Genomic DNA, 72,089 nt, shown 5'->3' on the forward strand with positions numbered 1-72,089 from the left:
AGACCTGAATCGACCCATAAACAGTACACTTCTGGAATGTCTATAATTTCTTTTCACTATGTAATTTTATTACTAAGAGCGGAAAGTTTGGCCCATGGTATTCAATTTCTGATGACTAAAATCTATGCTAGGAACAGGTGGCCATCGCTTCAGGTCTCTTCACAACACCAGCCTTAGATATAACAGCAAATTACATGATTTCAGGCAAGGCTGGTCAATGCTTCTGATTTAAATGTTCAATTTTCAGGAATCTGAAACATCTGTAAGTTTTCCTTGACAGTGGAGCTTTGTTTAAAAGCCCAAAGCTGGCATTTTTCCTACTTGTTTTGAGAAAACAATGGCTTTCACATGCTCCCACTCAAGCAGGCAGTAACCTGTCAGAACCTTTCTTTTTTTGCCCCTGTACGAATTAAGAGCAGCTGAAACCTGAAAAAAAAAAGTCATAAGGACATTGGGTATTCCACACTCCAAATCTAAACTATTAAGCTACTGCAATTGAAAACATGCCAACAGCATCTGAACAGTAAGTGTTCTCAAAGTTTCACCAGGCTAAGCTCAAGAGACAGAGGTAGTTTTCTAATACTTTAAGTAGCATGTTAGATATGAAACTTCCCTGGGTAGCTCATTTACTGCATATACAGAATTTTTGCGTGTATCAACAGATTATTTTCTCTCCTAAAAATACATCTTGAAATATTCACTTTAAATATGTACACTACCAGACTGTGTACGTGTACCCAGGGCAGAAGACATCTTTCTACTTTAGTGTACCCTGCTAATCACATACCATCTGGTAATATATTATGTATTCAAAGATACACATAATATATCAAAACACATACTGTAGGCATATTATGGTGTGAGGAAAGGAGGAATATATCAGATGTATTCACACAAGTGTAAATAACTTCTCATCCAAGCGAGCAGAACAGCTTTAAAGTACAATGACATTTTGAAAGATCTGCATTATATCTAGAAATGAGAATTTTTTAAATGAGTCTGAGCACTCAGTGATGCATTAATTAAAGACTTCATCTGATACCCATAAAAGTAATTGGAAAGACCTGCCAACTTCACCCATTTCTGAATCAGGCCCAGTAGCACATTAATTGAGGGCGAGTTTACCTCTGCAGCAAGCTGAAATTAGTTCTCTGGACAGTAAATCATGGTTTTCAGGCATTAAATACTGATGTGCAGTTAATTTTACTTCTTAAAAGATTTCAGTTAAAAAGCATGCATTTCAGGGCTACTCAACACTTACCATTTTAACACTTAGAAACAGAAAAGCTTTATTATATTGGTAGATTTCAACTACCTGCACAAGGCGGCAGTGGTCTCTTGATCAACAAATGTAGATGTTAAATTACATCTGTCCATAGCTATAAAATGAAAAGCAGTATCAGTTGCTCTATTTCTCTTAAAAAAAAACCACACAGAGGAACAGCTGTAATTTTTTTAAGTCTGTGGCATTTAAAACTCTGTTCTACAGGAAATTCATTTAACTCCTGTCACCTCTGGGATTCTCACAGTAGCGTTGGACAGAATGGACAGAAGAACTCAAACACTTCCACCTCTGTATCTTCTGCCGATTCCATCAGATCTTCATTAATATGCAAAGGACAGTATTTATTCAGCTGTCTAGGATTTTGTTTTCAACTGCATTTTCATTACCACTTGTTTCACCTCTTATTCAAAGAGAAGAATGTTTCTTGCTTATATATAAATACAGTATAGCAACTTACAGAAGTCACATAGGACTCCATTAGCATAAAGCAAAAAGGAAGCTATTTGAAGGTCTTTTTAAGGGAAATAAAGCAACTGATACTGGCATGAACAACCCCAGGGGCACCTGCGGGACAAGAGGAAATGGGCAGTTTCCCACTGAAATCTCAGACTTTAGGTTCGCTTTTCCTGACACTGCAGATTGCTCCAGAGTTCATTGGCACACATAATAACAAAACAAGATCCCCAAAGAACTACATTTACTTATGTAAATCGTCAAGGATGAAGGCAAGCATCAGTAAGTTCAAGCCACAGAATCAGTATGAAAAAACACATACAGCACACTAGAAAACTATTTCCCAGGCATTCACTTTTAACGGTCTTGCTGGGAGCATTTTTAGAACAAACCAGCCCACATTTGCAGATGAGATTACTGAAGCCTAATGTAGTTTTCAAGTGACCTCCTTGGGACAGTGTAGAGCACTGATTTTTAGAAGTGTCTCAGTAGTCCCCAGATCTCAGCCCTTTTTCAGGTTTCTCCCACTGGGCTTCAAGCATCTTAAATCACTGTCACTTCAAACAATATATGCCTATCCTTTTACATTGCAGCTTTTTACTCATAGCAGAGTTAACCCATTTTGTCTTCACACCAACAATCCATGCAAATGCTGCCTGCAATTCCAACATCAAGGGTTAGAGATCACTGATTAAACCAGTACAATATTGTTGTGAAGGAGATGGGGGAAGAACAGGGGAGATCAAAGAGCACAGCCACGCTGCTTTATTTGGGTGACGTAGCAGACTGATCCACCTGCATCTATTATAACTGGACTATTCCTTTTCATGAGTTCCATTTAGATAAAATTTGGGTTAGAGAGAGGCAGTTTCATTAACAGATGAACCTCTGAAGGGACAAAAGGAAGGCACTGTAATCACAGTGTTCATTTCCTTCTTCCCCTTTCCTACCCTATCTGCCTTCTTACCCATCTGCCATCTGCAAATTCGATTGTTCAGAGATCAAATTTTGATTCCTATAATACACCAGATTTCAGCATCTCTAACTACAAGCAAGACACTCCTACACTCTGCAGGTTGCTGACTTTCTCAGTAATTACTGTTCCATCTTTGTCCCTAAGGGGGAAAAAGAAAAAAATATCTGCCATTGCCCCATTACCAGCTGTCTTCTGATATTACTATAACTCCTGTCTCCCTCGAGGTATTCTTGCTACTGTTGACCCTGTATTTTCTGATATAATTTGTGATCTTTTTCATATCAAAAAGATCACAGACAAGTATTTGTACATACAGCGCACTCATCTCTAACCCAGGTGTCTAACTTGTGTTCAGGCTGCCAGAACAGGCTGAAGTCTGTTTCTCATCTCCAGACTCCTCAGTATGCTGCGTTTTTTCCATAAATCTGTGTTAAAATAATTTCTTTGCAACTTTAACCTTACTGTCACAGCTTAAAGCCTTGAATGCAATGAGCCTTATAAGGCTCAGAGCATGCAACATCCTCCCTGGCGCACAGAGGAACTCAGTTTCTCTTTTAATTTCTTTTCTTCCCTCTGCTCCATTCCAAATTCTCCACCCTTGGAAAAAAAGTGTTTGCTACTTTTCATTTGAGGTAAGAAATACAATTAATTTCTTTCTCATTTAGAATTGCTGTTTTGTTACTCTTGTTTTTCTATTATCCTCACAGCTCATTCTTAGAAGATTGCCACGATGCTAGAGATGGTGGAGTCTGGAACCTGAAAACAGGCCTGTCTTGGTAGCACTGCAAGAGAGCAAGCATCAGTGTAGAAACCCAGTCATGCAGGCTATTTTGCAGAGAGGACTTCATAAAAGCCTAGATTTTTTCTGTTTTCTACTTATGGAACAGATCAGACACAGGTATATTCAATGTCCTATATAAAATGTGCCCTTAGGTAAGGTCGAACAGTCTTTCAACAATCTCATATCTACACTGAGAATCAACACAGGCATTCAGTCGAACTTCAACCTTCTGCATCAATGAACTTCAATAGTGTGCAGGCCCTTGGCACAATGGCTAGTTTCTATCATTAACAAAGCTAGAACATTGCATTAATTATTTCAAGAGATCATTTTTCTTTGGATTATCCTGGTGCATAAACTTTAATGATCCTGGCTTGTGCTAATTATCTCTAGTCTTCTCCTCTCACATGCCTCGTCTGGATACTAGCCATGTATTTTCACAATCGCAAACAGTCTTTCAAACTGTGCCTGCCGAGATGCAGAGGTGAAGAAAAGGAAGGGAATGAAATAAAGGTTGTCTTTCACCAAGCATGTTGCACCAGGCGCTTCATCTCACCTTGTCACCTCTTCATATTGCGTGCATATTGTAGGATATTGTGCATTTTATAGATATATATAAGAAAGTCTCTTCCAAGCACCATCCAGCAGGAAGTCTGTTGACTGGCTGAAAGGCACTGTTTATTTTACTGTTACTTCTGCTGATGGACACAAAATGTGGAGTCTCAATTAACCTTGCGTTTAGGTCAACAAATACTATAATGCATTAAATGCGTTGTGAAATATATTATTCACTACTACAAGAAGGTGGGACTGTAGCTAAAGAAAGGAAGAGGGGAATGCAGCAGTTTCTCTTCAGGCTAGTTTACCCTTACTTTTCTTGAAGCAATTTGTTACTTGTGATTATTTACATGTCCAGCCTTTGAAAGTGAAGCATTTCTCTCAGTAATGTGCTGTTCATAAGCATGGGATTTGATCACCTATGCTGGACAGAATCATTCCCACATCTTTTTTTGATCAAGTTAAACATTTTAAGCAGACTATTACACAATCATTTAAGACTAGGTTTTCAAATGGGCATGAAGAGAATTAAGAGCCAGCTGACCTCCAACAAAAAGCAGTGTCATTTTTCGCGTCCCTTTGGAAAACAAAATCAACTGCGCCATGCTAAGCTGCTGTACTAACATTCATGGAACCTTCCTGGTTTCCAAGCTTTTATTGAGCAACTTTCTCTGCTATCCACAGCTAATGCAGGGCTCCCAAATTTTATTGGGCAATACAGTACTTTTATTCATGAATATATTCTAAAATACATTATTTAAAGCTCACTCAGATCCTACACAGATGACAAGTTGCATGCAGTGGTGTGAAACTGATTAGAGATAACAGCCAAACTCATAAATAGGCCAGTATTCAAAGCAGCTCAAATGAGAGATTTATACTAGAGTTGTTTTGAGACCAAAGGTAAATACTCTGTAGGGATGAAGCTAAGCAAGTGTTACTAAAAAAACAAAAAGAAAAAGGTGCTGAAGGTCCTGAATGTGGATCATCTGCAAATACCTTCACATATGAGAGAAGAAACTTGCCATTCACACAGAGAGGTAACAGCACCTATGTCTGCTGGCCAATATTGCATGACATCAAGAAATTGGAAGTCTATACATTTACATGAAACGCCTTGCATGGCAAAATCCTGATCTTGACCACAGCCTCTAGATGCTGCTAAAATAACGGCTAATACCTCTGAAGGGATTAGCAGCAGGCTCACGACTTCTTTCCGTTATAAAGAAAATGCAGCATCCTCTCCTAAGCTATGCAGCCTTATTTCCTACAAGTGCTTTATATAATACTACTTCAAAAGCTAGAAACATTTCCCAACTACAAGCCCCACTTTCTAAGAGCTAATTAAACTGCTCTGGGATTGCAGAATGTCTAATGCCAGAAAACAGGGAAGTGGCAACCATGGTGGTAAAGAGGATCATGTCGAATGCTGATGTAGTAAGATTCATACATAAGTCTACCCAATTTTTCAGCTGCAATACACAATCACCGACTATAAATTCTTCACTCAGTGTAGACAGTATGCGTTAGTCCAGTTCTTTGAGAACTCAGACCCTTATCTGTATGCAAACTGCTTTTGTTGTGAGCCTTTCTTCATGTTCTCCCTCTCTTCTTAATTAAGAGAAAGCAGTTATGAATATTAAAGAAGAAATTAACAACAGTGTAAATAATTTCTGGGTGTTTGTAGATTCCATATTTAGTTTTTAATTAACCCCCACTGGTTTCAAAAAGCTGTTTAAGAAAAAGATATCCTTTCAAAATTTCCCTTGTGCTTAAAAGAGGAAACAGAAAGAAGGTAGGATCATAAATGGCAGTCTGGCATTGCAGACACCAGTATCATATGAGGATGTTATTCTGACATCGTTTCTCCTCCACTTATTTTGGTTTAGTACCTGGTTTCAGCAGAACAATTAACATACTGCCTCCTTCATTTAACAAGCAAAACGCAGGGGGGCTGGCCAAACACTGTGTAACTATGATAACACAAATCAACAGTTAAAAGCATTCAACTATTTGATTCCTATTGGATAAAACCCAAACACAGGAACTGGTCAACTTCAGAGGTCAGCTGAATCCCACATTGTAATTGCTGACCACAACTAACACCAGATGCTTTTGAGGAAGATGCTAAAAACCCTGATGTAGCCATTACAGAATTCATCTTTTTACGGTTACGTCCCTTTGTCACCCAAACATTTTGGTTTGATTTGTATAATTCTTCTCACAGCAAACCTGAGTGTCTTGCTAGCCATTTAAACATCCAGTCTTTACAGTTGATCTGACCAATCTATTCCTCTTTCAACTCCTGCCAGCAGTCACTGTTACAGGATAGGCTCTTCTGGATTGAAGGAAAGGAAATTCCTCATCAATTAGTTTTCCAGTGTTTTGGCACTCACGTAACCTGAAAGTGCACACCTTGAAGTGAATGACTATCACATACAAGGCAAGTATCTGTATATCATGCCAATAAGCAATTTACCTCTGTCTCTTTTACACCTCTTGAAAAGATACAATAAAGGAGACATCTCCTTCCATCGATCTGTGTGCAGCAAGCCCTGTTGAGTCAGTGGGAGTTCTGCATGTGAGACAACTCAAAGACAGACGCTCCAAGAAATCTAATATAAAGATGCCTCAGGAAAGCTTTAAATTACACTTCCCAGTGCCTGCAATGGGGTAGATCATCCTCTCCCTTGTGCATAACACCCATTAGCGTTAATCTGAGTTATCCATGTTCACTGGGAGCAGAACACGGCCTGGTGCTGCTAAAGGAATTCCTTGGTTTCTCACCAACACCACTTATCCCCTCTGCTTCCTCACACAGCTGTTGTGCACACGTGTACTAGAGGAATATTCCATGTTCTGCACTCAGCCTGAAAGCTGCACAACAGGCAGGAATTTCTGATACGGCAACCAAGAAGGTTATACCTGACAGATGCTGATGGGTCGTCTTGTCTCCGCATAGCGTGACAGTAAACTCACATAAAGAAAACAAGAAAAATACTACATTTGAAATACTATTTTTAGGTGCAAATGTTGAGGTCTTATTTGGAAAAATTCTTTTTTAGGAAAAGAAAAACACACCAACACAACACTGCTGAGTCTATACAAGCACTTCCTCCATCAGGATGAGTCAAACAACTACATTCTTTGACTCACAATTAACATGTTTTAGAAAAAGAAGGAAAAGACATTTGTTTAATCCCATCTCTTACTTTTATTCTTTTTTTTTTTCCCCCTGAGATTCCACTCTATCCCAAGAGGGTAGTTATATAGCAATATTAAAACAGCATGCACTTAATAAAAAAAGTGGATTAACTGCACAACCGTCAATACAGAGAGACAAACAAACTACTGGGAAAGGAGGGTAGAAGTCATCATTCACAAAGCTGGGATACATAAAGGTGCTCTGCCTCCACACCAGGAGAAGCAAAACACTTGCAGTGAGAAAGCAGCTAGGAGCTGAAGAGGCAGTGCCCTATGCACAGCTGAGCATGCTGGAGTAGTTTTCCAGAGAAGGAGCTGGGAGCAGATTAAGAGCCCAGAATCACATTTGGAGAAGAAATATTATCAAGACTAAATCCGTATAAAAACAGCATCCAATGAGCAATACGAAGCACTCTGGCAAGTGTTCCCAGAGAATTGCCACCCACACTGAATCTATCTCGCTGCTTGTGTGAGGCAGCTCTCTGAGCCCATTTCCTTACACTCAAACTGGAGAGGGACACAAGGGAACATGCTCCCATGGGAACCTACCTCCGTCCAATACTTGAGGTGCCCCAGAGAGACCTCAGCTACCCCACCACAACCGAGGAGAGGACTGAGGGCTGGAAGAGGGCATCCTCTCACCTCCATCCATTGTGACGTTTACCACCCTGATAGATGCACTCTATCAACACAAAAGCACATCTTCTCTCATGCTGAAAAGATCCACAGCAAAGTGGATCTCCTAAGCAGAAGCACAACATTCGCAGCTGGTGCAAATCTTTGCTGTTTTCATTGGTATTCGCTGACTGACAACGGCTACAGGTCTGGTCCAGGAAAGTAGCACAAGCTCTTTTGCGTCAGTACCAGCAACTTGAGAAGAGAGAGAGATCAGGAAGGCAGTCAGTCATACCCATTGATTTCAGCTCAGGAGTTGGACAGGTAGGTGGTGGCAATTTGGTGACAGGTGTTCAGCATAGCAAGGCTAGCAATGGCCAGATGACAGATGCAAGCATAGTAAGTCACCTTCCACACGAGCCAGTTTTCAAGCTAGCTAGGCCATTAGCAATCTTCAGTCTCTGCACATTAGAAGTAATCCTGCCTCAGCAGCATTAACTTACATATTAGCTCTTTAATGTAACATCCTCAGTGCTGGAAAAGAGTCATCTGGTACAAATATTCTCCCACATGACTCCACTCACTTCCCCAATTACTGCATTTCCTATTCTCTTTTGAAGAGATTTTTAAATGCATCGTTACCTTGTGAGGCTGGAATTATCATGCCAATATCCCACAAAGGTCTTTTTATCTTACGTGTGGTAACTTTGAGCCTGGTTTCATGGTATCTCCAACAAGCTCGCTTAGTGGGAGCAATGTGGTGCACAGCCAAGGCTGCTGCCAACCAAAGCAAAAACTTCGGATTTTTTTTCTGAAAGCCCTCCATGCAGTTTGCTATTAGCAGTGGGGTCATTGTAAAGGTGCTGTGTATTTGCAAAAACATGCACAGATCAAAGCATTCTGAATTTCAGGAAAGTAATGATTTATTAAAAAAGGCATACTAAATGCCTAATTTATCAACTATTTATAACCCAGCAAGGGAGCAGAAGCTGTACTGTTTTACAGACTATCCTGCAAAAGCTGCAAAACAAGTATTTAAAGAACAAGCTGACTGATTTCCAACTTGGTAAATCAAGCTAACTTCACTGGCTCTAGTTTTATATGCACAAATTCTTCTGTGTTTATGAATAATAAATACTTTCCCCCGATATTAGAATAAGATTATATCTCTTTTGTTGTCCTAAAAAAATAAATTATGTATTTCATAAGGATGCTGTCTTAAAATAGTTAAACCACAGTCCTTTAAATTGCGCGTTTAAATAACACAGAAATATCACAGAAAAAAACAAAGCATTTATAGAAAATAATGCAAGAAAGTCACTAAAAAAAGAAAATCAAAATTGTTGTAAATAGGCTTCTGAAAACTGTTTCACGGGAAAGTCACTAATGAAATCCTTGAGAGATTAGGCAATCTTTAGTTCAACAATTCAACTTCAGGTTCTTTTTTTTTATCCTCCTCTTCGCATTTTCAGATGCTCCCCAAGGTGCCTGTGCTCCAAAAATACCTTTATGGTAAGACAAGTTCAAAACAACTTAAAAGAAAATGTATTTTATGTCATTTTGATAGGGTGAGGTTGTCACTTATTGTTCAGTGACATCCCTGGCAGATCAACTGCTAGAGAACCAGGCGGGTGTTAAGCTCTCTAAGTCCAGCTGATAAAACCTCTTTTGGTTAAAGCACCTGTCCCTTCTTTTTCGATAAATGCCTCCTGACCTGGCGGCTTGTAAAATCCTTTTTCCATGTAACCTAATCCCCACCTGTAACAGGATACTCCATCCAAGGCTTATTTCCGTAAAGAACTTGGCTCCTCTCCCCTTACTTCAAAACAAAGAAAAACCTAAACCTGGAAATAGAGGAGAACACACCACCAATCACAGCACCAGGGCAAGATCCTGTCCACCATTATGTGTCCAAGGGCTCAATTAGCACAAGGTTAAAGCTAATTCATCAGCAAGACTGCGCCATTCCCCTCAGCAGATCATTGCATGGTCCTGATCCACCTAAAGGACATGATTTCCCCTGTGCCTCTGTAATTATTTATTATTTTTTTAGAACTGTCTCCTTATGAGCAGATAGGTTGAGATTTCAACAGAGAATAACAGAATTAAGCACCTGGCATAACTCTTAACTGTGATCTATGCACTGCTGAAGGTAACAGAGTACCATGGCAAGACAAGTACAGTCCCATCCATCGTACGCAGCGCTCATAGCCTCCATTATCGCCAGGATAATCTACGGTGCTTTAGTTAAGAGTAATGTCATGTGTTGATGCCTTGCAATTTGATGGGATTTCCGTTCATTAGGAGTATAAAAGAACCACTTTTTCTTCATTAAATTATTCTTAGTGACAGAAAAAAAAAACCCTTCTTAAGACAAGCATATGCCAGCTGCAGTTTTTTCCATGCAGTTGGGATCACCCCTCTCAGCACATTAATATTGTATTAGAGGATGTAGATCGCTTTTTCATTCTTAATTGGTACTTAAAAATTTCTCTCTAGTGAAAATACTGATTGATATGGTGTTTAAATGAACTTGTTCATTGCAACTGCAAATATCCTGAATACTAAGTAGTTTAAAAATAACTTGTCATAATAAAAAGATAGATTGACCATACCTAGAAAAAAACGGTATTAAAATTAAAAACGCTAACTTCATAGCTATTTTATAGCATCACTTGAGTAAATAATATTATGAATGAAATCTGGAATAAGCCTGCTGTAATTGTGCTCCATTTTTATGCGTTGCTGGCTTTGAGGGATTAAAAATTATGAAGACTGCTAGAGAAAATCATCAGACTATTAGTGATAATAAAATCATACTCATTATATTTGCTTTTTCATTTTTGAGACTTTTCAGATTTCATATTTGCAGTATTTTCTCTGCATCCACAAAACTTAGTGGTTTGGGTTTTATTTAAAAAAAAAAAAGTGTAAAAAGAAAACAAAAACCAGTTCTGACCTAATTACATTATCTAAAATAAAAACAAAGATAAAAGTTTGGTAAGAGTTGAGAATTGGTTGCATTTCTTCCCCCCCAACCCCTAGCTGATAATGTTTGTTTGTCAGCCATTACAAGTGAGCATGGTGGGTGCTCTCAGTGTTTACATGCACATTAAAGGTTCTAAAAACTGGTGGATGTGCAGAGCAAGATTTTCTTTCCTTCTTTTGTGTGCCTCAGCAGGTCTTCAAAACAGAAAAGTAACAGTACACCTCTATCAGGGACTGCTGACATTGCTGCACCAAGTAACCTGCATAAAGCTTAACAGTGGTGGCAACACAGGAAAGCTGCAGAGAAACTAGAAAACCCCATGGTCAGCATCAGGTTTGGACAAGCATACTGAGAAAAGCAACACAGACACTCTCAAGGTGAGGATTAGAAGGCACATTCATACCTGTGGGTGAGCTCCCGGGGCCAGTGGGACATCAAACGCTCTGCAGATGCTGGGGGCTGCAGGGGCAGAATTAAGCTGCCCAGACAAGCACTGGCACTACCAGGCTCAGGCTACTCTTCCAGGCTCTTCCTCTCTCCCTTCCCACAGTAGTGCTTAGCCCTGCTGGCCAAGTCTAGACAAGGCAAAGTCCTGAGGACAATGACTTGGCTGCCCAGGAGGCAGAGCCCGCTAGCCCCTCTTTATGGGCTGGGAGAGGAGCCCAGCCAAGCAGGGTGGCTCCCAGCATCCCCACCCACCTTACATCCATGTGAAAACTAGCTTCAGCTGGCTCCTGCACTCATGTGGGTTCATTAGCATTTCACAGAGCATCCTACCAGAGGTGAAGTTGGGGTAATGCTCCCATCTAAATGCTATTATTACCACAAAAGACAAAGCTTGGGGTTAAACGAGCTTCTAGGAAGACCAGAGTGAAAAGGTAAAAAGTAAGTTCATTAATAACAATAATAAGTACTGCAAGCTTATGGTTCTTACTATTTTCGTTCAATGTAAAGTAATCCAATTGAGCTATTACATACAGGTTTATTAAATAACTCATTTGTCCAATAGAAGAATATATGGTCTTTATTTGAGGCCTTGAGGTTTTTTTCAATTTTTTTGTGCTCTTCTTCAAAATCCTACTGAAACAGAAACAGATGTATATTCAGTCTACACTTTTCTACTCATTAATTATTTTGTTTTCTCAGCATTAAAGTGTCTTTAAAAAGTCTCCTGACCAGCTTTTCAAGTGAGCATACAAAACCGAAGATTCTACCTTTGAAAGCATAGATTATACCTCAGTAACTATCATTTTATCTTCATTCGCAGAAATGAATTTATTCTTAATGTGGCTCAATGTTACGCTTTGTCTTTTCGTTCCCTATTCTGCTCTGCAGCGTTGTTTGATTGTTTCATCAGGAGTGGTCACAAACTCAGGAGAAGAGGGTTTAGGCAGTCAATTAACACTGCTGTAGAGCAGAGCCCAGGAGAGGAGTGGACATATGGCATGCAATGATTGTGCAATTTACTATTTTTAATTTCTTAGTAAATAGAGTGAGCTAGAGGACATTCTTGGTCACATTAAGATGAAAGACCAACTATTGAGCTTTGCTACTCTGTCCTCACGTAAAATTCATAGATGTTTTACATGCAAGTAACATAACCGCTTGAAAATATACAGGAATGAGATTTTTAAAACGGATTCTTTTGCTACACCAAATATTTGCTTTCATTATACATTCATTAGACTGGCAGAAGTGCTAGAGGGCAGAATTTGGGTGAAGTGTTAATGTTTATTAAAAAAACCCTTTGTTAGACACAAAAAATGTCCTAATAGTCATCGAATTCATATCATTGCACTGCTACAGCCTGACCCATGTTTATTTCCTCATATGCATCTAATCAATTTTTATAGCTGCTCTAGAGTAGTCAATTAAGAATTCTATTAATAGTAATGAATCCACAGCTCCGCAGACAGGAAATATCTGCCAGGGTTTACTTGTTGGACTTCTTTTTTTTCAGTGTGAAAAAGAGAAGTGCATTCGCAAACACAGGCTTTACAGGGTGCTGGCACAGGTCAGCAACCTGCTTTGGCGAACCAAGGTGCTGTCATCCATGGCCATATATAACCATCTCCCATGGCTCCATCTTGCCATGAGGAATCAAAACGAAGCCAACAGACACTTACCAGTTCCCCCTAAGTCCTGGGTAGAGAAAGCAGGATAACCTGTAGGAGCAGTCAACCTCCATTTGATCACCTTTTTCTTTTCTTTCAGTTACTGATAAAACCAGAATCCAGGAAGGGAACGAGTACTGACAAAGCTGAACACGTGCAGGTTCAGCTCAGAGCAGCCTGAGGACCTTCCACCTTTTAACAAACCACAGTAGAAAAGGTTCCCACAGCTTCCATAGCAGTGCGCCCACGGAATGGAAGTACAGCAAAGAACAAGCAAGGCCTATACACCATAGATGTACTGCAGGCACCTATAGCTATAAAGCAATCCTGTTGGTATGGAATATTGCGTTTCCATTTTTTCCACAGATGTAAGCTCCCTTAACATGAATTGCATTAATTCCACCACGTTGCCTTTTAGAGTCCATATAGAGCACTATTGTTCTTTTTCTTCCAATAAGCTTTTTAAACCAGCCAGCCAATCTTGCTGTTCACGTAGGCACTCTCTTCCGCACAATTCTAACAAAGACAGAAAACAAAACCCTTGACTTTTCTGGCTTTCTTACACTGCCTTTCCCTTATGAAATTCTAGCCTTATGAAATTTCCTCCTTATGAAATGCAAACCTCTCTCAGGAGTTAGCAAGGAAGCCACCCATTGATCAACAGACCACAACAGCAACAGCAAGATAGGACATGACAGTGGTTCTGGCAGTTGGAATGAAAAATGAATCTGTCTGTCTCTATCTGGCCAATTCAAAACCAGGTTAACAGTACCTGAAATTCATCACTATCTAATGTCTTTGTGAGATGAGACTGTTGTCAGTTTGAATTTAATAGGCCAGGGCTGAAAAATGCGACAGTTCAATAATTGAATTCATGAGTGGATTAGACATCACTGCCTCAGGGGTGGCAACATCCACCAAAGGGTGGGGACGGCGGCTGGGGCAGTAACAGCATTAGCTGCCTCATTTTAGTCCAGCCTCCAAGTCTGCCAGACACCCCAGCCTGTACCCACACTGCTGCAGAAGTGGGCAGACAGGCCCGTGACTGAACATACCTTGGAAATAAAAGCGTACCCTACATTGCCCATCAGGAGAGCAAAGAGGGGAAACTGGTGCTGTAGATGCTGTACTGTATACCCTGCTGGGAAGAAACCAAGGACTACAAGGTACAGAGCTGTCACCAGGTGCGTTTCTGCAAGCACTGAATTCACTGAATAAATAAGGGATAAAAGGGAGATGAAGAGTCCTTTATCTCTTTCAAAGATGTTCTTGCTGACTTTCCTCATTCCGGACATGTGCAGCCTTCTTTCCTTTCGGATACCTCTAACTGCAGTCACCCTTGGGCTGCCATTTTCTCTTCCTGCTCTTTCATCCCACAATCTCCTTTCCTGTGATAGTATGTAGTGATACACCATCTTTTCCAAAATGTTTCTTAGTTTAATGTCAAGAAGCCCCCAACAACTCCATAACGCATTCTCCAACAGTCATGCTTAGTTATGACTACCCTATCCTTGATAATTAGCAAACCATTACTTATGGGAAAGTAATTTTTGATTAAAATTATTTAATCAATAAAAATGATTTTTGATCAACATGTTTTATTTGCAAATTCTGAATTTAGATATAGTAATGTTGCACAATACTTTTTGGTTTCATGTGAATTGTAAGCATAGGCATGACAAGCTATGCTGTACTTCACAGTATCCACATGAAAGATAAATTCACTTTTAGCACATATTTTAATTAAACCTTAATCCTACACTAAATTCAAATTTGCCTGAAAACGGTAGTTATTTGGATAAACACTGTGTCATTTATAGTGTTCCTTAATATGTTTATTGGAACAGAAAAGCAAACTCCAACAGCTAAAACTCCTCATTGGACACAGGAGTGTTGTAGAGCTCTTAGCGACCTAGGAGGTACCACAACAAACTTCCACCTTTGGGAAGCAGGTATTTTAATGGAAAAGGGGCAGAAGCTTCAGGAATCTTACAGCACCAGTTGTTTTTAAAAAATGCCTTCCAAGGCCTTACTTAAACCAAATAGGGAACAAACCCAGAAGAGCATGCTACCTCGAACTCACTTCCAGCCACACTCTCATGAAAGTACCAGTACAAGTTGGGGACTGAAATGTTGGGGAGCAGCACAGAGGAAAGGGACCTGGGGGTCCTGGTGGACAGCAGGATGACCATGAGCCAGCAATGTGCCCTTGTGGCCAAGAAGGCCAATGGCATCCTGGGGTGTATTAGAAGGGGTGAGGTTAGTAGGTCGAGAGAGGTTCTCCTCCCCCTCTACTCTGCCCTGGTGAGGCCACATCTGGAATATTGTGTCCAGTTCTGGGCCACTCAGTTCAAGAAGGACAGGAGCTGCTTGAGAGAGTCCAGCGCAGGGCCACAAAGATGATTAAGGGAGTGGAGCATCTCCCTCATGAGGAAAGGCTGAGGGAGCTGGGTCTCTTTAGCTTGGAGAAGAGGAGACTGAGGGGGACCTCATTAATGTTTATAAATATGTAAAGGGTGACTGTCATGAGGATGGAGCCAGGCTCTTCTCACTAGCATCCAATGATAGGACAAGGGGAAATGGATATAAGCTGGAACATAGGAGGTTCCGCTTAAACATGAGGAAGAACTTCTTCCCAGTAAGGGTAACAGAACACTGGAACAGGCTGCCCAGAGAGGTTGTGGAGTCTCCTTCTCTAGAGATGTTCAAAACCTGCCTGGATGTGTTCTTGTGTGATCTGATCTAGGTGGTCCTGCTCAGGCAGGGGGGATTGGACTAGATGATCCTTTGAGGTCCCTTCCAATCTCTAATATTCTGTGATTCCTGTGAAAACTCCAGTCCTTCTAAGAAAGTCCTTTCCCTCTGCAGTGGTTACTCCAGCACTCCTTACCAGACAGCAGTCGCTAGCACAGGTTTGGTCACAACCAGCCGTCTTGCCCAGACCACCTTGGTGCATCCTGTTTGAATGTCAAGGATCCCACCTTAACCTATCATTACTCTTTCCATCAAAAGAAGTAAAATGGCTTTTTATTTAATCTTCAGAGGACCTAAACTTTTCTTACACTATGAATATGAACCTATGTAAGTGGATGAGAGACAGAGAGCAGAAGCAGAAGAAATTCATGAGGTTATTCTGCTTTTTATTAAAGTAAGAGAACAAAACTAATCAAACTTGGACACTCTTGAAGCATATAGGCCCAATGTATTCAAGATAACATAAGTATAAAAAATGATCCGTAACTGTTATAAAAACCTATTCTCTTTTTAAATATGCCTGTGCATTATCTCAGTTGCTTTCTCCCTGGAAACAAAGCTGGGGCTAGACTCAAATATGGATTAAGCTTTGACTATTGTTTATACCTTGTCTGAATATTATTCATTAACCACTCCGACTGTAATGAACGAGAGTGTACCACATATGGATTACTAAACAGAAACTTCTAAACGTACAAATCCTGAATCCGTGCTGGAAACAACACAGAATAGGTGTAGCTGCGAAAAAATTAACTAGTTTGATTCACAAAGCAGGAATTAAACAGTGGTGCCCTTTTGATTTCCAATCATATCATGTATTACAGACAATTAGGACATACCTTCATGCCCATAAATGAAGAATTGCTCTACCCAGACTTGGACTACTGCCATAATTGAGACATAGTATTTAAAGCCATTGCTGCCACCACAACTGTGACTATGATTTTACTGACCGCAGTGCTTACATTACATCAGTGCCTTAGGCTCAAGCCAGCTCAGGTTGCAACAAGTGCTCCGTAAACCCTCAGAAAATGACAATTCCTGCTCCCTAGAGCTCACAATGTTAAGGATAGCTAGGCAACACCGTGAGTGTTTATGGCTTTTAGGCTCCAGGAATCTACTGTTCCTTTAAGATCTTCCCTACCTTTTTTTTTTTTCTCCTTAAAGCACTATTGGAATTTTTTTTTTTTCCAGGAACGTGTTAAGTTCTTCTTGCTGAACATATTGCTATAAAGGAAACCAGACTGTTTCCTAAAGCACAAATGCAAAACCAGGATCTCTGTGTTTGGTTTGAGATGTGAACCCTTAAACTCATCTCATGTGATGATCCACCTCTCTTTGAACTGTAAGGGACAGATCTTCACCCCATGTAAACTGTCAGCGTTTCACTGAAGTCCGTGGTGTAAACTGTCAGTGCATCAAGGTCAGAATTTGCCTTGAGTCATCTTGTCTCTCAGATTAAAATATAAACTGAACAGAGCTCAAGTAAGACATTTTTGTACCTGTAATGGTAAATAAAATATTTCAGCTTGACAATACTCTGTCAAGAGCAATAAGAGATTAGTCTGCCCTCTTACATGTACACACTGCTTATCCTCTGAGCAAAGTAACCATCCAGCAATTGTTTGTGATTACGAAGATCTCCAGTTTAAATAGTGCCAGGTAGAAAGTGCAGATTAAGAGACTTTTCAGGGTACTTCCCTCCCTCCTTCATGAGTACATGTGTACCACTCATCACTGCTCAGGACTAAGAAAATCAAACACGCATAGAGACTTTTAAATTTCAACTTACCTGCGAAGCCATTCTTTCTCATAACAACTGGGTACTTCGTACAGTGTAGTACACACCCAGAGGTCTACTCAGGCACAGGACCTTTTTTTGTGCATATGATGCCATGCATCCTCCACTTTCCTCTCATATGAATTTAGATATAACATTAACGTCCAAATACTTCTGCTGACACTGAACCCCCTAAACCCCACCCAGGAAATACACTTCAGGACAAGAAAAGACCTAAAAAGAAATCCAAATTAAAAACATCCGGTCAGAAAGTAAAAAAAAAAAAAAAATTATTTTACAAAGCCAAAGTAATAAAATATGATCAGTATAACACACAGCTAATCTGCAAAGGAAATATTTCCTAGTGTCTTGGCCTCATGTCAATGGCCCCATCTTGTGTCCCAGTTATTTTTAAAAGCAGGCTTTACATAGTAAATAAAGATGGAGGTGGGGAGAAAAGTCTCCTCTTAGGAAAATAAGACTTAATTAAAAAGTCTGCCATTGCTCTGCACTTAATTAGGACTAACACAGCTGTTAATAAGTTTCTGATTGATAGTAAATTGATGTCTGCACAGAAAACTACTTACTTGGCTCAAAGATGCCTGATAGTTCCCTACAGAAAAAAGATTCTGTTTTTAATTAGTGCATAATGTTAATATTTGGAAACATCCTTAAGGGTGATTGTACCTATTAAAATTTCATATGGTGAACTGAGAAATAAATGAATTGGTGTTGCATTTTTAAAGGATCAGATTAGCGTTGATTAAAGCTTTGTCTACACTTGAAATTTCCCAGTAGAACAGCTCTACTGGTGGTTGTAATAATAGGGGGACAAGCAAAGATAGGCTGCCAGCAATCGCTATTTAAATTACAATGTCATACAGACCTGATCTGTAATGGGTTATACAAGACTTTGGTATAACGTGGCTGTAACTGTTAATCCTGCCAACCTAGCTACCCTACTGAGTGTGTAACAGAAAAAAAAGGTAATAAAAAAGCCAGTATAGATGCAGTCGGAAAGTTAGTGTTTGTCATTAAAGCTGAGATAGAGACAGGATATTTATCCACAACATAGTAATCTGAATGGTACCGACGAATTCTCACCCTACCTGAGAAGTCAAATAGCAAGCAACAGTAAGTGAAAGGGAAAATGAAATGGAAGGACAGAGCAAGAGAGAGAAAGATAAGTAAAATTATTTGGAAGTAGAAGAAGGAGGCTTTTGAGGGTGGTAAACTGCATAGAAAGGGAAAAGAAACAGGCCTCTAGAGGAAAAGGAGAAATAAGAAATTCCCATGCAATCGACTTCTAATTTTTCAATAGTGCTCCTCCATGTAGCAAATACAGCGAAGAGACTAAAGTAAGCTCTGAGGATTGAAAAGGAAACACGAGGAGAAGCCACATCAAAAGGAGAAACAAGAAAGAGGTTGTGGAAGAAGAAAAGAAATCTTTTGACAAATGAAAAAAAAATCAACAGAGAAAATGTAGGTATTGAAAAGGAGTGAAAAAAGGCATAAAGAAAAAAAGAGGATAAGGAAGAAAAAGGAAAAATGCGTGGAGCTTATTATAAGAGGTCTGTTTTGTTTAACAAGAGGTTTAACGCTAGGAGTCACTGACATAACGAAAGTTTCTTCTCCAGCCTTTGGGAAGATGATGTTCTACTCTCCTGCAATTCCAACACAAGCTCGACTGCTTGGCACCTCCCTACCGCTCCCGTCCACAAACAGTCTGGCAACATTGCCTTTGAGATACATCCAGCATGTATCCTAATTCCTCACCCCTTCTTTCCCTGACACGTCTCAGCTCTGGGTAGGAGGCAGGTTACAAGCCGTGGATCTGACAGGCTGCTGCCCTTTCATGTGAGCCCCACAGCCCTCTACTGTGCAGCATCAAAATGCACTGGTACATCAGGGCAACACTGGACATGTGTGAGGCTTACATGGGGCAACATAGGATGTACATCTGGTCCACAGCAAAAAGCATGAGGAGTTGTGGAAACAGAAATGTACCTAGGCAAACAAAATAAATCCAGGAGTGCAGAGGAAAAGAGAATGAAATCAGAACAGGTGAGATTAAAGTCAAGTCTGTTGAGGAGCTAGCCACAAAAGGTGTGCTCTAACAAAAATATCTTAAGATTGACAGAGCTGGGAAATGATTTAGTACCTCAGGATAGGAGAATGCACCCACGACAAGTAAATAGCTCGCTCTCTAAAGGTAAATTATACTTACTGTGTTCTCATAGTGCTGTAAAAATGACATAACCCTTTGATGTGAAGTAGTGCATTTTCAAGCTTCCTTGGTTCAAAAGAGCAGGGGTGGTAGAAAATGTCAGCATGTCTGCTGGGCTTCTGAAAATTTTATCCATGTTACAAAAAAGTGAGTTTGATAACAATACCAGCACCCTCAATACTGTGCCCTGTCAGGGAAAGTTTACTGCTATGCAACTGCAGTGATCAGGTAGGACTGCCTCAAGGTTGGCTAATGATGCAGCCACTGTTTTAATGGTGAGTCCAGAGATGCCCTTCAAGCGACTGTTTCACTAAATGAAAAGAATAAGCAGCATCAGTTAATAGCTGAGGAGACAGTTATTCAGGCCACAATCTGACCTAACATTTTGGTGTCATGAGAACCAGAAAGCAGTCTGGACTTTGTAAAAGATGTGAATCACATCAAACAAAAACAGTGTGACTATTAGAGCTCATATGTGAAGTAGACCTCGCTACCGTGTGACTGCACAACAAAAAGAGAAAGGACAACTTCCTGCTTAAAGTGAAATTCTTACTGAATTTCATCAGAAAAGTACAGAAATCTGTGACTTTCTTCCACTCACTGCGTTTTGTAGAACACACCTTTTGTGCCCAGTTTCTCAACAGACTTGACTTTGATCTGAAAGAAGAAAACTAGAAGATTAATACTCCCCAAAAGGTGCCTGATTATACAGACAGCTATGTTCTTCAGTGAGAGTGATATATTACCCTTTTAATATTACATGATGTCAAAAAGCTCTTACTTAGTTTACTGTAAATAAGATATCTCCAGGTTTTCACAAATGTACAGAGAAAGACTTTGGCCCTGTAATAGAAATACTTCATGCCTAAATAAAATCAAGGCTGTAATGACTGTAAGAGGAATTTCAAGATTATTGTGAAGACTAGAAGATATTTAAGTAGGTGGTGTCTCCTCAGCTTGATATTCTCAGCAGAATTGCTTGAATAAGCCATAACACAGAATGTACATGTATTTAAGGAAATGTTTTCAACCAACCAGTAGTGTGTGTATTTTGCTCACATTATGTACCACAATACCAGTCTACTGGAAAGACCCATCCTTTAGAGAACGATTTTGTCTTTGGAACAGTAAATCACATTGCAATTTACACATACGTATAATAAACCTAAGCTTAATGGTAGCTCATCCTTTTGAAAATGAAGATTAATTAACTTGTAAAGGCCATTATTCTAACACCTGTTTTATTTAAAGAACTTAATCAACACACCAGAAATTCAGTGGTGAGAACCGTAGCAATTCCATTGTACTTAAAATACATTTCCTATTCGTCAAGCTTAAAATAAGTTCTGCTTAAAAATAAGCAATTGACAGCAACCTAAAATAGCAGTAACAAATTCCATAGACTGAAGCACTTGTGCTATAATGCCTCAAGCAAATTTATAAGCAATTTCCTAGAATATTCTCAGAGTGTAAAGCATGCAGTTATCAGGAATCCCTCTTACAGATTCTGGTCTCTTTTTTCCCCCAAAAATGTTTGTGACAAAAGTAAAGAAAGTAAATGAGAGTAAAACACAGCAAAATGGATTTGTGAAAGCAAACTGCCTACCTGGCATGGTGCCTATTAGTATAGAACAAAAAAATTACATACATTTTTAGCCAATTCTATAATTTGTACTCTGACAAAAATACTATCAGTGGATGTCCTCTTATAGGTTAGGAGTTCACACTGCTGCTAGATGTTCTTCAGTGCTAAAGGAAACCTAAAGCTTTCTGATTAAAGGGTTCAGGAGAGTAAAGAAGCAAACACTTCAGGATATATTTGTCCATCTTTATACAGTCTGCTCATTTTGGCACAAGTAATAGTTGTTTACTCTTAAGTTGTTCAAAGTTGATGGATGTCCTATGATTGCTTTTCAGTTCTGAGTGAGACAGCAGACTTCAGGAGGCTTTTATTTCCCAGTTCCTGGGTGGAAGGCACCAAGGACTTGTCCAATTCTCCCTTCTTTTCTTGGCAACCCTGATTCTGCTTTGAATTCGATACTGGAGATGCCTGCAGGAGACTACAATTTAAAAAAAAAAAAAAAAAAAAAAAGACTATAACCTTAGAAACACATTAAAAAGGTGGGAAGAACACAAATAGGAACAAAATAGTGCAACAGAGAACAATTAGAAAATACTATTCTAGTGTAACTCTACTGTAGTATATATCATAAAATATGTAAAAATAAGATCATATAGAAATAAAAGAGCTGCATTATAACAGATAATTTTTAATCTCTACTACAGTATAGAGACAAGCTTCTTACCTTTAAATTTTAAATCCGTTTTTTTTGAGACAGAACTTTCCTGCTTTAACACCTGCATATGACTATTTTCTGGATTTTTATCTTCACTAATCAAGCTTCTGAATCAAAATCACATTGTGCAAACACAATTAAAAATGGTATCTTCATATTCTAAAAATGAGAGATGAAGAATTGTATCTCCATGTCTCATAAAAATGATGCTTTTTGGGATCTCTTTCTCTGGTCTGTTTCGTGGTTAAAATTCAGCCGAGACAGAACCAATGGTCTTCATTGTATGAAGTCCAACTTCTACTATAAGATTTCTCTCTTCAGATAACAAGACAAAGCTAGCAAAACAGCTGAATATTCCTTGGTACAGGTCTTTAATTGATAAGAATAAGTGATTTTATTAATAATTATAATAACAATTTATACCTACTGAAAAGCTAAGCCTTTTGCTTCAATTTCTGGACTTTCAAAATTGTAATTCTCTGAATGCTCCTGCTAACATAAGTAATATTCTGTACTAACAGATTAAATAGTCCAATGTTTTTAAAACTTAAAATCGCACTCCTAGATATACAGGTAGAAACCCAAGTGTCTAAATCCTGGTCATCTCAAAGGGAAATAGTGGTTCCTCTGCACTGTGCTTCCTACCTGAATGCAAAATAGTATTTTTTTCAGTGAAATATGAAACAGCTAGTCTTTAATTACACATTACTTTCTCAATTTAAAAAAACATTCAATAAAATGTTAGCAAGGGCTTGATAAGGTACTCGCAACACTGTAAGTCTTGAGAGTTGTATTCTTCTTTCTAAGTGTTGCATTTGCTAAGACTTCCTATTTAGTTGATTTGGAAGGAAACAGGTCTCTTGGGGAGGCATCCCATGTAAGTCTGCTAGCCGTGGTGATCAGCTGCCAGCTTAGTAGCAGGAGCAGTCACCTCTGTACAGCAGTGCTGCACTTTGGGTATGGAAATGTTGGGGTCTTTTTCCCCCCATCACAATGCAATATATTTGTGCAAAGTCCTGTCATTTATCTTGTGTGGGAAAGAAGGAGGAAGAGAAGGGAAATATAAGCAAATTCCAACACAGGCATTGCCACAAGTAATCAGTGCATACATGGTCCATACAGTGGAATCCAGAACACAGCATTTGTCTTCTATCTGTGGAAGAAGCACTAGGGTTCTTTCAGTGATAGTGACGGATGATGTGAAAGGAGAGATAAAATGATAAGAAATTAAAGTCCTCCCTGAGAAAGGAACTGCCTGCAGGCAGAGTGCTCAGAAAGAAGAGGAAACTGAAGTGTTCTGCAGCTCTTACTCCATGCCTAGGCTAGCATAAAAAAGAGCAGTAGCACTACCATCACCACCTCTACCTCCTCAGGGCCCATTTCTGAGAAAGAGTAGTTTTCAATGTTTTTTATAAATCATATCCTATGGCATTCCAGAAACACTCCCTGATCTAGCTCTTCAAAAGAGCCTCGACCAAAGACCAAGACCAGACATTTCTGGGCATTCTCAGCAAAGTCTTTCATGCCTATGGAGCCTGGAAGTAAGTATGGCAGTTTCCATACCTCCAGTTAGGGTGGCATGAAGCAGAATTTCTAGAACTTTGATTTTGGCATATAAAGTGTATTTAAATCCTTTTTTCCATATAGATGCCTCACTTTTAATTCATACAATATTCGGCTGCAGCAAATGTGCATTATTACTCCATATCAAGAGCTCATTCTTTGCTAAGTAGTCTCTTTGAAAGCAGAAACCATCCAATGTAACAATGATTCTTTCAGACTGCAGCACAGCAAGCTACCTTGTGACAGATAAATCTGAGTGCCGGAGAGGTCACAGCTAATGCAGAATCCTCAGCATTTGCATTGTAGTTTTTCCTTGCTTCAGCTGAAGGATCAAGAGAGGCACTATGAAAGAAAATTCAGTATCTTGGACAATCATGTAAAGAAATCAAATGTTAAACTTTGGACTTCAGTTTTAATTGAGGGATTATATGTGTTTTGTTTATGAACAATTATTTCCTTTCTTTTTTTCTCCCCACCCCCCCTTTCTGGAGATAGCATCACAAGATAGCTACTTACATTATTTGGAGAGCATATGTACAAAAAATTGGCTCTCTTGTGAGAGATTCCTCTTCAATGCCCCTAAATGTTGATATCTTAAGATCCTAAGTTTTTCTGCCATATTCACCCTCCCCTCCCATCCCATATAGACACATAAGTCCTACACCTGAAGAGAATGAACAGAAGACATTACCTGTTATAGACTTGGTATCCAAGTCAAAATGGTTTCTTATAGTGCACAGTACTCACATGACAACTGTGTAGTGGAGAGTTCACCTTAAATCCTTGTATTTATTTCTATTCTTACACTACACTGAAATGTTTCCACAGACATAAGCATTTTTTCTCTGCACCAGGTCACACTCAGCATTTCCTAAATCACTTGAGAGTGAAGATTCTACTTATCATTTACTTTGTTGTATTCTACAACAACATAAATCTTACCTGTTTTGCTCATGTGAAGGATTTGTTGCCCCCATTCTGTTTCAATTTTTCACCAAGTTGTATGTTACCATTGTTACTGGCAGAGCTTTCTTGTATTTCACCGGTTTCATCCTGTTGACATGTAGTAGCAGGGTTGCTTGATTCTTCTTCTATTCTGCATTCCTCACCAATGTCTAGATTATTATTCTATTCCTTCATTAATTCCAAGACATGGTCACTGGACAATATGTGTTTTACCCTAGACATAACAGTAAATTTTAATAAAGTTTGACTTCAACAAATCTAGAAACTATTATTAAAAACATGACATCAGAGTAATAGCCCTATTTGGTTTAAGCCCTGCATTTTAATCCACAGTCAGAGAGAAAAAAAAAAAAACAAACATTTTCCAAATGGCAGTCATCTCTTTTGCAAACACAACCCTGCAAGCACTACTACTGCTATTCTTCTTGCTGCTGTCAGGAGGGAAGCAGATGATCTTTTCCTAGGAACTCCTTCAACTATGGATCTCAAAAATTTGTAAAGGAATTTTAGCACTTGCTACAAAAATAACAACAAGAAAACCCAAAGATTTAGAGAATGGCTCTGAGATTTTCCACTGTCCCTGTTTCTGTTTCTGTATCCATCAATATTTCTTTACGTTAATGAGCAAATGAACGTGCCTAGACAGTATTCCCATTTTACTTAACCTGATCTGGAATGGGTAATGCAACGATCTATGGGTCCAGAAGGAAAAATTTTCTTTAAACTGCTCAGGCTTCTGTCCTCTCAGCTCACACTGAATGATCTGAAATAATTTTGGTTTGACTCCTTTGGCCATTCAGTAGAGCTGGCAAGTATGTATCTGAAAGTTTGGAGAGAAAAACAAGTACATAGTATATGCAAAGTTTATACACAACTCTGAAGACTAGAGTTGTCCTGTTACTTATTTTTAAGGGATAATATTTTGCGTTAATACTACGAATCTTGTGAAGCTTTTAGAGCATTTCATTAACAGCAGAGATACTTTTTTCTAATATTAATTAATGATATACAGTTACTAGGCAGTTTTTTATCCGCGCTGTACAGACTGGTAAACGGCCACACAGAAAATATAGTGTCTTTTTCTGAGATCACACAGAGGATCCAACAGATGAAAGAGGTCACAGACAAGACATTATTTTTAGAGCCCTTTCCCCCATCTTATTAGATTAATGATTCTTATTTCAAACTCTTATTAGTTTTCTTTCACACGAGGACAGATATTTAGAAAGTATTTCCTTGGTTTGAAACAGATAGCTATGTGCACATATGTACCAAATTATCAAGGCACAAACACTCATATTCATTAGAAAGGCAAGTTTCGATTCTGCAAAACAACTTCATCTGTTGCAGATGCAAATTTACATCTGCAATTATGACAACCGTGGGCATAACTGATGACACACGTTTTAACTACCTCCTTTGCATGAACAATTACGCAGTTAAATACGTAACGTGTGGTGAATTGCACCCACAAAATCAGAGGTTGAGTTTAGGCCTTTCTAAAAGATCTAGGCCTTACAGAGTGCCACATAATTGTATACTACATAAAAGAGAGGAGGGAGTTTATTTCCTGACAGTTTTTAAGAAAATAGGACCATTTAAGTTAATTATCTGTGTCGGCTTATTTGAACACCTGTTGGGTTTAATTCACTTGCACCTGGTGCCAACTGCGGGTAAAAGGACTGGAAGTTTACTAATTGACAGACCATGTTGTTTCTGTTTCTTTTGTTTCCATTTCAACATTTTTTTCTGCTCGATTTTTAGGAAGCAAACTTTAGCAGAATTCAAGACTAAAGTGCAGAAATCTCAAACTACTTACGGAAAATACAATAAATTATTTTCTTCATGAACACATATAACATAAAAAGTTTCAAACTTAATAAGCACCTTTATTCTGTTAATCTCAGTGGCGCATACTGCAATTCAAAAATATCAAGGAGGAGGACAGATTGAAGTGATCATTTTCAAGAGCTGTTCAGAGCATTAGTCTGGAGTATTTCAACTTATATTTTAGGGGACAAAAATTCAGTTATCATACTGAAAAAAAAAGGTAACACCAGTAAACTGAGAGCAGGAAACAGAACTGTTAAATTCTTGACTCATCATCAGACATTCAGAATCCAATAAGCATTCCACTGAAACAGTTAAAATGTTGTAGAGGTAAACAGAAGAACCTTCAAATTAGGTACAATACAGGGTAAAGGGAAGAATAGAGCGTCTGGAAATAATGAAAATGCTTCTGATACCATGAGGAAAGTTGGTAGACCCAGAAAAAGTCTTGATGCACACAAGGTCTTAGAGTTTAAAAACAAAATCAATGTAACTACAGACAAGGCAAAAAAGGACAACTGTGTTGCCTGGTTTCTTGATTTTTCTATACAGAAGAAAGCTAGAGACGATGCTTTTGATTTAGTTCAGAGAGATCTTGAATACAACCATCAATTAAAAAAGGAGACTGATCCCCAGAAGTGGAAAATCTAAACATAAGATAACTAAGATAGAATAAACTTACAAGGACAGTGATAAACCCACAAGTAATTAGAGATAATATAAACAAAAGGCAACTTGTGTATTGGAAAAATATTATGGAGTGCAACTGCTATTTATTTTATTGAGATATGACAGCAGAATGCATTATTTTGCTGGTAGCAAAAATGTTAAAGTGGTTTCAAGTTCCATATTTTGTGCAGAGTGAATGTGAATGTGTATTAAATGCACTTGAGTAGTACATATTTTAGCCCTTATCATTCTTGTCAAATGCCTGCTCTACAGAATCGCAGAAAGCGATCCTCTCGCAAGCCATCCAACCCGAACGTCATCACTTCAGTCAAGGGAAGAAAAAGCAATGCCGTACTGTCACCCAGCACAAGCTTTTGCCTCTAGGCAAGTTTATGCTGTATATCGAGCCTGGGTCTCCTACATGTTCAGTAAGTAGTCTGACCAATAGGTTGCCACCTAACTCTGCCAGTTACTAAAAGAAGGCCGTGATTTTTACTGCGTTCCGACAGGAAACTATCTGGTTTGGCTGTAACTCATCTCCCAACTGCCCAGCGCTGCCAAGGGAGGGAGGTCTAGGGGCACAAAAAGATCTAACTCCAGATAGCTGAGAAAATCTTAGATGGGAAAGTGAGAGGCCACTTTGTTAAAGTGAGAGCTCTAAGCAAATTGCTTCCCAGAATCATTAGGCATCCTTAGGCTTCTAGTCCATCATTGGATCAAATTTTTCAAGTCCTCATCACAACTTTCGAAACATGCTTGAATAATTTGCAGAACAGGAACGCACGTGGATGCTTTCTACTGAACTGGAGTTTAAAGTCAGGCACTAGAGGATTTGGGCTTTAGACATTTAGTTTGCTTGTAAAAGTCAAGTTGTTTTCAAAAGAAACAAGAAATCTCACACACTGTACACATAAATTTATATTTAGAGTCTTGCTTTTACTCTTCAATTAAGCATATTCATGTACCTGTAAATTTCACCAAAAATCACAGCAATAACACAGAATGCTAAACTGGAGCTGACCTTCAATGTGCTCAAAAGCTCTTCTGAGAAAAACAAAAATCAGTAGAGGAAAGGAAAGAAGAAAAAAACCAACTGCACTACCTGAAAGGACACATCACCTTCTGTTAAATTAGACCTAAGGAAATATCAAATTCTCCTAGTAGGAAGTGAAGAAAATGAGGTAGAGTATTTTTATACTTAAAATATATCACAATCTGTACAATATATAATATTCCATAGAAAAAAAAAATGAATAGAGCATATTTTAAAAATCTAGCTTCCAAGTAATTGGAAATTACAGTATCAAAGCAAAATACGTGTACCCATAAAAATATTTATTGCAAATTAAGATTTACCCTACATTTCATTAATGTCACACTCAGTGTATAAGTAAAATATTCTTGTAGATTATGCAGAAACAACATGTCATAGTAATACGATCTTTGTGTTTCTTAGAAACTTGAAAATACTCTGTTATCATGTCATCTTTTTTGCTCTTACTTTTAACATATATAGAAAGTTAAATGTGTCTGGAAAAGTTTTAACTGGTATAAAGATCAGAATAATCAAAACTAGTAACAGAACTGCATCAATTAGTATTTCTTGTAAATAATTAATCATCAACCCTTTGCATAGCCCCCGGCCAAAACTATATATGGTCTCAAACTGACAACACATAAACCTCCAGAGGAATTCACTAACTTGAATTGAGCTTGAGGACATTTGTTTAGCTATAAGTACACGGTAACTTTTAAATTAAAATTTTTATTGTTAAAGTATTGTTCTGGAATATCAAATTGCTGCACCTATGTTTGAAATGCCAGTTTTAATCATACAGAATGACTTGTGACCTCATAAATGTTTGGTACAGATGGTAGGGATTTCCTGGTGGGAGACTGTGGTGCCAAATTCATTTACTCCTCCACAGAAGCTCATGTGTCACATGGCACCAAGGGGTTAATTTTTTTACACGCAGAATTCTCTACATGATAATGCACTTTCATGTTCCCCATCTGGCTATTGTAAAATCACAAAGGCTGTGAAGGCACAAGCATGAAGTAGAAACTGGTGTCCTGATTTTCAGCGGTACCAAGTATCTGCAACTCTCACTGAAGTGAGATGGGAGCCACAGGTGCTCAGTAGTTCTGAAAAGCAGCCTGTACTAAAACATCTCAATGAGCATTTGTTCAAGAATTCTGCATAGTGTTACTTATCACTTTACATCCCTGTTTCTTCTCTTTGTACTCCTCTAAAAACTCAAGGTTTTACTAGAAATGGAAAAACATTGAACTATCACTTTGAATACTGGAATATGTAATACATATGAAAACCATAAGCGGCATAGGAGAATGCAAATAAGACAACTGAGGGACTCAAATGAAGTATGCAGATGGAAGGTAGAAGGTACACAAAAGAAGAGAGACTCTTCTTCACAGTCTGCTTGCTGAAGCTGGGGAATTCTTTGCCACAAGTAAATTCTCTTATGAGTTTAAAAATATTTGGACAAATCAGTGGTAAAACGGCAACTGAGCTTTATTACCACCACACTCTTTTGGTTCAGGAAATCCTGAGCAACAAGTGACTAAAGGCTGGTATAATATTCCAGTACTGAGTGCTTTTCCTTTAAGCATCTATCCTTGGCCACTGACGAAGATGTGAGAAAGACCTTTGACATTACCTTGTATGACCGTTCTGGTGCTCTTAGCTCCTTGTACAAAATAAATCACTTATGTCAATGAAACAAGAATGTTATTAAATAAATAAATAAATTGGAAGTGTCAGTAGTGAACAGAGACGGGGATGTATTTAGCAGTAAAAACAATAACAGATCCATCAGTATACAAGAAAACAGGCATATTAGTTGAAACTGTTCTTCAAGAAATTTGGCAGTACCGCACCAGGACACTGGGCACCGCACATGCACAGTACTGAGCCCATGGAGCAAGTTCAACCAAGTACCATCTGCCAGTAGAGCAGCTTCACACTGTGTTCACACGCAGCAGATCCAAAGTATCTAATGCTGGAGCTACTGCTCACAGGCAAATGGCTGCCAACATCCGTAGAACTGGAGACACAGAACCCAAGTCTTAAAATGGCCCTGAAAGTCAGCTCATGCTAACATAGAGATATTCAAGAAACCAAAAAGCCTCTTTGCAATTCTACTGTAATAGAAAACACTGGCTGGTCACGTACAGGAAAGGCTGAAGTATGAAGGTAAGATCACTATTTGAAGCACTGTCTCAAAGTTTTCCCTTAAGGAAGCAGCTTAAAACAGCTAGGAGTAGATCAGCTGGAGGAACAAATGGATTCACTGTATTTCTGGAGCTCATTTCTGATGATATTTATTTCTGACTAAATAATGTCTGAAGAAGCTGTCCATAACAACAGACTTCAGAGCAAGCTGCCTGGAATCAGGGAATTCTGTCAGCAGTCTACAATGGCCATCTCTCAACATTTAGAAACATTCAAACCTGATGAAAAAAAATCTAAAATATAGTTCTGCATTGAAACTAATGCTTAAAGGTGTTGCACATTTACTATGAAAGTGCAGATGGAAGACAACTAATATAGGGTTGCATTTGCAGATATTCTGTAGTTAAGCAGTCGGCTACCTAGTTCTTAAATGAAGAAAAGCATTGTAAATTACAATCTACTGTGCCTGAAAAGTTGTATAGTACGGCGAGAAGGAATGGTTTAATGTGAACTATAGGAAGGCCTTGTTACATACAATTACGTGATCATATGGAATTTATTTCATGGAATCTCAGACTTCTTGAACATACATGGTGAAAGGTCATAAAATCACAGAGATGGTAGTTTTCCATATCTCCAGTTTCATGAAGCAAGGACGGTATTGTACTCATAGTATGGCAGGGTAGAAATGCATGAAAATTGTCTTTTTTTCAGGCCATTGTAGTTACACATTTGCTTGAGGTTATTCTTCCCCACACAAGAATGCACTGAAACGTCAGGAAGAAGAAAAAAAAAAGCTTCTCGTTCAGCTCTACTCAATTAGCAGGAAAGAAGAAAGATGCATGCTAGTCCAGAATGGTTCTTTTGTAGACGAAGGTGTGAGGCAAAACCAGTGGTCCGTTTTGAACAGAGGGAGCTATTTATCCTCCCACATACCAGAAGATTTTTCAGAGATTCACAGCTATTTCTCTTTCTACGTGGCATTGAAGCCAGCTACGAAAGAAATTAGGGTTTGCTATCATCAGTGTTATCTTTAAGTAGCAGATATATCCATTCCTTCTGCTTTGATTTCAACTACAAAATAGTGCAACGGTTTCATCAGACAGCTGAAAGCTCAGTATTCTCGCAGTGGCGTGGGCTGCAGTCCGGTCAGGAAGCTGGGAGCTCACAGGTTCCCTTTCCAGCACAATGATTCACTTCTTTTCAGCATGGCCAAATTTCCCTGTAGCTCAATCTTCTGGTTTTAAATTATAAAAAAATACTTTTATTACAGTAACAGGAATGTTGTGAGAACTAATTAAGCCTGACCTGAACCCATACTTCATATATTACGTCAAAACATATGGGAAATCAGGTAAAGTTGGTTTTGGTAAAGAACACAGTGTAAAGCTTCTCCTAATTAGCAGGCTTATAAGAAGCCCGTGGGATACAAGCAAAACATGTTAATGAATTTGGGAGCTTTGGATAAGGCTCCTACCTCCTACATTATCCAAATGTTTTGGTGCTTAGCTTGTGGTTTTTTAAATTTTCTGCCCTACTGGGCTCCACTGGGGCATTACAGCATCTTTATGTACCAAATAAGTAAAAGGTGGTACACAAGGTGAAGAAATCATACCTCCTCAAAATTCACTGTTATCCACTTGTTATCAAGTAATTAATTAGCTGTGATTTGGTGAGCAGGATCGACTTCTAGAAGTAGCCTCAACACTTGTTTTGCTAGGAAAAAAGCCCCACAACTGGATACATCTTATTTCTGCTACAAACAACTCAACACATTTTCAACTGAGTGCTTTAATTCAGCAGAGAATATTTTACTTCCAATGATATGAAATTAGTTCATTGTATCATTTATGTCAATTTATTTTTTAACATCAATTTTGCTTTTCAGAAAATGCATACTACTTAAAAGCAAAAAAAAAAATCAAAATTACTACATTTGTGAAATTTATTGCAATATGGTCAGCATTTATTTTGTGAGAGCATTGTGTACTTACCAGCCTTACTAACTGTTTCCCAGATCAGATTTTTAAAGCATAGGTCTCCCTTTCTTATTAGTTCAAAAAGTTTTTCTTCTAAGTTTGCTATAAAAGGTGTAAAAAAATTAGAGTCAGTGAACAGATACCTACTACTTTTCACTGGTGAGACAAAAACTATGTATTATGTGATCACTATGAAATCAAAAAGTTTGCAGGATTGGGAAAGCTTCAGAACTCTACAAAGTGACTCAAGTTCTGAAAAATGTGTGTTTCAGAGAGATTTGAAGGAAAAAGTATGAGGTTAAAAGGTGATTTAATCTTGGTCAGTAGGGATCCACATAAGGAAAATATAATTGATATTATATGGATTTTTAAAGTAGCAGCCAAAGGTTTAACAAGATACAACGGACGTAGAAGCTATAAAAAAAAAAAAAAGAAATATAGTATTTTGCTATTCTTTAACTCATTCATTCAAATCACTTGGCTAACAGAACGCTAACCTGTTGCCACCATGTGCAGCATTTCCACCACTGAAATTTTGTTTACTGCAAACACTTTATACATGCCATTTCTTTTGATTTCATGTCAAAGTAATATTTTCCATTAAACAATTCAACAATTCTGTCCTAGCAACCACTACATTTCAGTAATAAGAACCATCATTAATTCATGTCCCACTGTTTTTAGACTAGTCAGCTAAAACTCCACTGAGTTAATAACAATCACAAGAACTGAAACAACAGAAACAAGACAAAACAGACTGCTCTCAATTTAGGCATTTAAGTCCTAATCACCTGTCTTTCTGGAGAATGAGTTTGGGCTCAAACACAGGTCATTGACTGTATAAGTATTTGAATAAGAATTACTAGATACATTTTATTCTGTAGCCTTGTTTTGTATAAGAAGTCAGTTTAGCCATACATAGTGCTTGCTTGTGACCCTGAAGTCAAATGTACTGCTGTCCGAAATGTGATAGCTCAGTTCCAAACTCTTAGAATCTGTGAAATATGTCCAATTCTCAGTCTAAGGTACTACTCTTCATTGAATAACTGTAAATTAAAGCAAGGGTGATTAACAGAAAAATATGGAAGTGTATAATATGCTTTTACTGCTACAGAAAATTTATTTTTCAGAAAAAAAACACATAAAGTAGAAAATACTATGAGAAAACAAAACATTGTTTTAATTTTTCACTTTTTTTTTCTGGTATCAAGCTTTATCTCCTTTAGCTACATAATGTGAACATTGCCTTATTTGGCCCCATCTGAACTAAGGTATCAGTAGAAATTGGATAATAAAAAAGCAAAGATATCAGAAATGTAAGAAAAATTTTAAGGCATACCCATAAGTATACATATTAAGAGTATATAGTTTCATAAAAATATGCCGTGGCTGTATTCCCACCCTGTATCTATTTCTCGTTATTTTAAGTAAAATATTTGAGTAAACGTGGTATCTGAATGTCTGTAAAGTCAATTTACTCTTTCTGTATCATCTGCTTCCCTTAGCCAGTTGTATTCTTAATGATGTGGTAACAATAAAAAAAAGGTAATATATATGAAACTAAAACAAATGCATTCCTAAAAAAATTGTGTTAATATCAAACCCAGTGTTTAAACTTGCTTTGTATTTGGTTTCTGTGACTTACTGTTTACCAACAGTAAAGTATTAACCAGAAACATCAACTGCAAATGTTTATTAGAGAAGATACTTTGAAAGTAAATATTGATCTGTGTTGTACTAATCACATAACGAATTAAAAACCGTACCATGTGATCTGTTTTCAATCAAAACTAATAAAGACACATTAAATTTCTAATAGATTTTACATCATACTATTCATGCACAACTGACATACAAAAATTACATAGGAAATACTTCAAGAAATTAATACACCTATTTGTGGCCATTTAAACCGAAAAAGAAGCTAACTTCATCAAATAAATTATTTGCATCAAATTATGTTTTTACTTCTACTCCCAAAACACAGAAGTAGCTACTGAAAATGTAATTGTCACATTCTGGTGAAGGATGCCTGTCACTTTATATCAAAGTAAAATATTCTGGAGTTTCATTCACATGGCTTTAATTTTTAATTTAAGGTAAAACATAAAATTAATATTTTAGCACGTTTCCCCCAAACTTTTAATCTCAAAACGTCTTCAACGAAAATTGCTGTTTTCTTTTATCCTCCAATTCTCCTTCCCAATCTCCCTTAGGACTTAAATCCACATGGAACTCAATTTAAAGAACAGAAAACGGGAAGAATGCATTCATTTCAGGACATGATACTGTAAGCATTGGCTGGTGACAATGCCCATTATTCTATTATGCACAGATAGGACTAAATTCTCTCCAGACTAAGGCAGTGACAGACAACAGATAACTTCAGCTAAAGAAATCAAGTTAAGTAGGTGAAACGTAACACATAGAACCTTGAAAATCTGTGAGGAAATTTTCTGTGCCTTTAGAAAGCAGCAAAAAGTACCACATTTTCTTAATAGGTTTCTTATTGCTGCAATGCAAGAAGTAATTTATTAGGCATCCCAGACTTCTTCAGTGACACAAAGGTTTTCGAGAACTATTGCAGGGGCCAGAGTCTCTGAGCACACTTGGAAGAATGAGCAAGAAATCCAATAGCATAGATTGCACAGGAAAAAGAAGCCCCTGACCCTTTCCTATGCGAGAGCAGCATACGGGCCATACTCTCGGAGTGTGAAAGGCAGCGGGACTCCTGCTAGTCTAGTCTTTCAATGTGCTGACATACTTTTGTATTTTAATGGATTCTCTTTTTGTTGGTTAGTATTGTGTATGTTTCTATTAGTATATGTTAAAATAGAAACGAAACGGAAAGTATAAAGTACACCTCAGTTTAAATTACATATAAAAATCCATCATGCTGGCATTGCCCCATTATGCAGAGGCAACCCTGTGCATTAACATTCATGAAAACAGAGTTCATGAGTCACCTCAGGGCTTATGCTCCCCATATAGGTAGAGACTGAGCCTGTCATGGCAATAATACCCTTGGTACCAAGATGGAGCATGCCATCTGCACTGCAAAAGGAGCTCTGGCAGCGAGAAAATTACCAGAGAGGCATTAGCTGTAGCCTAGAAGGGTCAAAGTTGTGATGGCAGCAGTAATGGCTGTAAGAGTATCTTTAAGCCCATTAGAGGAGCACCAGCAGCACAAGCTATTATTCAGAGTGGGGAGAAAAGTAATATGCAAAACCAGAATTAAAATCAGAAGATGATCTTATGGCTTTTGTATTACTATTTTCAAATTAAGCAATAAAAAGGAGTGTGAATTGTATTTTATTAATTCATAAACAGTATTTCCATTCTTGTGTAGTCAACACAACAAGGGGTGAATTAATGTCACTTTGTTCTGACACTGTTGTGATTACAAAATGCTAATTTAAAAAAATATTTATATTGCTAATTAAGGAAGAAGGTCAGAAGTTCTAACTCCGGCTGCAATCAACACAGTTCACTGCTCTGAATTTTACAAGTTCTGAGCTGCGAATTGTGCTGATTGCAGGCGCTGCTCTTATTCTGGATTCTTATTAGCCAGTCAAACCCTCCAATTTCTACCAACCATTTTATAATATATTCTGTTGTATTATCTTGTGCAAATCCTACTACCGTGATGCAAACATTAATACCTTGAAGTACAACCATAAAACTCGTTCTGTATCAGCATAAACAGTACACATGGATTTCAGAAATTAAAAAAATAAAAAATAAAGGCAATAAAGCTATGAACACTTCATCATGCTGACACAAGAAGAAAAGTGAGCTAATTGTATAGAAAAGAAACCGAGGAGCAAAAACAAAGTTGAAAGAAAAACCAAGCAAAGAATATCCAGGAAAGAGGCGGTTATGAAACTGTGTGCCTGTGTCTGCTTGCTCATGTACAAAGTCTGAAGTTATCAAGGAGCTCAGCTGTATGCAACAAAAGTAAAACAATCACAGGACAGAAATAACAACAAATTAAACAGCAAGTAATAATGTTCTAAAACATTGACATTAAAGCATCATCTGGGGGCAAATGAGAGAAGAAAAAGACTGGAAGTGGGGAGCAGAAAAACACATGCAAAGACACTATGAAAAAAAAAATGTCCCTGCATACAATGTGACATTTTAGTTGCATCATATGAAATTTATGTACTTTGCTACAATTTATTTTTAATTACTGGAGTACCTTTTTATATTATTTAACTAGTATAGGCAATATAATATTTTTCAGAGAGGAATTATTATGTTGTAAGAAAGACATGTTATAAATGTTGAAAGACTTCAATAAAAATATGGATATACTCTAACAAACGTAAGATTTCATTTCTTCCTCTAATAACAGGAGACTAATAAACTTTCAAAGGATGCAGATAACCTGCTCAGGGAGACCTGGCATCCCTCAAACATCTCAGTTACAGTTACCGCAGGCAGAGGTGGAGAAGAAAAGCCCTTATCCTGATCGCACAGTTTGTGCAATCCATTTGAGGATTTGACCAATACTCCATAAATTAACAACTTAGTTCTCATATATAGATCCAGCCAACATATGAACAGAGAGGTCTAAGCTATCAGTTTAGTTTTACAGTGTTTCACTGCAATATTCTGTAATACTCTGTTATTTCAGGATTATAAAGTGGTTCATAAATCAAAGACTCAATTTTTAACACCAAACTGGATCTTTTACTTTATTTTGCATAGAAGTTTGTAACGTTTACATACAAGCAATTTTAAGAGTTCAGTCTTTTGTGAAGGTTTATCTCACAGGTTTATTTTTTATTTCAGTGCAAAATTGTAGGTACTTGTATTATAAATGGGTTTGTACATTTTATATTACTTTTACAAGCTACTTACAGCATGTACATAATGACACCTGTGCTCCAAATGTCACACTGTTGGCTGTAGTCATAGGCACTGATAACTTCAGGGGCTGCCAACCAAGCAGAAAAAATAGTATTAATAATAGAAAAAAAAAAACTTTTAAATGCTTAAACACAAAGCATGAAGAATGTGCTGATGTGGTATAATTTATTCCCATATGTAAAGAGGAACCAACAGCAGATGTTTAAATGAATAATGTACAGACCTTAACAATTCATGCTGATGTGTCCTCACTTTTATCATTTAGCTGTTAAGGGGGTGGTGACATTGTGACATTAGCTGTATGATTAAACTTAGTATTCTTTTTCCCCACAATAAGTTATTAAAGCAGTATTCATAATACACTGACTTAAAGTACTGCAAGGCACCATATAAACTTTTCTTTCTTTTCCAAACATAAGTGTAGCACATAAGAACAGAGTCTCTGTGCAAAACACGAGAGTCTCTCTTTGCACATATTAGCTTGAATCCATCATACAAAGTCAGTGCCAAAATACTCTAAAATAAAAATTTTTAAACCTATTTCTTTATATCTTAGATTCAAAATTCACAAATTATAATCTATTCACTATTCACTTGATATTGTTTCAGTCACATTTTAGAAAGATGATGCTTTGAGGCCATCTTAGTGGTATTTTATCTGCTGTATCATGGGAGATGTGGTTGTGAGTTCACAGCGAGAGCTATGCTTTTCACTTCCAGAATCAATGGAGGTGACACACTTAGCCTCACTAAGGAACAGAAGATAAAAACATTCATGTGCTAGAAGAGGAGACTGACAGAGACAGTTTCATTTGGTGATATCCCACCAAATCAAAAAGCTTGTTTAATGGTCATCTCAGTTTTTTATGTATCTTAGATAGGTACCAAGCTTCAGATATCTAATTATTATGTCAATGAACTTAAAATGGTTAACTTAATGGTTTGATAATACCACAAATGGTAAAACAGGACTTTAAAGGAGATTCTTACCATTAGCATTGCCAAAATGGCCAAAACCTACAGTATTGTCTCATTTTTAATGGATCATTTTGAGAATATTTTAAACCAGCAGTAATTCATGTTATTAACATCCTGGGAAAACTTACGAACTTATGTAAGTTTACAACCTTATATACACATCATACACAAAATAAAATTACTGATTTGGGAAATTTCTATTACTTTTATATTTTTTTAATTAATAAACCAGTCTGTTTAAATCATGAATTTCCACATCTCACACACAAGAAGGGAGCATGTAAAAGATGGAAAGAAGAACAAAAGGAAAACATAAGCACAGAGGGGCAAAATCAGAAAGGAAAAACGAGGAGCAACTAGCAATGGACGTAACTAAAAACAAAATAATCTGTAAGTATATGAGTAGTAGGAAGACAGTGAATAAAGAGACTGGTATTGTATTCAACCAAGAATGCAATTGATAGATGATGCTCAGAAGGCAAATGTATTTAATGTCTTCTTACATCAATCTTAACCAAAATGTCAACTGCAAGCAGTGGATAGCACAATCAATATCAATGACAAAGGGGCAAGACCTCAGTTTTTTACAGAGAAGCGAAAGGTTAGCAAGTACTTCGGTTGGAAATTTTAAAATCAGCCTTAACCGATAGAATTAATTCTAGAGTACTTTAAAAACTGACAAGACTTTTCAGAGCTGTTAGTGGTTCAAGAACTGCTAGCGGAAGGCGGGTAAAATACTTGAAAACTGAAAAAGGCAATCATGGTATCTATCCGTAAGAGGGTGGAAAAGCTGGTGTTGAAGAATTACAGATACATCCCATTAATTTTAATTCCCAGGAAAATACTGGAAATAATGAGCACCTAGAAGAAAACAAAGAGGTGAGTAGCAGCCATTATGCACCTGTCAGGAACAAATCTCCATGTAGCACAGGTTGACAGGCTTCAGGGTTAGAGGAGGAACATTAAATATCACATATCTCTATTTTTGTAAGGCTTTTGATATCGTTTCACATAACATTTTTTGTAATACTACCTACATTAAAATATCGCAGGAGCAATGCACACATGCTTATAAAAAACATTTTTGGAAAGTAGTTGTAGCTTGTTCATTGTCAAAGTGGAAGGCTGTGTCAAGGAATGTTTTGTACGTGTCTGTCCTAGGCATGTTACCATAACAATTGATGACCTGGACGATCCAAGAGGGAACACGCTTATTAAATCTGAAGGCAACATCAAGCCAGGAATGACTGTAAGTATATTGAAAGACAAGCTCAGAATGCAAGCACAAGGAGAAGAGCTGCTGGGGCAGCAGCTCCAGGACTGTTGTGAATCACAAGGTGGACGCGAGTTACACAGTTTCAGTGTCACTGGACAACGCTTCTGCGAGGTAGGATTAGCGTAAAACTGTCACTCTGGTACAAGATCTCTTTGTACACACCTGCCCTTTCTGAGGGAGCGAAGGTCAACACTCCTCCCCTTGTTTGGGTTAGAAGCCTATTTAAACATGCTAGGTGAAAAACAGGCCAATGGCCTGATTCCCAGTCCTTTCCTCTTCTTTTATGTGGACTTCAGAGTCCTTAAATAAATCACAAAAGGACAATCACCACCTGCGTTTTATAGGCAAGCCTAAGGTATTCAGGACATATAAAACAATCCTTCCATCTGCCCAGAACTGGTGAGGCTTCAACTAGATATCGTGCTCAATTTTGGATACTCCCGTTTTGACATAATAGGTACCAAACGGAGCACGAGGAGTCAGTCTCAGGAGATCAGAAATGCAGGACAGGACTGAGAAAATCCATCCTGTTTAGTCTCCAGAACAAGAGACCAAGGGAGAAATGTGACATCAGAGTGCTGAAAATAGGAAGGTGGCTACCTGTTCCTCGTATCCATTGTGGATAGAGTGAGAAATAAAAATCTGAAAATATGAAGCACGGTTCCACATTTTTCTTTAGCCCCACGCATAGGCTCCCACCACTTCCCTTAGGTCAGCTCTAGCAATTATGTGGCTGCAGGTGAGTTAACTGAAAATTTATAATGAAAAAAGTGATTAGATCATGGCCTGTAGCTATAAGTTTAAGCTGATTGTCAAACTGAAGGCTCAAGGCAGACAGGAGGAAAAATTTCTAGGAGGATAATGAAGCATCGGAATAGAGTGCCTGGAAAGATTACGGAGTCTCCATTACTGGAGGTCTTTAAGTACACTTTACACAAATATTAATCAGAAATGACTTAAGTATAGCTGCTTCTTTCTTTGGACAGAAAAATAAATCAAATGACTCGAGGTCCCTTCCAGTGTTGAGACTCTATGTTTCTGTCATGATTAGTAAATCGGAAAGTAATTTCATCCCATGCAACCCCTCACTTAAACAAGTATTTAATACTACTAGTATTTCATCAATCAAAATGTCAGGAGGACTAATTATCTTCCTCCAAAAAGGATTTCTTTTTTACTTCAGTATGTTATAAGGAAGCTGTGAATGCATTGCTGATATATACTGCCGAGGAAAAGAACTTCATAGAATTAAAAAATAAATGCTATATTGGATAATGAAGTGAAGTATATTATAGCACGCAGCATAAATCAGAAAGGGATACAAATCTTTACATTATGGAATGCAAAGCATTCATTGCCTAAATAGGCAAATAAAAAACCCTGAAAAGTGTGCCCTTGGACAGTCTGCATTAGAATTATTTGCTTTCATGGTTATTTTATACTTCCATTTCAACATCAAATAACAATCAATGTTATACACTGAGATAGACACATTGTCTGGACAGAAATTTTCTAATGAAAAACTGGTTTAGAATTTAATCCCATTGTTTAGCTGGAGATTCCTAAAAGTTTCTGCAGCACATCAGAAGTTACAAATCAGTTTTACGTAAGCAGAGGGTGGTACTGTGACTCAGGTAGCACTGTTGGCTTCAAAAACACCCAGCAACAGTGAAAAAGCTGACCTTGTAACAAATAAATATGTTACTTGTGTTGAACTTAACCTAGCGATAACATACGGTAGACTGAGGGAGTTTGAAGACATCATGTCGAATGGAAATGCAAAGTGAGTGTTGTCTGCGTGGAGGTCATCATAAAGTTCATGAGAAAATAAGAAGAAATTAGTTCTTCATGTCACCTAAGAGATTGTAATGAGTACCTGATGGGCCAAGGGAGCAGAAAGAAAAAAAAAACAGCAGCAAGAATTGCCTGACAACGAACAGCACAGCATTGTGTTGGGTTTATGTGGAGGGGGTTTGGCAGTGGGGGAAGGGCTACAGGGATAGCCCCTGTAAGAAGCTGCTAGAAGCTTCCCCAGCTCCAAGTCAGACCTGCCTCTGGCCAGGGCTGAGCCCATCAGCACCTCTGTGAATAACATATTTAAGAAAGGACCTGTGGTGAAGAGACGGGGGAAGTGTGGGCAGCTGCCTGCGCTGGGCCACCCCGCTCCTCCCTCACCTGGTGGCAGGAGCAGCAGCCGCGGCTTGAAGCGCTCCACAGTTTCCTGCTTCTGGAGCACCCTCTGGACAGAGCTCATCCTGCCGGGACTGCCAGGGTTCCTTGGGCCGGTCTGGCCCAAGTGGAGCTGCAGTGGAAAGAGGACCTAGATCTGAGAGAAACAACAAGGCAGACACTGAGGTCAGTGAAGATGGAGCAGGAGGAGGTGTGCTGGAGCTGAGATTCCCCTGCAGCCCATGGTGAGATGGCAGGTGGCCCCACTGCAGCCCATGGAGGTCAACAGAGGAACAGTCTGTGCTAGAGCAGGTGGCTGCACCTAAAGAAGGCCATCACTCTGTGGGAAACCCATGCTGGAGCTGGAGACTAACGGTGGGGCAGTCTGTGAAAGACCTGTGGCTGTGGGAGGACCCCATGCTGGAGCAGGTGGCTGCACCCGAAGAAGCTGTGACTCTGTGAAAAGCCCATGCTGGAGCAGCCTGTTGGTGAAGGACTGCACCCAACAGGAGGGATTCATGTCAGAGAAGTTCATGGAGAACTGTCTCCCATGGGAGGGACCTCACGCTGGAGCAAGGCAAGAGTGTGAGGAGTCCTTCCCCTGAGGAGGAAGGAGCAGCAGAAACAATGCGTGATGAATTGACCGCAATCCCCATTCCCCATCACCCTGGGCTGCTGGGGGGAGGAGATAGAGCTGGGAAGAAGGGAGGGGTGGTGGGAAGGTGTTTTTGAAGTCTCGTTTTGTTTCTCATTATCCTCTCTGAATGTGACTGGTAACAAATTAAATTGACTTTTTCCCCAAGTTGAGTCTGTTTTGCCTGTGACCATAATTGGTGAGTGATCCCTCCCTGTCCTTGTCTCCACCTACAAGCGGTTTGTTATGTTTTCTCCTCCCCATCCCACTGTAGGGGAGGAGTGAGAGAATGGCTGCGTGGTGCTTAGCTGCTGGCTGGGCTAAACCACAACAAGCACCATCAAGGAATATCATCAGACAAGAACCCAGACTCCTCTACTGCAACATCTGAGATCTGATCAGTCTTCCCTAACTGCTACCTTCCTTCTTTGCAGTAGACATAGAGTTAGTTTCATGCAGCCCAAAGGTATTTATTATAAAGTGACTCCCTGCATGACACAGCATGTCAGTGCTTGCGCTCTGAAGAGGTACAATCAGCTGGAATAGCTGTTTGTCCTCACTGTAGGGACTTGCTTGCTTGTCTCCTTTAGGAACTGGATAGCGAATGGAGTCAGAGCATCCCTTCAATCAGCTGACCCAAGCAGTGACTGACAGCAGTCCTCAGCTGGTGTGCACCAGTTGTATCTCTTTTCCCATGAGTCATTGAGAAGTAAGGAGTTCTGTCTTTCTCATGCAGAAGGGAGTTTGAAAAGTATTAGTTACCTTGCATTAAAATCAGCTCTTCAAATCTCTGATTACCTCTGGCCACCAATGTCACATTTGCAAAAACCACACACACTTCATTTCAGATTCTTTGGTCAGTAATGTCTCCTGCCAACTTTGTCTAGGCTTTAAGTATCCATGAACATTCCAAGGTGGGCTTAAAGGATGGCACAACCTTAAATACTATCAAGTTCTTAACCAGTGAAGAATTTCAGAGGTTTTGAACTTCCAGAATAGCAAGAGAGAGAATAAACATGTATAGGTAAGCATATCCCAGAGTTGATTTAAAATAAATCATTGCTTGTTTTCTTCAGAGCCCCATTTATCTCCACTCCACTGAACCAGGAGAGGCAGACAATAAAGCCTATGACTATGAAAAGCAACCTTACCAAAAAAGTACTAGTCATCACCTGTCCCTGGAAAGGGGATGTAAAGAACTTATGCAGCTGTTCGGCTCACCTACTAGAAAGGTATGTCTCAAAAGATCTATGAAGGCTGACTGAATAACAGCAGAATGAAATACCATTATTTCCAAGAAATCTTACGTCATCACTAGTGTTGCTTGATAGAGGTAGTACCCAAATTAAAATGGTGATGCCATATCCTTTCAACAAAATCTACAAATAGCTGAAAAGATGATATTTTTCTGTAGGACAAAATCTGAGCTTGCAAGGCATGTACCTTAGCTGCCTTTCCTTAGAGTGGAACTCCAAAAAGGAAAATGAATCATAGTTGAAATTCAGAATACACAAACTTGAAATAAAAGCTGCATCTCTGTCTGTAGAAAACAGTGAAAGTTTCTTTGACTCCGCCAAACAAGCCCAGATCCATTTGAAGAAGTTGGGGGAAGGGGAGAAAAAACTATGCAGCTATTGGGCCAAGGATGGTTCTATCAATCCCTTCAGAACAGTCTTGGAAGCTCAGAAGACGTGCTTCCTGGTTGAAGGTACAAGGCCTCTGTGGAACTTGGCTACCATCAGGAGAGAAAGAGTTGAGAGAACTGACCCTTGCAGATCTTGCAGCCAGTCTACACATTTTTAACAATAAGCATTGACATCTTAGATGAACAAAGACAATAAGAGGTCGCTCCTACTAGACACTACCGGCCAAAAGAAACTGAAAGACACATAGAGTGGAGTGCTTATGGACAAAATTCACTAATTTTTTCATACATGTAATGAGTAATAAGCATGTTTAAAACACCAGCAAGTGTCAGGAGTTTGCCAGCTGCCTTGCTCTGATACCTATGGATACCTGATGTAACCTGTCCCCTCCAGATCCTCAGAAGGCCTGATCTCTGACAGACCACAGAGAGAGAAAGAGAGAGACTGTGTCAGAGGTCTGCCAAGGACCCAACAGTTGCACTGTGCTGCTAACAAATACAGTGTTAACCTGTGGAATTCGCTGCTACATAGAAGCTATAACTTAGTAAAATGGACAGATCAGGAACCGAGACTGTGAACATTCACATTTATATGTAAAATGCATACGAAATGTAAATTCCAATGATGGACAATTTGTTCCACAGCACCTGCACAAGATCTGATGAGCCCCACTAAAAGGTTGTCATCAGTTATAGCTCCACCTTTCTCTGAAGCTGAGGATTTGGGTCTCAGGGATAGCTGTGTGAGATTAGAAATGTAGGCAGTTTAAGCTAATATGACAACTCCTGCAAGAAAATAACAGAAGAAAAAGAGGCAGCTTAGAGATGATGGACTCTTTGTGATCTGTAAAGGGATCTAGTGAATTGTAGCTCTTAATAAGAAAGAGGCACTGAACTTACCCATGTATACCGGAGTCTCACAGATACGCTGAAACATGCTTTCAGTACCGCCGGTCTGTTGCACAGCTAAACAGAAGTCAGCCACCTAATGGAAAAAAATACAGCACTGAAGCTTGCAATGACAGTGGACTTTTTTAGTGCTTTTGTTGAGTGCAGAACTTACTGTTTGTAGTCAAAATGCTGAAGTCAGTGAAAAAACATTAAAAATCAGACTTTCATGTAGTGATCTTCAGTCTCTTCCTCCCTTGTTCTTCCATAAAGACAAGAAAATTTGTGCCAAACATCACTAACGTTTGTGCTCTAATTATTTTGCTGGGCAATTTGTTCCACTATCCAAGTGTTTTTCAATGTAATAATTTTTCCCTTGACGTTCAAGCTCATCTAACTATCCTCCAAATCCCTACTGATGACTTCACCTTCTCTGTGAGTAAAGCAGGTTTAAAATCTCAACTACAGCAGACTGATGGTGGAGACACTACATTGCTGTGGGCAAGGAGGGACAGAGACAGAAGCTGGAAGGTCGAGATAAATAAAACTAAGTTGCTAATAAATTGGAGTGCTGCTTGTTAAGAACCTAATTGAAAACCTAACGTGTCACGTGAACACAGACAACTCCTCAACTGATGGCTACAGCATGCTCTTGGTGGGTCCATTCCTCCCCACAACTGTCGGGACATGTAGCAGCAGGAAAGAAAACCAGCTGGAAACATGCCTCCATCATCTCCATCATGAGATCATCCCTGGCATGGCTCCAAGCCCAACTAAGGAGCAGACCTTCCCTCTCTGCCTTCAGGGCAGCGTTTCAGGGCCAACCACTCAGCAGGTCAGCAGCTTTGGCCCACTGAAATTTGCATCTCCTATTATATTGTACAAATGCATTTGTGCTAGTCCATTAAACCGATACAGATTTTACTGTCTCTCTAGCTGGTCTTTTTAAAAAAGAGGATGCAAAATGAAAATTCACTTCCTGGAGTCAGTTTTCCATTTGTTATTCTGCTGGTCTGACAGACGTCAGAGTGCACCACTAGCTCCAATACATGTACCTGAAGTTGTCAGTATCTCTGAGTTTGAGAAGGAACGTTCTGAAACCTACAGGTGGCTGGAAACTGAAGGTCTATCTATACTTACAAACAAAATTTCATCTAAATTCCATGCCACTACACGCTTGTACCATGTACAAGCGTATCATATGGAGGAATCTCTGCTCTTTCACCAGGAGGAATCTGTGTCTGGATTTCACCCATAATTCTCCCCACATGTCCTGCCCCAAACCATAAAGTCGTAAAGATTCAGGAAGACTATTTCTCAAAGCCAAAAACAGGAGGGCACGAACCTTAGCCTCACACTTAACATCAGCTGCCTCAGGTCTGAAAACTCTGAAGCAGATAAATGTTGTTCTTAGCTGTTTATCTATTTCACACTGTGTGATGACGGACCTCCTCTTTTCTGTAGCCACTTTTATTGCTACTAGCCATACCAACTTTGGGGTTTGCTTTCTTGTCTTTTGCTTCTTCCATTAAAGTTATTCGGGAGTTATTCTCCTCTAAAATCAGGAAAACAAAGAAAATGGGGAAAGATATGTTCTCATCCACAGGATGGAGGCCAGAAAAGATACTTGCACCTTAAAGGAGAAATGATAGAGTGTGATAGTTGCTGTTCCAAATGGGTATGTAAAGCAAGGCCATGAAACAAGAGCTGGCCATGATGGTTTCCACTGATGGAAGTGGTGAACTACTACAAGGATGGAAAGCCGGTTGACAAACCACAAGGTCTATATCAATGTCTTGCCTACCTCTAGCATTTGCAGGAAGAAAGGTACAAACTGCCCCAAACTGAAGGATATAGGGAAATCCAAAATTATACCTCTTAAAACGAGTATAATATTTATGTAAAAATACATAGGCTCTAAGAAATATAGCAAACAGAGTTCTGCACCCTGGATTTCTCCAACCATGAATTACTGAGTTGTCCACTTTCTTCAGTGTCTGAAATGTTTCTCAACATGGACTCTTCTAACAAGGATAGTACATTCATGAACCAATAATTCAGTTCTACAAGGTTATTGTAGAAGATGCCTACATTTTCATAGCAACGACTACTTAAACAGCAAATTAACAACAGATAATTAGCATATGATCTATTAGGCACCAAATATTATTTTATTATTTTTTTCAATAAAAAGAATATGTAAGCATACAGCACGTTGTGTTTAGGTAGTAAATTTTTATCAATATAAAAAGAATTCTGTAAGATATTTGTATTTTGATGCAGGGCCCAGTCTAAATAGGCTTTTTTTCTAAATTACTAACAGATTCACATTAAATTGACAATATTCCTAATTTAAAAATTAATTACATCTCACAGCACCTGCTGGCTTCCTGTAACTAACAGCTTGGGACTATGCTAATGTAGATCTAGACAGACAAGGTATGATTACTTTAAGGAATTATTATTTTTTTTTTAATTATTGACCTAGAAATATAGTTATCATTAAAAAAAAAAAAAAGAGCCTTTTTCAGCAGTGGCATTTAGCTTCCAAAATGACTTCACCCCCCCCTTCTCCCAATAACACCATTTAGTAGCTATTTGGAAAAGCTGCTGATAGGTATCAAAGTCAGGTTTCCCAGTAATACCTGGGTATTAAAATAAGTTCTTGAAGCAGAACTGCCATAATTGTCCATCTACCTTTATGTTTAATTTCATTTCATTTGCTTCATTGATGTCACTGCTTTTAACTCAAATGTTTTTCAGTTTTAGATCCTTCTGAACAATATCTGCCAACAGAGAGTAAGAAACAAAATGTTATCAGTTGCAGTGAAGATATTCTGACAGAGATGTTTTGAACTCTTTCAATTGAGTAATTTCTTTTAGAAATTCCAGTGCATTTTACTCTGAACTACTGGAAGCCTAACCAAAGTATCTTTCCCATTTTATCCAGGAAGTCATAGAAGTATTTCAAATTTTCAAATCACATTCTTCCCCACAAACCTGTAATAAAGGAAAAAGTTCATATTGGTTCAGTCTTTATTATCAGTAGATCACCTGACATCATCTAACAAAAAAGTAGAGTTTATATTGTATAATTATCAAATTTGCACATATTTTCATACCTGCAGTTAATTTTCATATCCAAAACCAGTAGATGTTTTTGCCCTTCCAGTCAGTACACAGAAGAAACATGGCATCATTCCATAACCCTGTATATCTCTATGGAAAAAAGAGTGAATGACAGATTCCTAGTAGTACGCCGGAACAGAGAGATTAATAATTTCTATGTAAAAAACTCTAGAATTATTCACAATCCTACACTGTCTACCAATTCTAAATTTTTGGCTGAATAGGTGAACTCCATTGTGGAATACGCAGAATTATAATGCTTGTGAGTGGTGGATGAAAATGCTGGTGTTTACTGAATCCTAAATGCAACACATACTGTTAAAAAGTACCACAAACAATCCACTTCTGCTTTTTTACCTCCTGTAATAGACTATGTGAACAACCAAACTAAGTTAATGTTAGAACGCAAAGCAGTTGCAAGTTAGGAAGTAATAATACATGTTATTGTCCATAGCTGGTATGGAAAAAGAAATAAAAGAAAAAATGGTAGCAGTTATTGCATCTGTAAGGAAAAGTTCTAAAAAAAAGCATTCATGTAGTATATTTAACTTTTTCTTTACCAGACTATCTTTATACTATGAAATAGACAAGAACAGCAATCAGTAACTGTTGTTAAATGTATGAACATCCGAAATCAATGAACATATGGGAGAGACAGAGGAACTTAATTACCATTTTTGTGAAGATATGCTGTTGCTGAAGCAAGACTCTGAATGATGTGCCTTGTCTCATTTTCTGTAAATTGTCCTTTACTACAATGAATATTTTTTAAGATCTCCATCCTCACACAGCTCCATTACAAGATACATCTGCTAATATTAATAAAGAGAAAATGCATTGATTTTTTTTGTTTCTGAGTTTAGTTTCTTTTAATGTAATAAGTATATATGTAATTGATAGCAGTGGTCCAGCTGCAGCGATGAGCTAGCACCCCAATGCCTTTAGTCTTTTATGAACAGAAAACAAAAGACAATCGACCTGCAGCAAATATTGCCAGTGCCTACCACAACAAACTCTCAAGCTATCAAAAACACATACATTTAAAAAAAAAAAAATACTGATTTCAAAACAAGGGCTAACTCTAGATTTAGCTTAAAGCCTCTTCCATTCAATGTATCACCAATGGCTTTTACAGAAAGCCTAAGAAAGTACTAACATTTAAAAAAATATGAAATGCAACTTTTCAGCAACTAAGAATGAAAACTATAATGCATTACTCAAATGAGACTTTTGATCAATTCAATACACAGCCCCCCCAGAAAAAAAAAAACCAAACACCTATGCTTACAGGTAATGGCAAATATTATTTTACATGTGTTATTGCAATATTTATAATATTGTGCTGTCATTATAAAGTCCTGAGATCTTTTCTGTTCAGCTCAGCAATAACATCTTTCCAAAAAATAATACAGTAAGCTAGAGACAAAACAGTAGTAATTTAATCTCAAAAATAAGATTTCCGCCATTCTTAGTCTTTGTAACAATTATTGAAACAGCAGACATCTATAAAAAATGGGAAGACTGCTTATCAGCTGATGTTTCCTCTTTTTAGAAATGCTATAGACACACAAGAGGACCAGTTCCCTTATAGAGCACTACAGCAAACAAGCAGAGGAAAGAAACAACTCTGTAATTTTCATGGCGGCTGTATTTAATTACTGTTGCAATAGCTCTGAATAGAACACTAAAAAAATTAAAAAGAAAATTAAAAAATAATATTTGAGAATTGGAAGAAGGGAGACATGAAAACCTAGGCTGTAGTAATTGTCTCTGCCTATCAGAAACCAGTAAACAAAGCAGACTTAGTCAGGTAATTAATTCCCTTGATATAGACTGGTTTTGTCCTCTGTTGAACTGCTAGTTTATATTTCTGGCAACACTGGCTTAGCAGGAATTTAAAGGAAACTAAAATATAAAAATTGTCGCAATGTTTTGGTCAAGAGCTGTGAGATTTGTATCAAATTACAAAATTTTTAAAAATGATGTATGGTGATTTACCAAGGAACAGAGATGGTTCTTCCGTTTGTTTTTCAGCCTACTGACATTAATGTGGCAATTGATGAAATCTTACCTTTAGGGTCTCAGACACCTCTTCTAAGTGTGTTATGTGACCGTAGTTCACTCTCTTGAAGTTGCTCACATCCTATTCAGTTAGCTTCATGGCAGAGCTTCCACTCTTAGTTATTGATGTGAACCACATTTTACAAACATAACTACTTTTTTTCAACAACGTGATTATTTTTTTAAAAAGCTATAGAATGTATTAAGGACGTTAGGTCTTACATTCGGAAATATGACTACCGAGTAAATCCTAGCATATTGCAGGATTGTTTCTGTTGATCTAAAAATTTGGGCTATAACAACCTACAGTTTTAAATACACAATTCTGTGAAATGTCCCGTAAGCCTTCGAGTATTGTGAAAATTGTTGTGATTGTATACAAGCATTTTCACATTATCTAAACACACCATATACCTATGAAACAAAAATTAAAAAGGTTTTACTTAAATAGAATAGGAGATGTTTAATAAGGGTCCAAAACGAACACAAAGTGAAGACATTGGGGCAATGGAGGTAAACCAGATACAATTATTCACATTGAAAGCCAGCAAGCTCAGTGGAGTTAATACCCATGATCTCACAAATACATAAACAAGACCAAACGAGCAAAAAACTATTTTACAGAGCAGCAAGAGTCCCAGTGCTCACCAATGAGATGATAGATTTTAGCGTGGTATCAATGAGATGAAACGATTCAATCCACCCTACGTAACTGTATCCCATTTAAACATAATCATACCCAGTACTGCCAGAGCTGCCATGTGCTAACAATGACCAAAGTGCAGCATTTTCTAACTTGTTAAATAAACTAAGATTTAAAAGAATTTATTGTTGCCAATTTAGTGGTTTGAAAAGTTTAGAATATCAAGAGGAATAAAATAATGTAATTGAATTTTCACCTGGTAAATCGTAAATTTCAGGATTCATCACACAGCTGTAGGAATTTTACCCTTTATTTTTCACATATTTATCTCGAGTACCTGAAATTATGTTGGTTCCAAAATGTTTTGCTAAGTAGGACACACTGTCTTTTCCAGAGGTACTATAAGGGTTGTGAAGGGAACAGAAGGGGGAAGCAAATACTTAAGTTGCAGCAGCTGATGGAATAATCTGCAAAGGATGGAAATCAAACACAGAGAAACACTTGGCTGGCCTCACCTACTGTCAAACAAATTCCCACTGACTTCTCTGGTCAATCTGGGATGACACTGACTCTGCTAGCAATTCAGCTACTGAGATAGTGAGTGAATAGTCACTGTATAAATCTTAGTGGTAAATAAAAGAAACAAAACAAACAAACAAAAAAAACACAAAAACCCACCACCTTCCATGATGCCTATGGCTTGGGAATTGCAAAAATATTCTGTAATTGAGAATTCCCATATTAAAAACTATTCTTAATAAAGTGACACCCCTTGAACGTAATACTGAAAAAAATGAGGATCGTTCACATAAAAAGAGTGTCATTTAATCAAACTTTATCATGGATTTTCACAAAACTCCTATGAGATCTAAAAGTGGAGATGCCATCAATGAAAAAGCCAACTAGAAAGCTACTACAAGTTCAATTGCTAGGGGTAATAAAGGTGACTATCCAATATAATCTGGTACAGATCTTGCTGTATTATAAATATCTATGGCTACACATCTCTGACTTCCTTGTTGAAACTTTGTGTGTCTTCCTTCTAATCACATTTTCCACATAATTCACAGAAGTGAATAATTGGTTGTATATTCAAATACGACTAATTTGGGATGCTAGTTACTTTATTCCCATGTATATGAATATAAAGAAAAGTGTATGTAGAAAAGCTACTTGAAAGGGGACCCATTTACATTAATATCCAAAATTATGGATTTTATTCTGAAATTTCAGTTTCAATGTTTTTTTCAATTTTCTTTTTGGATGTACATATAATACAAACTCCTCCAACAAAAGCTTTTAAAGTTTTCAACCAAACAATTTTAAAGCCTGCAGTATTAAAGAAGGGATTGTGATACAAGATAAATATGCCTTCATCAAAGTGTTAACTACTGCAGGAATGATAGGAAAACAGACTCTGTACATCTGTAAGAATGAACTATGGAGAAATTAAACATAATCCACTTCAAATCCAATTTGTGCCTAAATTTTTCCATCTACTATCATTAGTATAGTATTACCATTTACACACTACTATATAGCTGAAGAGTATCACATTTGAAAGACATCAGGGGTATAGAGGGTGGTAGGAAAACAGAAAATTGCCCATCACATGCAAACTCTGACTCCTAAAACAAAAGCTTGATTTTCAAAATACGATGAACACGCAAATTTCACTAACTTCAACTGAATGTGTGCATTCCCAGTATTTCTAACAATCGAGTTAGTTGTACTTAGAGTACTGTTCAACAGAGCTGTAAAGCATGTGACCTCAGAGGTCAATTCTTCAGAGGCTGAGTCAACAAATAATCCAAATTCAGAAAAGACTGAGCACATATTCACTGACCATGGGACAGGTTAACTAATTGGGTATCACCTGATTATTTCTGACATGGATTTAACAGAGTTTTACCTTCTTTAAAGTTCTACATAGTTACCCAGACACAAATCCTTAAACTAATTCATAACTTCACAGCCCATAAATACAATCTAACATATGTTAGGCTACTTGTAGGACTAATAAGCCCTTTAGAGCATGCATTTCTTCATCAGTTTGTACAATGGTAAGAAAATATATCTACTGGGTGTGCAGACAAACCTTCTGCATGAATTGACTTAGACTTAAGAATTAAGGCATGATATCACCAGATAAATATCACTACAAATCACTACATCATTTCAAAACATTATGTAATTCATCCTATTTATTATATTACCTTGAGGTAAAACAATAATGCTAAATGTCAAAAACCCACCATTTTTTAAAAGTTCAACATTTTAAGTTAGTTTATTCAACATGTCTTCCAATTAATTGATTTTTTTTAAATAGTGAAAAGCTTCTGCTGTGGAATTCCGCTCGTGCCTATCTGGTATAACTAACCCTCTGTGTTTTCAAGAATTTCTTAGAACCCAGCAGTTTCTAAAAACCATAGAAAATAACATCAAATTGTCATTAGGTGCAAGAGTTTAAAAACATACTCTGTGGAAGACGTTTTCTCTATAATCTAATATCCTTTAAAGAATTCATTGGGAAATTTAATCCTTGCTTTACTTCAGAGAAATGAGCACTAGGAACTGTAGAATATGAAGAAATACCTACTCTTGAATACAGACTTCAAAAATACATAGCAAAGAAATTTAGGTCCAATTCCAGTTTGAATACCTCCTCTACGCATGCTGGATCCTTCAAAAGGTGGGGCTATTTGTCATCCTCTCTGTCAGGGGCTGCTTGGCTGGATGCCTCTGTCAAGGCACCTCTAGAACACACAGGATCTTTGTTGCAATAGAGGAGAAAAAAATACAACAGCACTTGGTTCAAGCAAGGCCATGCAAGTGCTACGTTTTATGGTCTTCCCCTCACTGCCTTCAGCCATCTGTTCAGTCTTATATAGGCTCTGCCCAAATTAAATAAAAGCATCAAGACTGGCAGGAACACATCCACTGCTTGAAGAAAGAGAATAAAACTGAGAGATGAGGAGGCTGGTGGAACACAAAAGCCTTGTATTCTAACTACAGCTGTCTGCCGCACTGATGAGGAAGTAGATTGGCATAACACACCATACTGTTTTGGATGGCAGATCTGAAAAAAAAAAACCAAACAACCGTAGTCAAAAATGATACTTCAGCTTGTCTAACTACAGATTGCTGGTGGCATTCAGAGATGGAAAAAAAGCATTTTTTCCACCAGACAGTTCAAAACTATAATAGATTTTTACTTCAAATCAAATGGTATACAACACATTTTTAGAGGACTTCAAAATACTTCATTAAACCTGGGAAGTTGTTGATCTGGACTGTCAAATAAAAATGAACTTCTGCTTCTAACCGGCACCATGTGAGGACATACTTCAGCAATACTGCCAAGACAGCGATAAAGAAAGCAAGTATTTCTGGGTAATCTTGTAATTTCCCTGGAGAGCTACTGATTTGCACGATTCCTCAAATTCTACTTTTCTCAAAAAAGAAGCAGTGCAAAAAAAGGCTCAGAGGGAGTTAAAAAGCACTATAGGAGGCATGCTTATCTAAACATTTTCAGGCACGAAGGCTAGAGCTCAGTTCCTCCACAGCGGAGAACTGAGAAGAAGCAATACCTGAAAGTGTTAGGGGATTAACTAGGGAACTATTAACTACCTTTAACTCTTGGGAAACCATCAAGTTGAAGATTCTCAACTTTATAAAAGAGAGTTGTTCTTGCATTCCAGACGGCTAGCAGGAGCGAGGCACTGAAAACTACCTTTAACCGCTGATACTGGTTCACCTCCCGCAGGACAGGGACCTGAGTGCCTACATTTGTGGTCATCTCTTACTGAGCGCCTACTCCTCATGCTGAAGCAGCTTCTGTCCTGCCCAGTTGTGAAAGGCAGCACCCCTTTTCTCAGTTGATCTGGGGCTTCAGTCTGTGGATACGACAAGGGTGATGGCATTTTAGAGATCGAGATGGACAAATGAGATACAAGAAAGATCCAAATTTCAAGAAAATGGAAAGCTTAAGCTGAGAATGTACATTTTTTTCTCCAGAAAACAAGGATCAAATTTTCAGTAGGCGTTCTGCAAAATCTCCACTGCTCCAATACCTCTGATGCACTTCAGAGATAAACTCAAATATCATTCGAACATCCTTAAGTCCTTTGGTTCCTCCCTATCCTCTCACTTCCCAGATCTAGGACTTTTCTTTTTGAATGACAGATGGCTTATTAGAAAACAATAGTACAAAATCCTTACGTGTAGGCAAAAACTACTTAAGAGAATGTTCTTTTCCGATACAGTGCTTTTATAATGAGAGATAACTTCTAATCTCACTCAATAGCCTACATTCTGCAATTTGCGTGCAATGTGATTAATACCCTATTTCCATATTTAAGTCTCTGATAATATTAGTACTCTTATTCCTACCGTCTAAAAATTTTGAACTGTAATATGATAAAATTATTACAGTATTTGATTCTCTGAAACTTAACTGGGAAAAAAAAGTGATAACTAGCACAAAGAGGAGATAAGCTTAATGATATGTAGAAATACTTTTGTTCTCTTGAAGATATTCTAAAAATATCAAAAAAGGCTAAAATCCAGAATTTATTTTACATTTTGCTACTGGACAAAATTTTTGCATTTAAAAATTCTGAACTGAGTAAAGTCTTCTGTTGACAAATCAATAAACTGAAGGATACATTTTTTTAACATTAGCAATAAGACTACACAAGAAAAAGAAGAGATTACTTTTCCAGAACATTTTTGTGAACCTTTGTCTAGCCACAAGAAAGTACTACTACTAAAAGATTAGTTCAAACTGTATAAACCAATAAATAAGGGAGGGAGGGACCTACAGCTGCTTTAAATCAAACTACTGCCAATAGGAAAAAGAAAAAAGAAAACCCTGCTCCTCTCTTAGCTTTTACTTGAGACTTCCTATTCTCAATACATTAATCACCCTCCTCAGACCCTTATGGGTGTCAGTACCACAGGACAAGACATCAGGCAAACCCTACCACAACGTCTATGTGCACGTAGCAGAGTATTTTGCAATGTTTTATTAATCACTTAAACTCAAAACTATAACAACAGATTTAATTAACTAATTGAAGAATGAACTGATAGCACGGCAGACGGCCCTATGGATAGAAAAAAATGCAGGTTGCTGAGAGGAATCCAGCATACAGCAAGAACTGAGAGTACTCTGGAATACACAGTATGGTTGTTAGACATCCTTTGCTAATAAATATCCAAAATCTCAAATGCTCCAGCAGTGAATTATCTGCCTTAATCACCTTAAGTAACTATGACAAATGCGCATTTTATACAATTAAAGGCTGTACAGGAGGAGCAGATGAATATTTGCTTTGTTTTTAATAAACTGGGACAATATAATATGCATGTGATACAAACACATGCATATTATACAAAGGGAAATATGATACAAAGGGAAATAGCAGAGGAGGAAATGTTACATGACAGCTTTAGGCACCTAGAGGCATTTCCCTATCATATTTGCAGCTTGCTTTCTTTTCCATTGTGAATTGACAATATGATCAAAAAGCAATTTGAAGTTATTTTTCTTTCCCAACCCAAAAGTATTTTTAGGTGCTTTTGATTAAAGTTACAATGGTGAGGGATCCAAAGGGAATGCGAGCTCACATCGATATATGTAGTTGTTACCGGTTAAGGCGAATACACTAATGGACATGGTGTCCATCGTGAATAAAGAACGGTCACACACTAGGAATTCCCACTTTCAACTTTCTGGTGTTGAAAGGTAGGAGCTACTTGGCCCATGTATCAGATTCTAACACCCCAGATTTTCTTTTATTTCAATTTTGCTGTGATTTTTAACATCTACAATACCTGAACTTGATTAAAAACCAAAACAAACCAGAATGTTGGGGTTTAAGCCTTATTGATTACTCATTTCTACTTTTGGAATATTTTCCAAATTAAATTAAATTTTCTTTCAGACATAGCACCTCCTTTGGGATCTGAGAAGTTGCATCACCCTCCTGCTACAATTTTCCTTCTGTTAAATTAAGATAACGCCACTTATCACAATTAATGTTGTAAAACTTTAATACATGAAGAATAATTTGTGCAGGAAGACAAGTACTGCAAGAGCTATGAATTAATTCTGCGGCCTCCTTCTGCAATTTTTCTTATAAAAGAGCAACACCTAGAACACACAAAAGCAGGGCCAGGACCTCATTGCAGCTGGCAAAGTACGCATACAAAAGCAAGACGACACATAGCTTACTACAAACCGCTTAAATAAAGCGGTGAAAACTTTTCATGTTACGTAGTTTTTTCCAAAATCTGACAGTGTGCCATTCTTTAGAAAGAAAGGCTAGAACTAATCCTACCCTCTTGCGAAAAATAAAGGCTCAACACATATGGCCTCAAATATAAACTATAAAAATAGTTGGTCCTATTAGTTCATAAATTAATACATAACCATTCATAAGGAGTACATTTCTACCTTCAGTTTAAATGAAAAGTACTTAATTACCAGAAAGTGAAATGTGAATTCCAAGAAATCCCATGAGAAATCTCTAGAAAGAAGAGGGATAACTGCTCAAAAACATGTGGAAAAATTCTACAAAACACATAGAAAATGTCTTGGAAAGCAGAGGGGAAATTGCTTGAATTTACAGGAGAAAACATGTGGACAGCACAGAGAAAATTCTTAGAAGGCAGAGAGGAACTCCTAGAAAGCACAAGGAAAATTTTCTAAAACGCACAAGGTAAGTTTTTACAAAGGACAGAGAGAAAAATCTACAAAGGCCCTGGAGAATTCCTGCCTGGAAGGGAGATTTCTCAGAAAGCACAAAGAAAATTACCAAAATACAAGAGGTAAAATTCCTAGGAAGGGGACAGGGGGAATTCCTGGAAATATAAGAGAGCATTTCTAGAAGGCACATTGGCAATTCCTAGAACACATGGGGGAAAAATACTGTGCAGCATAGGGAAAATTCCTAGAAAGCAGGTGGGAATTAATCCTGGAAAGTGAGGAGGAAATAAAGCTAGAAAGCAGAAGCTAGGGTTTCCTAGAAAGCATGTGGAGACTTTCCTAGAGACTCATACAGTCAGGTCTTTCCTGCACAGAATTACACTCTAGCTCTAACAATTGCGTCAGTTTTTGTCTGTGCAGAGACCAGAAGTGCTGGGATACGTTATCACCCCTTCCCTCAGTGACCAAATAGGAAAAATAACTCGGCAGTGCAAACAAAGATAAAGTCATCATTGAAGTCAGACACTTCTAGACGCTTTCTCTTCCAGACTGCTCTGTTTGCTTTATTCTGCAGCCGCTAAGGGCCAGAAACACAAAGGAAACGAGGCAGGAGGCAGCGATGACCTTCCCTACTGCGTGTTGCAGGCGCTCGAAGTCTGAACATGCCTAAAGTTTTGCTTTCACACATGCCTCCAGCTGCCACTCTTGTAAGAAAAATTGCATCTCAACCCAAATCAGGTTTCCAGTACCATCTGCCCTGGTGGCTGCTCAGCTATGGATGCTCAGAGAGCACCCAAAGCGCTTCCGTAGGGGTGTGCTCACCCTTGGGAGCCCAAGCAGCAGGCTGCTGTGGGGAACACAAGCCCCCATCACTGACAGACCCAAGTGCACATCTTGTGCTCTCCCCCAAGAGTACGGAATTTTAGGCTCACTGGGGATCAGAGCAGATGCTGTCAGCTCTTCTGCTGTGAACGTACATAGTGTGCACCGTGCCTCCTCATTTGGCCACGTGTTAAAGGACTGTGAAGACCTCCTCAGTTCTTTTAGGGGAATGGTTCAGGGCTGTCCTGCAGTACAAGCCCTCGGAACAAAAAGGACTGAGATGTTCCTGCAGAACAAACTCTGCTCTAAGGCAGACATGTCTCCCCATACACAACAGATTGAGGTCTTAAACTCTCCTCCATAACTTAAAACACCTAGAAGTACTGTGATGTAGCATTGGTTAGGAACATACTTCAAGTAGTTTGTTAATCTAGATCTAAATATGCCAGTGTTTCAAGGTTTCAGACATACCTACAGAGAATTATTTCCCCATATCCATACTCTAGTCAAATCTAGGACAGATGTTCAATTAAATTGTATTACCATGTTAAAATAAACACGTATTTTTTGGTATAAAAATATAGCCCATACTCACTTTTTTTCATGCTCTTCCTTTCTTATCCTATTGGTTGTGTTTACCATTTCTGTATTATCCCTGAATTACACTGAAAATGCATAAAAGTTACAGTGGACCAATTTATTAACAGAGATAATAGAAACATTATTACTAAATTACTAGTTACTAGTAACGGTCAACAGTCATTAACACGGATATCTCTGACCTTCATCAATTAGCACCTTTTATTCAAAATTTCAAAATAGTGCAATGGGAGATTTTGAGAACCACATGATTCCCATTAAATTTTCGTTGGTCAGTAAAATAAAGGAGGAAAAATGCACAAAAGGCTCAGCACCAAATTAACTGGTCTTATTACATCAGGAAAAAAAAAAAAAAGAAAAAAAAAAACCACTTCTGAAGGATCTGCGGTGGAGAGTTTGGCTTACAAGTCTAATAAGCAAGCATCCAGTGTTAAGAAAAAGTCTGCAATAAATAACAAACATTCATGTCTGTGTCACTGAAGATATCTGTACTATAAAATCTGCTGTGAACAAGCTACATTTTTGTGCTGTACAAGCCTAACACCTTAGTTCCTGCTATGTAGACAGATCTCCCATTTTCCTCCCATCAGAGGTGGAAAAAAACAACTGCAGGATTAGATCCTACATTTCAATAGTTTTTATTTATGGCCACTTACCAAAAGGTATTCTAGAACATGTCCAATTACTCCATCTATCCAGATACAGTAAAATATATTCATATCAGTTTCAAACTGGCTATAAAGTCAGCATGAAAGCTCATGAATAAAGAGAAATTCTAGTGACAAGCTGCAGGAACCTTAAAGCAACTCAAACTGGCTGTCAGACAATGAAAAGTCAACTGGTGTGTACATTTAACACAACGACCTTGAGTTCTCAGTACAAACACAGAGAGATACATGACAATTTCAACAACTGGTCAGAGACTAATGCTATTTGAATAAGAAAGCTGTCATGAAGAAATGGGAAAAGTCATCCATACCTTTCTTTCTTTGGCGACTTCAGAAGATCCTGTAGTGGAACCATAAATGCAATTAAATAAATTCAGATTTCATTTACACTGAGATGTCTATGGTAATTGCAGTGAAGCCAATGAAGTTATTCTGCATTTACACCCAGGTCAGTGGGATCAGAATCAAACCTTAAGTGATTAAAATCAACAGAGCACATCATCTGCTGATACCACAGCCCAAAAAATTGCAATAAGCCTCAGGCATGCTATTACCAAATTAACACGACTTCACTGTCACGTTGACGAGTTTGAAAAGCAACTATGAACTGTGGAGGATTTAATTTTCACAGGCAAAGGATCTTTTCTTTCAATTAAAAGGACAAGACCATGTCGTTTCTTCAAAGTTAAAACTAAGTTTGGTTCTTTGCTTGTAAAATGCTAGACAGAAATGTTCTTGCCCTGTATTTTACCAGAAGATTTATTTTTATCTGTGACTGGAATGTGAAGGACACGAAAATTTCATTTCACGTAAGAATGCCACACGATACTTACCGTGCAACACCACTAGAGATCACTAACACTGTTGATACCACCATTACAGTTGACATAACGCTGTGAAGTGATACGGCAAACGGCAGAAATAGTGGCCACAAATTTATTTAGTTCTTAATGATGGTAAGACATAAAACCAGCTTCGTCCTTCCAAACTCAGACAGAAGCTTGTCTCAATGAAGACTAATGGGATTACAAAAATTCTGGCTCAGGAAGCTTCTGAGAAATAAGTTGATATGTTATGATCTGAACTCAGCACTTCTAGATATCTGAGAAAAATCTTTTCTTAACTCCATCAACACTGAATATTTGTATATGATTTTAACTTTTTCGTATTTCAAGATACTGCAATCTCCTTTCTGCAATCTTTCTAAATCCTTGCTCTCTGCATTTCCAGGTGCTAGGATGCTCAGTTAATTACTCTGAGTTAGTAAAGCAAACATGAAACTTCACCGCTATCTAGCTGAAACACAAAAATCAGCAAACATGTAATCTTTATTAACTTGGAACAACCTTTTTTAGATTACTTGCAGTTACTAGTTAGTAAAATTCAGCAAAGCAGAGGTCAAGTTGATAGTTTTTGGCAAAACAAGAGTCCAGAAGCACAAACAAAGGGGGATTTAATATTTCGCCGCTCTAATTCACAATTTCTGGCTACTTTTCTGCACTCACAGTTGTCCTACTCCAAGTTTGGCAGGAATTCAGGGTGGATGTTCACACTGAATTCAAGTGCAAAGGCAGCCTGCAATTTTTAAAAATCAGAACTGGAAGTCTTGTCAGAAAAAGGAATTTATTCTGGCCCCACCAAAACTGGAGCAGTCTGTAAGACCAAATTTAGTAGCCACTACCAACCTCTACCATTGGACGCTACCAGAAAAGTATACCAAATATATAGCTAAGCCCAAGGAACTGGGAAACAACTAATGAAATACGTGGGAAAATCTCAATGTGTTTGGCAGCCAAGAAACAAGAAAACAACAGTTCAGACAAGCAAAGTGTAATTATTGCCTGCTGAGTTGTGGTTTAAACTCCTTCCTCTACTTGGTAACTAGAATACTCAGCCTGAAGCTGTGACTGAAAAATGTCTCAGTATTAATGCCCACGTCTCGGGCAATTCTGTTTGACATTGTAACCTCCACATAATCTGCTAGGCAGTTATCAGCCCACGAGCCTGCAAAATGGACACTCTGTTAAACGGTATTTTATCAGTAAAATAATGAAAATCTCTAACTAAGGCAATCTCTTGTAAGTTGTTACAGTATATAGTAACAAGCAGCGTTGTAGACAGTTACAGAAAACCTGGCAATTGACGCTTTTGGTGTATATGAATAAAACATGATTTTTAGACACAAAAAAAAAACCTAAACAAACAACGTTTAGGGTAACGATCCAGATACACACTTTCAAAACATACTAATATACATGTGAATATCCATAATAGCACATCCAGCATAAGTGCTGTTACACTTCAATTACATAGTGTTCCTACTTTTTTTTGAGATTTTTCAAAAGTGATGTGTTTTGCTTCTGTCATGCTGCATAGCTATCTGACTGCTGGAGGATTACATCAAAGGGGGCGATTCATCAGAAGCTATTGCTGCAATTTGTTAGGCCCAGTTCTAACACATTATGGAGCTGTGCAAAACACTAAGTGCTGATAATCTTCATTTCCTCGTATTTAACACTGCTGAAAGACTGTATCATCTTTATTAATACGAAAACATGTTTCTCCCCTATCTTTTTCTACGAGTTTTTTAAAAATAATTCTTGAGCTTTTTCCCCAACAAGTCAGTATAGCTCTGTAATTCTATTTCATCTCCTGAGATGGGATCCTATAGCTGTTGCCCAGATAGAATTTTATTCGAAGTACACCACAAGAGACAAATCCCTAAGTTCAAAGCACTGAGAATGGCTTTGTCTAAAATAATCAAATGCAAAGAAAGACCTTCATACAGGAAGCATGGCTGACTACATGTACTCAATACTTCACTGATAAATGCACACACAAAAAAGCTAATGTCACCTACTTCAATTTATTATTTGATGAGTATCTTTATGTTGCTATACTTAAAAAAAAAAATACAAAATCCTAAATTACTTTTTTCTCTTTCATTTTGTTCAAACGTTTCACAACTTAAGCTTATCATATTACAAGGCTCTTTAGGAGACTTAAATAGTATTAAAATACTATCTTCAATTTGAAGGGCAAAATACCTGGAAAATTAAGGTCACATAATGTTTCAAAACCTAATGGAGTATGGATTTCTGCTTGAAGTACTTCAACCAGAAACCTCAGTCATCTTAAATCTGTCTCTCCTAGCCATAATAAGTTTTAAAAGTTTGAATGAATTTTAGAGTATGTTTCATATACCCCGTAATTTCTGAGCATGGTGCAAAGAAGTATTAAGTTCAGAATACTGAGCTGCTATGGTAAAGACAAATCTTTCAAAACAAAAACGGTCTTACAGGACATTAGGAATAGATAGCTGCAGTAATGTATTTTGAACCAGTAAATGCAACGTTAATTTCTTGCACTATATTAGTGTTTAAATACACATCAACGTCATAGTAATAATAGGTCGAGGAGTTACTAAGAAGAGCTTGGCAACCTTAAAAGATGTGCACAATCATATACAAAACAGCTGCATCTGACAGTTATTACCAGAGTATTTACCTGACTTCTTGGATGATTCTAATGTCATTGATTATTGCCTAGGGATACACAAACCAGTTAACTCAAAGCATGAGAGAGAACAGCCTACAACATCTTCAACTAGGATTTTTTTTTTTTTTTAACTATACTGCAATAGAGTTTTTTAAATACCTGACCTTTTATGGTCAACATCAGCCAAGAAAAGCCACCACACTACTATTCAGTCCCCAGTAGAGATGGGAGACAGCACGTCTGACAGTCTGAGCCCTGCTCAGCACAGAGAAGAGCCTGTGCTACTACAACATCCCCCCCCCTCCACCCCCACCCCCCGCAGCCTGCTCAGCAGCTCCTGATGGCAGCATGTGAGCAAGCAGCAGCTTTCACAGCTGTGACCTGGCATCAGGGATTCCACTACCTTTCCAGCTACCAAATACAGAAAGTCTAACTCCATCTCTTGCCTAGAAGTAAAACCACTCCTTTATAAAATAATCTTGAGATGTCAGACATGGAGAAAGTATTTGCCAGCCATGACTTGCTCAACTGCACAGCAGAAGCGTTACTCCAGTTGTCCATACAATAGGAAACAGACAGCAACTATCCTTTCCTAATCTGAAACAAAGTCAGTAATGGAAAAGAAGAAACCTACCTAGGTATTTATATAGGTTACATTAACAATCCTCCTGAAACCTCCAGACAAATCAGCAAGAACAGAATCCAAAGCCAAAGGAACATGGTGCTGCTCACAGATACTTCAAATAAACAGGAAGATCGAATACTGCGTTTATTTTATTTGAAGCTATGCTAAAGAAAGCAGCTTTAAACAACTTTTGGTTTTTTTCCCCTCTAACTGAGCTTGGAATTCTTTAACTCTTCCTTTAGAGTCTCATCAAGCTTAGCAATCTGGTTTCCAATAGATACTAATGTACATATGATACATTTCAAATGAAGTACAGTCTTAGGCAAAAAATTTCCAAGGTAAAAGAAAAAAAAATCTACTAACCTTTGAAAGAATGCTACAAATAAGACCTCATTTGAAGACTGTAAGATGAAAAATAATATCAAAACATTGCAGCCTTTTTCCAGGCAACGTCTGTCTGGCCATCTCTATGAAATATTAGAAGTGTTGTCACAAGACTCCACTTTATCACGTGCTGTGTTCATGCAGAACTTGATTTTTTTCCTTTGTGCACTGAGATTATAAACACATCAAGCTAGGGATCTATTACCTGTTTGGCACAAGTCTGTTACTTTATGGTCCACTGGAAATGTAGAGTAGTTTATTTGTTTGACCGAGTTGAAAATAATTGTATCATATATTTCTGGATATCTCTGAAAACCACAAAAAACAGCTACTACAATAAAAATACATTTACCAGTTAGATTACTGAGGCCACTGAGACAGTGGCCAAGCTGAGGGGCAAGTACTCTTTACTGTACACCATGAAGCCCTGATTCTTTGGTAATTCGTATCAGGAACCGGACCGTGTCATGGCTGCTTTCCAGTACATGCATTAGGTTTTTCTGGAAATGGATGCTTCAGGAGAGGTTGGGCCTTGCCCTGCACAAGTTGGAACATGTGAAGGAGCAAAGCAGAAGGTGGGAACTATGAAGCAGTCTTCTCCAGCTTAGATATTGTCATGGGGAGGTAAGTACTTGTCTGGAGGCAGATGAATGCAAATTCTCTGTTGCACATGTAGCTTATCTTTGCTATTTGCAAAAACTAAACCTTTTCTTTCTTGTAGATCATCATCTTCTTCAAAAACCATAATAAAAGTGTTCTCATTAAAAGCAAATCTGAGAACCTAGGAGTTAACAACCCTGTGAACAAGCACAAGACAAGTAATGAAAAGAGTGAAGGGGCTATTTCCTCGGTGGATAAGTACCAGGGCTCACATAGGGTAGATGATTCCGATAGAGACTCGACTTTGACTTGCAATCAGCTTCCAGGATAATCTGACACCAGTCTTGGTAACCCCCATTAGCTTATTTCCTGCTACATCTGAGCTCTGGATAACTCAGATGCTCTTCCACATGCATACTCCCTCAACCAGCGACAAAACGCACATGCTGCATGGTAACAATATTTAAACTGTGAGTTGTGTGGGTCACACAACTCTGAGCTCCCCAACATGACCTATAAAAAAAAAGACCTTGTGCAGCATGTAGTCACAGGAATACTTACAAAAAAATAAATTCTAACGACACTGGGAAGTGTTTCCCACGCGGTCACATCAAAGATTCATGATGTCACAGCAAGCTTAACTGATCCTGAAGAGTTTGTTATGACGTTCTTATGCAATAAACCTGGGCTGAACAGCAAACATGGTTTTTCCAAAGCAAAAGACAAAAATGAATGACTCTCCAAGAATCCATGCAAGAGTAAAGAGGCCAAGTAAATTCAGGTAAAATGGCCAGAATAAGAATAACATAGGTTGTATCTGGAGTCTTTCACCTGAAGTACTTCACAAGTCACACTCACTCTGTGGAAGCTCTACAAACAGAACACATAAACACTACACAATACTTCATGACAGAAGCAGAAATCAGATTTCTATCTGAAACTGCTCAGGGAATTTCTGGTACCTGGCTGGACTGTGGGATGGATACCAAGCATCACTACTGCCTTCAGTTGAGAGTTCTCATGAGCTAACTTAGCCACAATCTTCTGGTCAATATTTTTTTTAAGTATTGATACCATTTCTCTCAATTGTGTTCCCCATATACAGCAGCTAAGAGAGGTCATTACCACTGAATGAGGAAAAATCCTCTCAAATAATGTCCTGAAAATCCAGAACACCGTATATAAACCTGTCTAAGACAAAGGTGATTCAAAGCCATGGCACCAAGATATTTGGTGAAATATCTGAAATACCAAACACCTGGTATTTCACTGACTGCTGTAAGAAATCCATGATGTGCAGCTAAGAAAGACAAATTAATACACGTAAAGTGTTAATGTGGATATGTGGTGTGAAGAATTCCAGCACAGGAATGCATCACCATTCTGTTTTCATACAGGGAATATCTACAAAACCATTAATTCTGGTTATCCACTCAGGTTAGGACGACTGCATTGGTCATACAATACATTGAACACTATAGAACAATACATTGAATTTGAGGCCAAAACTATGTGGTAATTAGGAGCATGAATGAAATCATATTGTGTGAGTTTTAGCAGTCACTTAACACTTCAAACAAGAATGATCCAACTGCAGTTACTTAGATACTTCATATAAAAATACCAAACATAAATCCCCAAAATAATTGTAAATGTTTAAGAAAATACAAGCTCAAATTCTAGCAACTAGCCTTAAATGCACAGTATCTATTTGGTACACAAGTTAATTTGAATCATGTCTACTGCATCATTTATTTCACCCACAAGGTGGCATCTTTATTCTAAGTTTTCCTTCTTTAATAGCCTAGATAGGACCAACCTATCCTTTATAAATACTGTAACCTCAGATGAAAAGTGTAGGCCACTATACAGAGATATTTTAGAATTTATATTCAGAAATCATCAATATTTCATCCTTTCAGCTCAAATGTTTACTAATTCTACCATTGACGTAGGAATCAACTTGCAAGTTAGGGCATCCAGTTCGATGTTTTTCCAATTCAATGTATCTACTCAATATAAAAGACAATTTGCTTCAGACATGATTTCAGAAAATCTCTTGGTATTCTGTGTACTAATTCTTGGTACTCTCAGTATTAAAGCTTTAAAAATGAAAGCTCTATAAAGATGTATAAAGCTAGCTTAACATGTACAGCGAGCCTTACACCTGTCTGGTACTGATCATAACAGTTCAGTCATCCAATACTTATATCCAAAGATCTGAATTTAAAAACTTACATAAAGTTTATCATTAAAAAATAAAATCAAACATCAGCTAAATATATGCCTGCCAAAAAACTATTCTGAACTGCGTGAAGTTACATACCAGTACATGTATTACATAGGTAAACAGTTACATCATTATGTATTTTAAATAAAATATAAACTTACAAGTAATTACAGATTTCATTGTGCCTGCAAAAATGCGCTGAAGGTAGTACTAGTTAAAAAATCCATCTTAAACTATAGAAAGATTACTTAGATGACAGTAAGACAGATTTTAATGCAAGGTCGCAAATAAAATAAATACAAGAAGAGGAAAAAGCTAAGCAATCAAACTTAGCTAAGCTTAGCAACCAAACATTCTCTCCAGAAGTTATGCTGATCCTGCTGTCTTGTTTTCATCACTGTTCTTTTGTGTTTGGTTTTCTCCCATAATCAAATGTATATATTCCTCAATTCCATACTTTTTTATCACGATCTGGGAAGATAACAAATTTTCTTTAACATTAAATAAAAAAAGTTTGCAGGAGCACACATGGTTATGTGCCCACGAACATGTGCTAAGCTAACTATTTTATGCAAAAAAAAAATCAAAATATCGAGTATAATTTCAAGATTCGTTCTCAAAGATTGGAAAGGGCAAAAAGGGGACAGAAAACCACTCCTAGGATCTTCGCGAGTATATCACATTCATGCATTTTACTTAGATTTCTCTTGAAAATGAAAACTCAGTGGTACTAAATTAAACGTCATTCATTTTTATACTGCCATCGACATGCAATTTGAACAGTCATAAAGCCCAGAAATCTATCAAAATTCAAGAATACAAACTGAGGAATGTGAATTGCATGCACTGTTGCAAGATCGTATTATTTACTGAATAGAAATGTCAAGAGTAAAAGTTAATTCTTACAGTTACTTTACTTGGCCCATCCAAGACAACTTTCTATATTCCTTCTTAGAGATTGCCTACCATTAAATTTAATGCACTTGTTCCAAACTTCTTCAATCTGAAGACCCCTAAAAGTTTTTCGGTAACAACACAAACTATTTCATACATTTTGCACAGACTGCTGTATAATGAATATGAAATTGTTCCCATAGTTAAAAAACTAGTATAAGTGAAATAAGATGTGCAAGAAAAAAACACCATCTTACATAAATAATTATTTTAGACATTGGCCTGTGGCAATGAAATAGCCTCCAATAAACTATATGTATCTGTCGTGATCGTTTATTAAAGACTTATTCTAACATAATTTCCTACCTTCCCTCTAAACTTCTGGCTTGGCTGACAGTAGCTGAAAAGATAAATCACCTCAAAGAAAACCTATAACCTTTCTACACCTACACACTAAAAACATGTGAGATATGAGACAAGTTCAAATTAAGACTTACCAGCCTTGGATAAGGAAGCATATGAAAACACATATTGTTTCAGTGAAAAGCAGTAAACAAACAAGAAAAAAAAAGTACATTTTGTTGGTCTTTTCGTAACAGGTACAGAAGTATGAAAGAATCAGCAGCCACTCTGTAACCTCATAAATAGTAACTTTAGTCTGAGTTTATAATCTATTACTTGATGAAAATTTTTGAAAAAAAAATTAACACCTGTCAAATTTACGAGCTAGACTAGTACGAGAAGAGAAGAAAGAAGATATTTGTTATGTATGCAATTGTCCTATGTGTCCAGCCACGGACAATAGAGAAAGTGATATTGAAAGGACCTCTATTGAATTTTATTTTTTTTAACTACACACGAGTTAAATTCCCAAAGTATTTTAAGGTGGACTTGAAAACTTTCTACTACTAGAAAAGAAGGTAAGGGTTACAGCATGATGTATCTCGCTATCATAGATTAAGGAAAACAAGCAATGAAGGCCTTTCAAAGCTGAAAGAAAAAATTTTTGCCACAAAGATGAATAAACAAGCATAGTAAGGAGTCAATCAGGAGAATGATGTGGTTTGAAAAATAAACTACAGAAACATTTCTGACATATGTTAAATAGGAGCTACTTGTATCAAAATGTTCCATATTTGACTGACATCAAACATGGGTAAAGATAATAGTCCTCTCACTCCTTCAGTGGAGCTTATACGTGGGACTCTCTGAATCACCAAGTTTAATTTCATGCAGTTGCAAACAACCACACGAAGGATGTTTATTTCAAAAAAATCCACCGAAAAATCTAATTCACATGTTAAAATATACCCTATAGGTCAGACAATATTTTTCAAATCACACAACAAATAGAGCATCTGTTGTAGAAATTAACTAAATTAATCAAAATTGTCAACTATAAGAGACCACAGGAAGAAGGAAGCAATCAATATCCTGTGCTTCCACAACAACAAAGTATTTATTAAATAAAATCTCTTGTCCTACCATTCTCTGTTAAGATTTCTACTCCTTTCACTTTTCATATTTAAAACTATATATAAATAAATTACTCTAATCAAAGCTATATGCTGTTTCAATACCATTTATGCATTTGATATTTTGCCGAGAGCTTCTGGGAGCAGGCATCGACCATCCCCAATTGCTCTTGGAGCTCCTGGATGCTCTTCTGAGTATTAATGTAGAACACCATCATTTGTTAGCTATTACTAGTCAGCATGTGTAACAAAAAATGCCAGACACAAAATATGCTGGTTCTCCAGATGAAAACATTTCAACGTCTAGAGAAATTAAGCAGCATACAAAGCTCACAATTTTTCCTCCCAACTGTATGAAATATTGGGCTATCAAGAATGCTTTTCTCGTATCAAATAAAAGTTTACTAAACTGATTTCCTTCTTATAGAAGATATTACAGGCAAGTTTCCATTGCTTTTCTGTTGGAATATTAAAAAAAAAAATACTTCTCTGTGACAACTATTTCTCACATAATTACAAGAAATTAAGATCACAAGATTTTGCACACCTCCTGGACCAAATCTAACATAGGAAAAATAGTTTTTGAATTCTTACAGCTTATGTGAAAGAATATCCTGACTATTTTCAATGTAACAATTACCATGTGCCATAAAAATTATAGAAAGATAAAACATGTTTCTATTTTTCCCTTCCCTCAATACTGCTAAACAACATATAAAACACATACCTTCCTTGGAACTATATTGAAGAAACATAAAAACCACTAGTTTTCAATTCAGCTGAGCATCTATTCATATCTAAAGGGATAACAGACATTCTCACCAGCAATTTTAATAAATAATCATCTTATTTTTATAAGAAAGATTTTTTTTCCTAATTGATGGCCTAAGTAGATAGAAAATGATAAATAATTTTTAAAAAGGAATAACAAAGTATGAAGATTTTTTTTTCAAGTTCAACATACTCTTTCTACATGTACACAAACATATGATGAAAAGAAAGGTAGTAGCTAAAACATTTCACTATATTAAATATTTTTCATAAAACAATAATATAAGAAAGTCTGTTTTCTGAAGGACAATGGCACTTCTATATGTAATAGATCAAATATTTTAGCTAACAACATGTAATAGTCCCTGTATGTTAAATGTTTAAGAATTTTAAATGACAAAAATGACCGTTCCATTATAAACTGTGTATTTATGACATTTGACAATTAAATATGTTCAAACTGAGGGGAGAAATGCACAACGATCACGGTAAACTGCTAATCTCAGTAATACTTCCTTACATAATTAGCAGATTCTATTCTCTCTCAGGCTTGGGGAAGAAGCATGATTAATCCAGTTTTTAGAAAAAGTGATTTCTTCATTTTAAGACTGCATGTTACCTCCGTGTTCGCATAGCTGCAGTGCATTTTTGAGAACAGAAAGTTCTGAGGTCCAGATAGGCTGTTCTTTTATTACTAGGGTTTTTGATAGTTTAGTTGTTGTTTTGTTTCACTTAGAAAACCTTTTCTTTTCAAGGGTTTCTCTAGACATACTCAGGAATCAAAGTATTTACCAAAATAGATACTATTTAGAGGATGTGTTTGCTCTGGGAGAGTAGCAAACCACATGTGCTTTCGAAAACTGCTATACTCACGTAGAGTTTAAATTTCATGCCATGCAATGTCCCAATAAAGCATAACTACAAAATACAGAAATGCTTTTCAATTTGTAGACCAATAGGGAGCAAAGAGCCACTCTTTCAACCCTTAGTTAAAATTTTAGTTGATAGAAGAAATAAGATATGCAGGCATGCACATTAAATGCCACACTATATTACTACAGTTTTACAAAAGTATTAATTTATGAAATATCTAATTTAGATATTCTTCTTTTCACTTCAGTATTAATTATCACTGCACCTGACCAGTGCCAGGCTCTGGTTCGACAATTTTTTTATGAGTTAAGAAGTTAAAAGCATTTGGTATATGGCAACCTAATGGACATAAAATTAAGAATTGTATCCAATATAAAAGCTGAAGCATTAATGATAATGTTGTATATATAGAGAAAATAATAAAATTAACAAATGATATCATAAAGAATATTCAAATGTCTTCAAGAAGAAAAAGCTTAATCTAATTAAAGCTTGGGTTGTATTTCTTCAGATAATGACTTATCATTCAAAACTCACAAGCAACTAATGGGTCACATGAAAATTTTCTGAAGGCTTAAAGGATATATTACACCTTCAGACAGGCAAATACAATTTTCCCATTTGTGCTTGCAGCTTGTCAGAAAATATGAAACAATAAATATTAAAAACATCTAGAATTCCCACTAGTTCTGGTCGTAATTTTCCACTTTCAAATTACTGAAGACAATGAACCTGTTCTTACTTCACCAAACTTAGGGGTTTTTATTACAAATACGTGAACCAAAATTGTTCTCCAATGCAAACAGGACTAACCTTACCACCATTACTGACATCACAATTGTTCATGACATGATCAAATTTCAGGCACTTTCCCACAAAAATCTAAGATGATCCCCTCCAAAATACAGTGATATGGATGAACATTTTTCAAATCCAACATGTCAGAAATTACCAAGATTTTACAAATAATTAGAGTCTCTCAGGTTTGAGAGATCATGTTTTCTCAGGCATTCCAAGAAAGGTAATTTATACCTTGTGATGTTCCAGCAAAAAGAAAAAGCCTACATCAGGATCCTCCTTCTAGCTCAGGTGACTGAGATCTATTTACCTGAATACACATCAAAATACAGAATTATAGAATACTAATATCTTAAAATTACCAATATTTTGTGGGCTTGTTCTGCAGCGTACGTTCAGCACAATAGAACCTCAGTTTAGATTGGCATGTTAGCGCAGTGACATTTTCTAATGTTAATAAAGACGAAACTCTTAACGGAGATTTTGCACAGCACAAAGGTACGCTTGTCTGACACTCAAGGTTATTCCACAGTGTACTTGGCACAGCAGGTTGGAATTACACTAATACAAGATTCAACATCAGGAATCTCAGGAACCTGTAATCTCAG

General features: G+C 37.6%; 1 protein-coding gene across 1 annotated transcript; it reads right to left on the reverse strand.

Moving 5' to 3' along the window:
* Positions 1 to 30,008: 30,008 nt before the first annotated feature.
* Positions 30,009 to 49,994, reverse strand: STK33 (serine/threonine kinase 33). Its single transcript, XM_009988548.2, is given in 10 exon segments — positions 30,009 to 30,176; positions 31,870 to 31,970; positions 32,249 to 32,347; positions 34,959 to 34,972; positions 37,100 to 37,175; positions 44,711 to 44,795; positions 47,396 to 47,484; positions 48,500 to 48,590; positions 48,592 to 48,639; positions 49,899 to 49,994. Coding segments are annotated over 9 exon segments (768 nt in total). The 5' UTR covers positions 48,637 to 48,639; positions 49,899 to 49,994.
* Between the last annotated feature and the right edge of the window lie 22,095 nt (positions 49,995 to 72,089).

This window comes from Tauraco erythrolophus, chromosome 6 (assembly GCF_009769465.1).
Source record: "Tauraco erythrolophus isolate bTauEry1 chromosome 6, bTauEry1.pri, whole genome shotgun sequence".
Lineage (NCBI taxonomy): Eukaryota > Metazoa > Chordata > Aves > Musophagiformes > Musophagidae > Tauraco > Tauraco erythrolophus.